Source organism: Callorhinchus milii, unplaced genomic scaffold, assembly GCF_018977255.1.
Source record: "Callorhinchus milii isolate IMCB2004 unplaced genomic scaffold, IMCB_Cmil_1.0 Scaffold1, whole genome shotgun sequence".
Classification (NCBI taxonomy): domain Eukaryota; kingdom Metazoa; phylum Chordata; class Chondrichthyes; order Chimaeriformes; family Callorhinchidae; genus Callorhinchus; species Callorhinchus milii.
The window spans coordinates 79808758-79880846 of record NW_024704742.1 but is presented as its reverse complement, the minus strand read 5'-3'; the positions used below and the strand labels follow the sequence as shown (position 1 = coordinate 79880846).

At 40.1% G+C, this 72089-nt stretch overlaps 1 protein-coding gene across 1 annotated transcript; it reads left to right on the top strand.

The window, feature by feature from the left end:
• The first annotated feature begins 21780 nt into the window (after positions 1-21780).
• Positions 21781-63887, top strand: LOC103177713 (choline transporter-like protein 1). Its single transcript, XM_007892019.2, has 16 exons — positions 21781-21843; positions 30376-30465; positions 32814-32956; positions 33791-33927; positions 39808-39898; positions 41677-41846; positions 44466-44555; positions 46502-46641; positions 48016-48202; positions 49233-49398; positions 52451-52607; positions 52725-52808; positions 54822-54959; positions 56632-56868; positions 58188-58268; positions 61323-63887. The coding sequence occupies exons 1-16, from the start codon at positions 21820-21822 to the stop codon at positions 61344-61346; spliced, it is 1959 nt and encodes a 652-aa protein (XP_007890210.1). The 5' UTR covers positions 21781-21819; the 3' UTR covers positions 61347-63887.
• The last annotated feature ends 8202 nt before the right edge of the window (positions 63888-72089 follow it).

The following is a 72089-nucleotide window of genomic DNA, read 5'->3' as shown; positions in this document are numbered from 1 at the left end:
GGAAACTGAGGGGATTTGTTGAAGCATATATGCAATGGTGTTTTTATTTTAAAGGGATATCCATTTCATGATGACAATGATGTGATCCACAGACATGGGGTTAAATGTCTTCCTGACACGAAAGGCGCAATACAAATGTAATTTTTTTGTTGTTGTTAAACTCCTATATATGTGGATGACATCCAGCTCTATCTCTGCCTCCAAGCTTTATTCCACTGCTGTGGTCCTAATTGCAGTAACCTGGTAGTTTGGAGTATTAAATGTTGTGTTGCTTTGAATGGTCCAATTTGCTACAGAATAGAAGCAGAAATTACAGCATGGAAGAAGGCCATCTGGTTCATTGAATTAATGTTTCACTTCATGGCTGTTTATTGGACAATCATCTGTAAAAATTGTCTGCCACATAAATATACAGTCACTACACTTTAGAATTAATCGAAATTCACAAAGTCCTGTTACCCAATGTTTTTTTTCTACAGTGCACTGACCAACAGTTGAAACATGTGGAAGAATATGATAATTGTATTTAAAAGTACTTAATTCTATTCAATACAAGTGTTAAATGGAACAGTCAAAGAGAAGGGTCTTGCACATATTGGGAATGTTAACAAGGAGTTTAAATCTATGGAATTTTCCAAATTTTTTTGAAACCCTTCTTACAGGAAACTCCTTATCAGCCTCAGACAGTGGACCCCTAACTCACAGTCAATTTGCGGATACTACTAGCCACTAGGAGCAGATGTAAAAGAACTTGTTTAGCAATAATCTCCAGCATTGGGGAAACAAGACCCACCAGGCAACACCAAAATAGTAATGAAGATTTATTTAAAAGAAACGCAAAATACTGCAGATGCTGGAAATCTGAAACAAAAAAAGAAGTTGCAGGGAACACTCAGCAGGTCAGGCAGCTTCTATGGAGAAAAGAAAGTGAGTCAACATTTCGGGTCCACGACCCTTCGTCAGTTCTGAAGAAGAGTAGTGGACCCGAAACGTTGACTCACTTTCCTTTTTCCATAGATGCTGCCTGACCTGCTGGATGAAGATTTATTATTGTCTTGGGGTTTTCTTGGTCAGCCAGGCATCTGGCACATGCAGAAACCCATCACCATGCAAGAGTATCTAAACCAGACTGAGAATTCAACTTATGTAGGGTAAATCCACATGGAAATTTCTCTGTGTCTGGAATATAATGCACACTCTCTCCCTAGAGAGCTGCACCCTGCTTTCCTAATTCCGAAGAGTACTAGGTATAGCTTGGCAATAGCCGAGGCTTTATGTATACTTTGGATTATGATGCAATTTGACCAGTTAAAACTGCATTGAGAGAATTGTCTGGCAAGCTTCCTGCTGCTGTCCAGAAGGAACCATCCCAGCAATTAAAGCTTTAGCTTACAGGTTTAACAGGAGCCAATAGAGAATAATCCTTGCTCATGGTAATTATTATCTTCTGGTTGAGAGAAGTCATAGACAAAAAGCTCAAAAGTTAAACTCCTCTGCTCTGTACCAGTAAGTTTACTGTTATAAGTATTGTAAGTTACAAGTTCATTAAAAGATAAAATTAACTGAAGTTTAAACAACATGTTTGCAGTTTCCATGAGAACTTTGCAACTGGTATTTTGTGGGTGGTATTCCCCAGCACTGAAACACAAGGCCTCCTGATGTCAGTGCTGTGACATCACCCAACCTCAGACAGTGACTTTCTTCAAAATGAGCTGCAATTATTGTATTTTTGCATATCATCGAATCATAGAATTATGCATCACAGAAGGAGGCCATTTGACCTATTGTGTCTTTGCTGGATCTTTGAAAAGAGCTATCCAATGCCACTTCCCCGCTCTCTACCCATAGCCCTGCAAACTTGTCCTCCCCAAATAATTATCTACTTCTCTCTTAAAAGCTGTTACTAAATCAGCTTCCATCACCCTTTCAGGCAATGTATTCCAGATCCAAACAACTCGCTGCGTGAAAAACATTTCTCCTCACCTCCCCTCTGTTTCTTTTAACAACTATTTTAAATCGGTGTCCTCAGGTTACTGACCCACCCACCAGTGGTAATAATTTCTCCTTGTAGACCCTAGTGAATCCCCACATAATTCTTCTCTTAACCTTCTCTGCTCCAAGGAGACTAATCCTAGCTCTCGAGCCTCTCCTGATAACTGAAGTCCGTCATTCCTGGTACCATCCTGGTAAATCTCTGTTGCACCCTCTCCAATGTCTTGATATCCTTCCTAAATGGTAGTGCCCAGAACTGAACATAGTGCTCTGGCTGAGGCCTAACCAGTGTTTTGTAAAGCTTCATCGTAACTTCCTGACTTTTGTATTCTATGCCCCTATTTATAAAGCCTTGTATCCCGTATGCCTTTTTAACAGCTTTATCTACCTGTCCTGTCACCTTCAAAGATTTACTTACATGAACCCCCAGGTTTCTCTGTTCCTTCACCGTCTTTAAGATTCTACCATCAGCTTATATTGCCTCTCCTTATTCTTCCTTCCAAAATGCACACTTTGCATTTCTCCACATTTATCTGCAACTGTATGTTCTCTTGCAGTTTGCTACTATGCTCCTCACTGTTTACTACTTTTCCAAGCTTAGCATCATCTGCAAACTTGGCAATTGTACTCCCTGTACCCAAGTCCAGGTAATTTGTATTTATATAAGGGGTATTATAGGGAGTACAATTCCAAATTTAAAAAATACATACTCCCTTGTATGTTTTACAAGGGATTATGTATTTTTGAATATCCCTAGCAATGCATGAGTAAAAAGGGATTTGTGGGCTGCAGAAATAAAAACACTCAAAATCTCAAGCAACAAGAAGAAGATTATTCAACAACAATGACAGTTTGCATTTAGATAATATTAGTAATCCTTGCATTTGGCTGCAAGGATTATTATTATTATTATTATGAACAAAGCCCCTTCACTTAATAAATAAATTCAATAAAATAAATTCACCTAGTCTTTTTTTAAGTACTATTTAGGTTGGAATTGTGTATGTATCTTTTTATATATTTACTTATTTGTCCTGTTCCTTGGATTCATTTTTGCGCTAACTAAAGGGAGGAATGCCAGGTGCTGGCAATGGCACTATTAGCAACACATGTGCCTACTAAGCAGTCAAACGTTCCATTTCTTTGAATCTTACAAGTTTACCTTTATTGCTTGAGCAAGTTATTGCATGTGTAATGCATGCGACAGAAAATAATTTATTCCACTTTATATATACTGTTACTCACACCTTCAAAATGTTCCACTTGTTTCTTTAATTTCAAACTGCTGTATGTTTCTAAGATATGATATCTTACAAAAAATGGTTCATTCACTTCATGGCTGTTTGTGGGACATTGCCATGCATAATTGGGCTGTCATGTTCGCCTAAAAACGCAGTCACTCCACTTCACAATAAATCCTGTGAAGCACTTTGAGACATCAACGTGAAAGGCGCAACACTAGATGCAAGGATAATTATTATTAAAATAACAATCAGCTTCCATCACCCTTTCAGGCAATGTATTCCAGATCCGAACAACTCGCTGCGTGAAAAACATTTCTCCTCACCTCCCCTCTGTTTCTTTTAACAACTATTTTAAATCGGTGTCCTTGTAATCATCATAAGTGACAGAGAATTGTCTTTCCTTCTCTCTCATACTGCATTCAGCATTGCTGCCAACTGTTTTTAGGACCATATTTTTAGTACAATATGCTGATTTTAGGACAATATGCTGACTGAGCTGCCAGCATTCCTTTACCTACCAATAATATGACTTTGACCTGTACAACCCTTTCCCCACATTCAGGAAACAAAAGGTTTGGCTGATGGTATGGAGGGTGCTGCTGACCAGCACAAGTTCCAGCACGCAAAGTTGCTTCAGTGATTGTAACACACTGAATAAGCAGGGTAGGGTCCAAGCTGCTCTCATGTCAGGTTACATCAGAATCCTTTCCTTTTGAACCAGTTCTGAACCACCATACTATTTAACTGTGCCATAGGTCACTATAGTCCTTGTAATAATTAGTGCCTGAGAATTAAGTGTGAATACAAGAACTTCTAGATACAATTATCATCATTCTTCCACATGTTTTGGTTGTTGATCAGTGCACTGTTGAGAAAAAAACATAGGGGTAACAGGACTTTGTGTGGACACCCTGTACATGTTTAGATTTCACAATATGCCCCATCCCTCCTATTTCCTCTCCTATTCAAATCTATTCCCTTCAGCCTCATGTTTGCATCAAGTTTTCTCTTAAATACATCGATGGCGGTAGTGTCATAAAAATATTCATGGGACACATTAACAGGATAGGATACTCCAAAAGCAGTTTACTGTAAAGTGCAGTGACTATATTTTATAAACGACAATGGCAGCCAATAGCACAGCAATGTCCCATGAACAGTCATGAAGTAAATAACTATTTTTTTCTCTCTCTGGGAGATTATTGGCTAGAACACCAAGAGAAACTCCTTTCTCTTTTCGAGTTGTGCCATGTGATCTTTGACTGAACAGGCAGATGGGACCAACTCATCCAATGCAACACACCTCCAGCACAGTATTGAAGTGTTAGCTTAGGCGATATGATCTCAAAGCCTTGATGTGGGGCTTGAACCCATTGCCTTCAAACTCAGAGACGAGAGTGCAACCAACCGAGGATAACAAATATAAAATATAATGAAGCTTAGACCCCTTGGGCAGTAAGTTACAAAGTGCAAAGTGTTCAGCCCTCAGCACTGAACCAATGTATTCCAGTTCATTATCTGCAATGATTTGAATCTCTGTTTGAATTCAATGAACTGGGGCAGCACATGGAGTCTGAAGAGCAGTTCAACACCATGGAGTTTTGACCCTTAAACCCACACCACTGGACTGATAAAAAGTAATCTAATTTAATGCCTGCTGCAATAAAAAACTTCATATAGTATTGCCCGCTTAGCTCTGTTAGGGAGTCTATGAATGCTTTGCGGATGATTACTGCTCGGGATCATGAAGAAAACAAGTAGATTTCTAAATTTAAATTTAAAATTCAAACAAACTGAAATAATTTTTCTTCTGTATTTTCCTAATATTTAGGAAACTATTATTTAGGAATAGATAAAATATTAAAGTCCCAAGGCATATGTGGGAATGGCTTTGAAAGCATTGACAGTCTGTTAGATTGCAGCTAGTGATGATTCATTGCCGTTTCAGTATTTAATCAGCTTAGTTTAGTTGGCTGTTTCTTGATTCTGGGTCAAAAAGTTGTGGGTTCAAAAATTATATCAGGTCTTGATCTTATAGTCTAGATTGTGATTCCTGAGCATTACTGAGGGAATCCTGCCTTGACAGTGATGCCAACTCAAGGGGACATTGAAGATCCCATGGCATTATTCGGAATGGGGAGATAGTTACTTTTGATGTCCTGTCGATTCACTGATGTCCACAATTAATCTGTCAGTAATCTGCTGATGCAAATGGCTGCCATGCTTATCTACAGAAACAGTCAACATACTTATAATAATAACCCTTCAATTTAATAAAATGCCTCATCACGTCATTGAGATGTCGCAAAGTGCTTCTAACTTGGCAATATTCATCTCCGAAATGCCTAGAGACATTTTTTAGATATGTAAAATTGAATGATAATGCTTAGAATCAAAGCTTTTCCGAGTGTAATAATTCCTTCAAAAATAAATAATAATTTGGTCACTCAATCCAAGACTGTTTCTGGGACACTGCTGTGCGCAACTGGCTGCCATCTTTCACCCACAAAACGTACAGTCAATTCACTTTACAGTATATCCTGTGAATCGCTTGAGACATCTCGAAGACGTGATAAGGCACAATATCAAATGCAAGGATTATTATTAAAAGTAATATAATTTTGATTTTGAGATAATTTCACAAATACATTTAATGCAGGTGATTACAAAACAATACTCCTTTGATCAAGAACAAGCCTTTGGCAGCACGGGGAGTTTTGGGATCACGGATGCTCTCCATCTCTCCTGATTCCAAACCCCAGCTTGGGTCCAAATCTATGACTGTTCAGTGCCTTGGGACGTTCTCCTGACATGAAAGGTGCTACACAAATGTAATGTGTTGTTATTATGAAGGAGGACCAATCCTTATCCAGGAATGGAAGATCCCATGAGGTGAAGGGATCCCAACCCAAGAGGAGAGTCTAGTGCACTCTTGTTGTTCTTGCCACTCATTCTTATGGAGCCAGTGAACAACATTACAACAACAAGATTACATTTGTATAACACCTTTCATGTCGGGAGGACGTCCCAAGGCGCCGGACAGTGTTCAGCATTTCAGACCCAAGCTGTGGTCAGGGGGGAGAAGGGAGGGGAGGGGAAGGCGGGTGACCGATGGCATGGTCGAAGAGGAGGGTTTTGAGGCAGGACTTGAAGGAGGCTAAGGAGGGTGTGAGGCGGAGTGATTGGGGGATGGAATTCCAGAGGTTGGGGGCAGAGGAGTTGAAGGCTTTCCTGCCAATGGTGGGGCGGGTGGGTCGAGGGACATGGAATAGGCTGACTGAGCGGAGGGAATGGGCGGGTTGGTGGGGGGTTAGGAGGTCACAGAGGTAGGGTGGGGCGAGGCCATTGAGGGCTTTGTAGGTGAGGACCAGGATCTTGAACTGGATCCTCTGAAGGACAGGGAGCCAATGGAGTCGGGTGAGAGTGGGGGAGATGGGGTCACGGAGTTTAGTGCGGGAGAGGACATGGGCTGCAGAGTTCTGGATTATCTGCAGCCTGTGGAGGGAGGAGTTGGAAAGCCTGAGAAGCAGAGCTTTTGCATAGTCGAGCCTGGAGGTGATGAAGGCATGAACAAGAGTTTCAGCAGCCTGAAACAGAGATGATAATAATAATAATAATCTTGCATTTGATATAGCGCCTTTCACGTCTTCTAGATGTCCCAAAGCGCTTCACAGAATATACTGTAAAGTGAATTGACTGTATATTTGTGGGCGAACGCGGCAGCCAATTGCGCACAGCAATGTCCCACAAACAGTCATGGATTGAAAATGACCAATTTATTATTGTTTTTGGTTTTGGAGGGAATATTATTAGGTGTGTGGAGTAAGGAAACTTGCCCAAGGTTTCGCCCTCTGCCTGGAATTGAACTCAGGTCTCTCACTTGCAAAGCGAGTGCTCTAACCACTGAGCTACAGGATACAGTGACAGAGAGATAGATACAGTGACAAGGAGATACAGTGACAGAGGGACACGGTGACGGAGGGACACGGTGACGGAGGGACATGGTGACGGAGAGATACGGTGACGGAGAGATACGGTGATGGAGAGATATGGTGAAGGGGAGATAAAGTGATTGGGAGACAATGACAGTGATACAGTGACAGAGAGATAGAGATACAGTGACTGACACAAAATGACAGAGAGATACAGTGACTGAAAGACAGAGATACAGAGGCACAGTGACAGAGGTAGAGATACAGTGACAGAGGGATACCGTAACAGGGATACAGGCACAGAATGATACATGACTGAGAGAGAGATACAATGTCAGAGGGAAAAGGGGAGGCAAGAGTGTTAAGAACGTAGCAAAGTTAAGGAATAAGAAAGGTCTAGTTTGCCTCAGCAAGCTCTCTTTTCAGAAGCAATGAATGTTTTCTCACCCCCATGGAATTGACCCTAACCCATACAATCTCTGCAGCAAAACATTCGCAGCATTTCTTCCTCACTCCAAATCAACCGAAATTGCTGAATACTTATGATGCACATGTTATTCATCCCATACCATCAATGACATACTTATTGAGAAGGCTAAGGTCCAGCAGGCAGCAGTTTCAGTGAAACTGTAGAGGTTCCCTTTCAGCAAAAATACACTTTCTGACCACTTGCTGATTTTGCTGAAAATGGTATTTGCTTAGTGAATAGGAGCCACTGTCAGGTTGAAAGATGTTACTGCAACCCAGATATTAGTTTTTATTTTCTGATATGCAGTAGCTGGTTTCATATAATAATAATAATAATCCTTGCATTTGATATAGCGCTTTTCACGTCGGGAGGATGTCCCAAAGCGCTTCACAGAACACACTGTAAAGTGAATTGACTGTATATTTGTGGGTGAACGCGGCAGCCAATTGTGCACAGCAATGTCCCACAAACAGTCGTAGATTGAAAATGACCAATTTATTATTGTTTTTGGTTTTGGATGATTATTATTAGGCTCTGTGTGGAGTAAGGAAACTTGCCCAAGGTTTCGCCCTCTGCCTGGGAATTAATGTTTAAGAGGCACTGCCACTTCATATCAACCCTACAGCCAGCGGTTTGTGGTTTGGCAAACCTGCCCTCACTTAAGTGCTGGATGAAACATGGGAATTAAAGGCACTTACTGTCCCTGGATAAAAGGAGGAATGACAGTAAGGATAATACTGTAAATTGGTGTAAACTGCAGCTACATCACATCCAAGGTTTTGGAAATCTAACTAGTATTTCTCAGCAAAAAAAAACAGAAAATGCAAATTTATGATTGAAATTAATACAAGGTGTTCCCTGGTGGTTAAGTAAATAGCTGAACCAGACAGAAAATAGGCTTCAGACGCTTGTTAGGGTATGGTGAATTATCCAGGCTTCTTGCTCCTGATCATTGTCCAGCAACCTTGCTCTAGTGTGTTGCTGTTTAAGGACAGCACTGGGTTATGTTCCCTTTTCTTGAGTTGCATAACTTGCTGGGAATCATTGACAGTGGTCCCACATGTTGAATAATCACAAGGGCTAGGTGCGATGAATGCTACAATTGCACCCAACGGCTACTAAAGTCAATCCACTGATATAATACGGTGATTTAAGCCCATAAAGTCAGTTCCCAAGTTATAACGAGTCAATTTTTAAAATTGGTCAGTAGCTTCAGGTTGTCAGGCCACTGCTGACCTCACTTCCTGCATGTTGTTGTGTGCAGGAAACCAACAACAACAACAAAATTACATTTGTAAAGCGCCCTTCACGTTGGGAGGACGTCCCAAGGCGCTGGACAGACAAAGTTACGGACCCGAGCTGGGGGGCGGAGTGGCGGAGGGGGGAGGGCAGGGGGGGAAACCAATCAACCACTTTGAAGTTGCTCCGTTTCAAAACGTTGCAAGACCCTAGGAAGTCAGGGAATCTCTTGTGGTTGTGTGTTATGCACAAGAAGCCAGCCAGCAAGCACTGGAAGCTATATGTATAGCAAATTTCCAGTATACCGCAGCTTCATGACGCGCACCACTATAAACAGATCCATGGTATAATGAAGCATGTTATTTTCAGGTGTGACTGTACGTCCTATAATGCTAATGAAGATAAATGCTCTTATGTTTCTGTATGTTTACATCTTTAAATCTGGCCTCCAGAATAAGTTGCTGGCATGGGCTCAAAAACATGTCAAAGCCATTATCAGTAAGTAACATAAAATACAATTTGTTTAGAAAATACAATAACAACAAATTATACTTGTATAGTGCCCTTCACATTAGAAAGATGTTTCTCAAGCTCAAATAGAATTGACCTCTGAAGACTCAGTAAAGTTCTTTTTAAAGGAATGGATAAAGGTCACGGCATGAAGAAAAATAGAAGTGGATATTTTTAGAGTCTTTCATATTTAGGCTTGGCACTTCATAGATTCATGTGGAAAAGTAATCACGTAATGATTCTGGCAGTAAGATTTCTGTTGAAGGTTGCTGTTTGTTCTTTTATTTAGATTGGATAATAATAAATGATGCTCCATGTAAGTTTAGGTTTTTATTATTGGAATATTGCACCTCAATTTGCCTTGGGGGGTAAAATGTACTTTAATAAATATTTGCACACCAATATAGAAACTACAATTTAAAAATATGTCATTGTATTTCAAAAGCACTATGAACTAATTCTCTTGCACTTCTGCACATTTACCTCAAATGCAATCAAAAATGGTAAGCACTAAAATAAATTTCTTCTTTCAGTTGTTCAACAACATAACATAACATGTAGGAGCTGGAGTAGGCCATTCGGCCCTTCGAGCCTGCCCCGCCATTCAATCATGGCTGATCTTCTAATCTAACTCCAATTAGTAACCTGACCCTGCCTTATCCCCATATCCTTTAATCCCTTTTGTAATAAGAAATCTATCTATCTCAGTCTTGAATATGTTCCCATGATTGAATGGCGGGGCAGGCTCAAAGGATCGAATGGCCTACTCCTGCATGTTAAGTTATGTTCAAGGACTGAGCGTCAACAGCTTCTCAGTTTAGTTTAGTTTTGTTTCAGTTTAGTTTCTTAGTTTCTCCAACCAGGGGAAACAATCTCCCACTATCTACTCCATCATGCCCTTTGATGATCTTATAGGTTTATAAGATCCCCTCTAATTCTTCTACTTTCTAGAGAATAATAATAATCCTTGCATTTGATATAGCGCTTTTCACATCGGGAGGACGTCCCAAAGCGCTTCACAGAACACACTGTAAAGTGAATTGACTGTATTTGTGGGCGAACGCGGCAGCCAATTGCGCACAGCAATGTCCCACAAACAGTCGTAGATTGAAAATGACCCAATTTTTTTTTTATTATTGTTTTTTGGTTTTTTTGGAGGGATTATTATTATCTTGTTGATACTCGTCAACAAGGTGATGTCTCACCACTGTAATCATAGACAGACTGCAGACATGGTTGGGAAGAGAGACTGCAGACATGGATGCAGTGGGCATGGAGAGAAGGAATAACATGACCAAATCCAGTGGCAGCCGGTTTCATAGCCAAGACCAATAATTTATATTTTGAAATAGACTGAGAACAGGAGAACTGTCTGCAATTGTTGTAGGCCTAGAAGCTTTCTTGCTTAAAAGCAGATATTTGAAAAGGTTAATGATGTCCTTTGAGAACACAGACTTCAGATGAAGTGCACATATACATACCAAATGTATGAATATAGGCCTATCCTCGTAACTCATCCCCTTCATCCCTGGATGCAGAAAGCATGACTGTCTTTCAGAAACCATTGGTTGACTTGGGAAGTTCTGAGGCTGCTTTGTTTCTCCTGCTTTCTCCTGCTTTAATTCCACCTTGTTAAATTACTGCTCGGGCACAAGTCCCAATCTTGAACTCTTGAGTTCAACACAGAAAGTATACACAAGAAGCAATGTGAGCATTATGCACCTAAGGCTTGCTATTTTAAACCACTTATTGACATAAATGTTTACTCTGTTGCCAATTGGAGTCCCTTTATAGAATACCCAAGTTACCCAGGTTCAAACTATTTTCTTGAGTGGAACTGAAGCTAATTGTAGCTCAGCCGCAATGTACAGCCACGAGTAAGGTGGTAGGCTAGAGTCCATTGTGGGTTTTGAGAGAGATGTAGACAGGTACATGAAAGATAATGGCTTGAAGGGCTAGGTGGATAAGGGCGAGGCTGTGGGTTTGAATGAGCATCTTACTCTGAGATCAGGTGCACTCAATGGGCCAAATGGACTCCTTCTGCCCTGTAAATTTCTACGATTTGAAATTAGTTCCTTGAAAACTTTTGTATGATGCAGGATTAATAACAGGAAATCTTTAACATCAAAATGTAGGATTTTTTCATATATGCTGGGTTGCACATTTGGAGAACTGCTCTCAGCTATTCTGAACCACTCATAATCACTTTACCTATGGAAGTTTACTGCTTTGCTTCAAGCAGAATATACAGCATTTAAAAAAAAAAGAACTTCGTTCAAGGACACGTAATCCAACAGATGTGATTACAAACAAACGAAACACTGTAAAAGGTATAAATAGCTACACATTCAAAATTGGGTACTATCCTTTAAAACTTCTCTATTCACAAATCTATCATTTCTTTTTTGGCATTAACTTTTAAAAATATTGTTTAGTACAATGAATGTCTAATTGAATGTTGAATCCTTCAATTCTAAACATATTTTAAATCATAGGATGTTTCTTCAACCAGAAAATTGTTGTTTTGCTGATTTATAAAACATATTGCAGCATAATTACATACTTAAGATGTCTTTAAACAAAATAATACTTTCATCGAGCAGAGAACCCAGAGTGAGCTACGTCCAGAGTGAGGCGAGGCCAGAGTGAGAAGGAATTGGGTGAGAGTGGGAATTAATGTGGGAACTTTTATCGTGAGTATTCAATGTTGTGCTACTAAAAACTGTTAAAACTGTTGATACCATTGGTAGATTGGGAATTAGATGCAGAGGGGGAAGTAGGTGTAAGGTTGTAGTATATCTTCTAATGACAACAATATAGGGAAAAAAGAGTGAGAGGAGCGAATGACCTGGCAGGTGATGTGTGAGGAATGCGGTATTTGGGAGTTGATGGAGGGCAACCTGAGCCCGGGCGATTTCATCTGCAGCAAATGTCTGTAACTGAGGAAGCTCCAGGTTAGAATAGCTGAGCTGGAGTCTCAGGTGGAGACACTGCGCAGCATTAGAGATGGGGAGAGCTTCCTGGACAGTTTCACCCTGGAGCCAGACACTCCCCTGAGTCCCAGCCACGGACAGGACTGGGTGACGGTCAGACAGGCGCGTAAGGGGACCCGAAAGAGAGGGGCAGAGAAACCCCAGGCTTTAACCTTGTCCAACAGGTATGAAATATTTGCAACCTGTGTGGACAAGGAAGTCTATGAGGAAGATGGGTAAACTTACCCCAACACCCCTATACAGGAGGCCACACAAAGGGGAATAGTCAGAAGGAATGTAGTGGTAATTGCGGATGAGACAGTCAGGAAGACTGACACACTTTTCTGCAGCCGCAGCAAGGAGACAAGAAGACTCTGTTGCCTTCCTGGGGCCAGGGTGAAGGACGTCACTTTCGGGCTGGAGAAAAATGTGAAGCAGGAGGGAGTGGATCCAATTGTTATGATTCACATAGGGACCAATGATGTAGGTAGGACCGGTAGGGACAAGTTGAGGAGCAAGTTCCAGGAATTGGGAGTTAAGCTAAAGAGTAGAACTTCAAAGGTATTAATATCGGGATTATTACCTGAGCCAGGGGCAAATTGGTACAGGCAAAAAAAAATGAAGAATCTGAATGCCTGGCTAAGAGAGTGGTGCGGAGGGCAGGGGTTTCACCTTATGGGCCACTGGCACCAGTATTGGGGGAGACACGAGCTATTCCAAAGGAATGGACTCCTCCTAAGCAGGGCTGGGACAAATGTCCTGGTGACACGAATAGGGAAGTAGACAGGGCTTTAAACTACTGGGGGTGGGGAGGTGGAATCAATCACATGTAATCCGTCACAATTAAAATTAGGACCGATGAAAGTGGGAGAGCAGATTAACCAGGAAGATGAGCAAAGTGTGCCAATCATGGAAAAGAAGCCCAGGAATAGGGTACTGATGAATAGGACTAATAGCCCGAAGTCAGAATTAAAGATGCTATATCTGAATGCGCGAAGCATTCAAAACAAGATAGATGAACTAAATGCACAAATAGAAACAAACGGGTGTGATCTAGTAACCATCACCGAGACATGGTTACAGGGAGATCAAAGGTGGGAGCTAAATATTCCAGGGTACGTGGTGTATAGAAAAGATAGGCAATGTGGTAAATGAGGAGGGGGAGTGGCTCTGCTAATAAAGGATAGGATAAAACAGTAGAGAGGAAAGATTTTAAATCAGAAATGCATGAAGTAGAGTCAGTATGGGTAGAGGTACATAACAACAAGGGATTAGAGGATATGGGGATAGGACAAGTAATTAGAGTTAGATCAGAAGATCAGCCATGATCTTAGTGAATAGTGGGGCAGGCTCAAGGGGCTGAATGGCCTACTCCTGCTCCTAATTCCTGTGTTCTTATGTTCTTCATTTGATGTTCAATATAGTGCCAGTGAGGAGTCGCTTCTACTTATTTAGGTGGATGTGAAATAGCTGATGACAATATAAGAAAAGAGAAAGGAATTTTTCACAGATTTTCCAACAATCCTCCAGATTAATTGTTAACTCAACTCTTGGCTTTACGTGAGACAATGTTGATGCAAATGACTGTTGTGTTTGGCTACAAATTCACCAAACTCAACAGCAAATTCCTGTGGACTTAATAAAGGACAATTAAAATGCTATGATGGGTGATTTCAGTATTTGATGTGAAGAGTTGTTGCTGTATTTGTTGTTTAGCATTGATGCTGTATTTACTGTGAGAGGCTGTTTCTGTATTTCTTGTGAAGGGTTGTTGCTGTGTTGTGTGCTGAATTTGCTGTAGTCACTGTGTTGCTTTAGTTGCTGTATTTGCTGTAGTCAATGTGTTGTTGTAATTACTCTATTTGCTGTGTTGCTGTATTTACTGTACTCACTGTGTTGGTGTAGTTGCTGTATTTGCAGTTCTATGTTGCTGTAGTTGTTGAATCTGCAATGGATGCTTTGTTGCTGTTTTGCTGTAGCTGCTATATTAGCTGGATTTGTTGTTGTTGTAGTTGCTGTGCTTTCTCTTCAACCATGCCTTCACCTCCCCTCTTGACTCTCTACCCCCTCCTCGCTCCCTCCCTTCCCTCCCCTCACCCTGACCATTTCCCCCTGCTTCGGTCCTGACCCAACTGTCCAGCGCCTTGGGACATCCTCCCAATGTGAAAGGCACTCTATAAATGCAATCTTGTTTTTGTTGTTGTTGAAGTCACTGTGTTGCAGTAATTGCTGTAGTTGCACTATATTGCTGTATTTGCTATATTTGCTGTATTATCTAAATTGATGTGTTGCTGTATTTGCTGTGTTACAATATATATATCACTATATTGCCATGTTGTCATATTACTGTGTTACTGTGTCGCTGCATTTGCTGTGCTGCTGTATTTGCTGTATTGTTGTTTTGTATTTTGTGGTGTGTGTTGCTATATTGCTATATAATAATAATCGTTGCATTTGATATATCCTCTTATCACCATTGAGCTACAGGACACCTGTATTTGCTGTGGTGCTGTGTTCCTGTATTGCTGTGTTGCTGTATTTGCTGTGTTATCACTAAATCAAGAGGTCTCAAAGTTCTTCACAGAATATACTGTAAAGTGAGATGACTGTATATTTTGTGGTTGAAACCCTGGCAGCTAATTGCACACAGCAGTGTCCCACAAACAGTCATGGATTGAGTGACTAATTGATTTTTTTTAAACAAATTATTACTCCCGGAAAATTGAACCACCAATCGACGAAAAAACTGGTTCCTATTTACTACTAGATAAACAGAGGCATGTGGAGTAGGGAAACTTACCCAACATTTTGCCTTGCCGGGAATCAAACCCAGGTCTCTCGCTTGTGAGGCCAGTGCTATAGCCACTGCACTACAGGACTTCACCACTGAGCTACAGGACTCCTGTATTTCTGTATTTGCTGTGTTCCTATATTGCTGTGTTGCTGTATTTGCTGTGTTAGATCTATATGTATCACTATGTCACTGCATAACTGTGTCACTGCGTCACTGCATCACTGAGTCACTGAGTCACTGTCAGTGCATCACTACGCCACGATATCACTGTATCATTAAATCACTGTATCACTGTATCATTGTATCACTGTGCCACTATATCACTGTCACTCTATCACTATCACCGTATCACTATGTTACTATATCACTGTATCACTATCTCACTATGTCACTGTATCGCTCTGTCATTTTACTATATATCACTGTATTACTGTATCAATCAGTCCCTCTGTTATTTTACTATGTATCACTGTGTCACTGCATCCCTGCATCAATGTGTCATTACATCACTGTATCCTTATATCACTGTATCACTATATCACTGTATCATTGTATCAATATCACTGTATCATTATCACTGTATTACTGTATCATTAAATCATTGTGCCACTATATCACTGTATCACTGTGTCACTATATTACTGCATCAATCTGTCAATATATCACTGTATCACTCTGTCACTGTATCACTGTCACTGTATCACTCTGTCACTGTATCTCACTGTATCTGTCTGTCACTCTACCTGTCCGTCACTGCATCAATGTATCATTATATCACTGTTTCACTATAACGCTGAATCACTTTATCACTGAATCATTATATCACTGTATCAATGTATCATATCACTAAATCACTGTGTCACTATATCACTGTATCCTTCTGTCACTGTGTCCCTCTGTCACTCAGACACTATTTCAACAACAAGATTGGATTTATAGAGCACCTTTCACGTCGGGAGGACGTCCCAAGGTGCTGGACAGTTGGGTCGGGACCCGAGCAGTGGGGAAATGGTCAGGGTGAGGGGAGGGAAGGGAGAGAGCGAGGAGGGGGTAGAGAGTTGAGAGGTGGGGTGAAGGCACAGTTGAAGAGAAAGGTCTTGAGACCGGCCTTAAAGGAGGAAAGGGAGGAGGCGGCGAAGGCACTGGGGGATGTAGTTCCAGAGCCTCGGGGCTGAGAGGCTGAAGGCCCGGCCACCAATGGTAGGGCGGTTGGGGCGGGGGATGTGGAGCAGACCGGAGCCAGAGGAACGGAGGGTATGGGCAGGTAGGTAGGGGGATAGTAGGTCGGAGAGGTAGGAGGGAGCAAGGCCGTGAATGGCCTTGTAGGTGAGGATGAGGATCTTGAAATCGATCCTCTGGGGGATGGGGAGCCAGTGGAGGCGAGCGAGGGTGGGAGTGATGTGTCCCGAAGCCTGGTGCGGGACAGTACACGAGCTGCAGAGTTCTGAATGACCTGCAGCTTGTGGAGGGAGGTGCCGGGAAGGCCGGCGAGGAGAGAGTTCCCATAGTCCAGCCTTGAGGTGATAAAGGCGTGGACCAGAGTTTCAGCAGCGTGAGGGGTGAGGTAGTGTCGTAGTCTGGCGATGTTCCGGAGGTGGTGGAAGGCGTTGCCAGTTGTGGTGCGGATGTGGGGAAAAAAGGACAGCTCAGGGTCGAACAGAACACCGAGGTTCTGACTGTCTTTGAGAGGTTTCTCTCTGTCACTGTACGTTGTCCTCCCTTCCCTCCCGACGTCTGGCACTTAAGCCATGACCACCATCCTACCACTTCCTCTTCCCACTCTGCACTGTTTCTTGTAGCACACAGGCTGATGCTTTCCCACTGATCACTCGCTCCCGGTTTCTGCTTGCGTGTTTTGGCTGCTGCCCCAACCCGAGCTGATCCCCCTGGAAATGCTCCTCCTCCTATCCCCCTCTGTCCGCTACTCCCACTCTGTCCTTCTCTCCCCATGCCCTCCTCACCTTCTCTCTCCTAGACCCCACCATTACCTCCCTCTGCTCCAGCCTGGGCATCTTCCAACAGGCCCATCATGGCTCCCAGCATTGGTTGTCCCAGAGCAGCCGCCCCAACTGTCCCATCGCTCACTCTTTCCGCAGCAACCACCTCCGAAGGCAAACATCCCTTCCCCTCCCTCAACCATAACCCCACCAACACTCCCTGCTCCTCAAAATTCTATGGTCATTTCTCCCACACGACCACAAATCCTCTCAATGCCACTCTCTCCACTGTCCCACTCCCCTACCAGCAAACCCATCTGCATTTCCCTACAATATATCCTTTCCCGCTTCAATAAAGCTCTCACTATCCATGATCTCATCCTGGATGAATACATGGATATTCTTGGTCTTAAGGAAAGCTGGATCTCCCCTCGTATCTCCGTCCCCCTAGATGAAGCCTCCCCTCCTGGCTACACCTACCACCACACCACCCATCCCAACCAATGTGGCAGTGGGTTGGTCCTCATATCCCAAGCTTCCCTTGGTCTATTCCCTTATTCCTCTGGCTGATTCTCACCATCTACATCAACTAGCTGACCCACAACCGTGGCCACCCTCTCGACATCATGATCAAACACGGCCTCTGTCTCTCTCTCTCTGTCACTGTGTCTCTGTCTCTATCCCTCTGTCACTGTATCCGTCTGTCACTGTATCCCTCTGACACTGTATCTCTCTCTCAGTCATGTATCATTCTGTGCCTGTATCCCTGTTACGGTATCCCTCTGTCACTGTATCTTTCTGTCACTGTATCCCTCTGTCACTGTATCCCTGTTACTGTACTGTATCCCTCTGTCACTGTATCTCTACCTCTGTCACTGTGTCTCTGTACCTCTGTCTCTCAGTCACTGTATCTCTCTGTCATTGTGTCAGTCACTGTATCTCTATCTCTCTGTCACTGTATCACTGTCATTGTCTCCCAATCACTTTATCTCCCCGTCACCATATCTCTCCGTCACCGTATCTCTCCGTCACCGTGTCCCTCCGTAACCGTGTCCCTCTGTCACCGTGTCCCTCCGTCACCGTGTCCCTCCGTCACCGTGTCCCTCTGTCACTGTATCTCCTTGTCACTGTATCTATCTCTCTGTCACTGTATCCTGTAGCTCAGTGGTTAGAGCACTCGCTTTGCAAGCGAGAGACCCGAGTTCAATCCCCGGCAGAGGGCGAAACCTTGGACAAGTTTCCTTACTCCACACAGAGCCTAATAATAATCCCTCCAAAACCAAAAACAATAATAAATTGGTCATTTTCAATCCATGACTGTTTGTGGGACATTGCTGTGTGCAATTGGCTGCCGCGTTCGCCCACAAATATACAGTCAATTCACTTTACAGTATATTCTGTGAAGTGCTTTGGGATGTCTAGAAGACGTGAAAGGCGTTTATATCAAATGCAAGATTATTATTATTATTATTATTATCTCCACTTCAGGCCGCTGAAACTCTTGTTCATGCCTTCATCACCTCCAGGTTTGATTATGCAAAAGCTCTGCTTCTCAGGCTTCCTAACTCCTCCCTCCACAGGCGGCAGATAATCCAAAACTCTGCAGCCCATGTCCTCTCCCGCACTAAACTCCGTGACCCCATCTCCCCCACTCTCACCCGACTCCATTGGCTCCCTATCCTTAGAGGATCCAGTTCAAGATCCTGGTCCGCACATACAAAGTCCTCCATGGCCTCACCCCACCCTACCTCTGCGACCTCCTATCCCCCAACCAACACGCCCATTCCCTCTACTCAACCGGCTCTGGCCTGCTCCATGTCCCCTGACCCACCCGCCCCACCATTGGCGGGAGAGCCTTCAGCCACTCTGCCCCCAACCTCTGGAATTCCATCCTCTAGTCACTCCACCTCATCCCCTCCTTAGCCTCCTTCAAGTCCCGCCTGAAGACCCTCCTCTTCGACCATGCAATTGGCCACCCCCCTTACCCTCCCCTCCCTTACCCCCCAACCCCAGCTCAGGTCTGAAATGCTGTACTCTGTCCAGCGCCTTGGGACGTCCTCCCGACATGAAAGGCGCTACACGAATGTATTGTTGTTGTTGTACATCTCTGTACTGTACCTGTCACTGGATCTCTTACACTATATCTCTGTCACTGTATCTCTATCTCTCTGTCACTGTATCTCTGTCTCTATCTTTCTGTCACTGTATCTCTGTTACTGTATCACCGTCTCTATCGCTCTGTATCTCAGTCACTGTATCTCAGTCACTGTATCTCAGTCACTGTATCTCAGTCACTGTATCTCAGTCACTGTATCTCAGTCACTGTATCTCAGTCGCTCTATCTCAGTCTCTGACTCCCTGTCACTGTGTCACTGTATCTCAGTCACTGTATCTGTCTGTCTCAGTCACTGTCTCTCAGTCACTGTCTCTCAGTCTCTCATTCAGTCACTGTATCTCTTGTCTCTGTCTGTCTCTCAGTCACTGTCTCTCTGTCTCTCAGTCACCGTATCTCTGTATCCCAGTCTGTGTCTCTCTGTCACTGTATCACTATCTCTCACTGTATCTCTGTCTGTCACTGTTTCCCTGTGTCTCTGTATCACTGTCTCTCAGTCCGTCTGTTTCTCTGTATCTCAGTCCCTGTATCTCAGTCTCAGTCTCTCTGTATCTCAGTCCCTGTATCTCAGTCTCTCTGTATTTCAGTCCCTGTATCTCAGTCTCTCTGTATCTCAGTCCCTGTATCTCAGTCTCTGTATTTCAGTCCCTGTATCTCAGGCTCTCTGTATCTCAGTCTCTGTATCTCAGCCTCAGTGTCTCTCTGTATCTCAGTCTCTCTGTATCTCAGCCTCAGTGTCTCTGTATATCAGTCTCAGTGTCTCTCTGTATCTCAGTCTCAGTGTCTCTCTGTATCTCAGTCTCTCTCAGTCTCTCTGTATCTCAGCCTCAGTGTCTCTCTGTATATCAGTCTCAGTGTCTCTCTGTATCTCAGTCTCAGTGTCTCTCTGTATCTCAGTCTCAGTGTCTCTCTGTATCTCAGTCTCTCTCAGTCTCTCTGTATCTCAGCCTCAGTGACTCTGTATATCAGTCTCTCTGTATCTCAGTCTCTCTGTATCTCAGCCTCTGTATCTCAGCCTCAGGGTCTCTCTGTATCTCAGTCTCTGTATCTCAGCCTCAGTGTCTCTCTGTATCTCAGCCTCAGTGTCTCTCTGTATCTCAGCCTCAGTGTCTCTCTGTATCTCAGTCTCTGTATCTCAGCCTCAGGGTCTCTCTGTATCTCAGCCTCAGGGTCTCTCTGTATATCAGTCTCAGTGTCTCTCAGTCTCTCTGTATCTCAGCCTCAGTGTCTCTCTGTATCTCAGTCTCTTTGTATCTCAGTCTCTCAGCCTTAGTGTCTCTCTGTATCTCAGTCTCTGTATCTCAGTCTCTGTATCTCAGCCTCAGTGTCTGTCTGTATCTCAGTCTCTCTCTGTATCTCAGTCTCTCTGTATCTCAGTCTCTCTGTATCTCAGTCTCTCTGTATCTCAGTCTCTCTGTATCTCAGTCTCTCTGTATCTCAGTCTCTCTGTATCTCAGTCTCTCTGTATCTCAGCCTTAGTGTCTCTCTGTATCTCAGTCTCTGTATCTCAGTCTCTGTATCTCAGTCTCTGTATCTCAGTCTCTGTATCTCAGTCTCTGTATCTCAGCCTCAGTGTCTCTCTGTATCTCAGTCTCTGTATCTCAGTCTCTGTATCTCAGTCTCTGTATCTCAGTCTCTGTATCTCAGTCTCTCTGTATCTTAGTTTCACTCTGTATCTCAGCCTCAGTGTCTCTCTGTATCTCAGTCTCTCTGTATCTCAGTCTCTGTATCTCAGCCTCAGTGTCTCTCTGTATCTCAGTCTCTCTGTATCTTAGTTTCACTCTGTATCTCAGTCTCAGTGTCTCTCAGTCTCTCTGTATCTCAGTCTCTCTGTATCTCAGTCTCTGTCTCTGAGTGTCTCTGTCTCTCAGTCTCACTCTGTATCTCAGTCTCAGTCTCTCTGTATCTCAGTCTCACTCTGTATCTCAGTCTCTCTGTATCTCAGTCTCTCTGTCTCTCAGTCTCACTCTGTATCTCAGTCTCTCTGTCTCTCAGTCTCACTCTGTATCTCAGTCTCAGTCTCTCTGTATCTCAGTCTCACTCTGTATCTCAGTCTCTCTGTATCTCAGTCTCTGTCTCCCAGTGTCTCTGTCTCTCAGTCTCACTCTGTATCTCAGTCTCAGTCTCACTCTGTATCTCAGTCTCTGTATCTCAGTCTCACTCTGTATCTCAGTCTCTCTGTATCTCAGTCTCTGTCTCCCAGTGTCTCTGTCTCTCAGTCTCACTCTGTATCTCAGTCTCAGTCTCTCTGTATCTCAGTCTCAGTGTCTCTCAGTGTCTCTGTCTCTCAGTCTCACTCTGTATCTCAGTCTCAGTCTCTCTGTATCTCAGTCTCACTCTGTATCTCAGTCTCTGTCTCCCAGTGTCTCTGTCTCTCAGTCTCACTCTGTATCTCAGTCTCAGTGTCTCTCAGTGTCTCTGTCTCTCAGTCTCACTCTGTATCTCAGTCTCTGTATCTCAGTCTCTCTGTCTCTCAGTCTCTCTGTATCTCAGTGTCCCTCAGTTTGTTGCTGTATCTGAGCTGCTATTTGCTGCGCTGGTCCCGGAAATCATCCTTTACCGGAAATGAGTGCAACTGCGGGACTGTCGGCAGCAATCTGGAGGGAAGGAGAGAGACATGGGCTGTGTGAGCAGCCGAGAGGTCAGTCACTCACTCACTCACACACACAGCACCACAGCCACAGCATCACAGCCACAACACAGCACCACAGCCACAGCCACAACACAGCACCACAACACACAGCACCACAGCCATAACACAGCATCACAGCCACAACACAGCATCACAGCCACAGCATCACAGCCACAACACAGCACCACAGCCACAACACAGCACCACAGCCACAACACAGCACCACAGCCATAACACAGCACCACACCACAGCCATAACACAGCACCACAACACACAGCATCACAGCCACAACACAGCACCACAGCCATAACACACAGCACCACAGCCATAACACAGCACCACAACACACAGCACCACAGCCACAACACAGCACCACAGCCATAACAGAGCACCACACCACAGCCATAACACACAGCACCACAGCCATAACCTGCACCACACCACAGCCAGCCTGGTGTAACATGTTACATTGTACCTGCACACTAACATACTACAGGGAGTCTGCACACTAACATACACTCTATAACAGTGAGCCTGCTCTAATATACTACATACAAATATAGACTGCATACTGTATAATATTCAATAGAGAGTCTGCAAACTGTATGATATTCAATGGAGAGTCTGCAAACTGTATGATATTCAATAGAGTCTGCATACTGTATAATATACAATGGAGAGTCTGCAAACTGTATGATATTCAATAGAGTCTGCATACTGTATAATATACAATAGAGGGTCTGCATACTGTATAATATACAATAGAGTCTGCATACTGTATAATATACAATAGAGTCTGCATACTGTATAATATACAATAGAGAGTCTGCAAACTGTAACATACACAATACAATAGAGAGACTATACTGTAATGTACAATGGAGCGTCTGTAGTCTGTATGATATATATTAGAGAGAATTATGGGAAATAAACTGGGTGTGAGAGAGAGGAAGTGCATAACCAGAGAGAGAGTGAGAAATAAACCATGTGTAAGAAAGATTTAAAAAAACTATGTGAGTGTGAGAGAGAGAAAAACAAACCGCGTGTGCAGGTGTGAGAAAATAGTGTATATGTATCTGAGCAAAATAGTGTGTAAGTAGGAAAAATAAATAAAAGTGTTTGTGCATGTGTTTATGTGTGCATGAGAGAGGAATGAGAAGTGAAGCTGAGGTATTGAAGTGGGCGGTTGATAAGAAAAGGAGTTCAGACAGAGGCAGGAAGGCTTGGGAATTGTTATCTGGTTACAATCTTGCCTGAACTTTTATTTATAGAGAGGTGAGATTTATAATCTGATTACAATAAAACTTTAGTCATAAGATTCTGTTGTAAGCTCCTTACTCACTGTTCCAGAGATAGGACAAACAGACAGACAGATAGACAACCAGGAGCCCAGGAAAGTATTGCTTGGGTAGTAAGTTTTTTTTCTCTGTGACCTGTACATTGAGAGCTGTTTATTTTTTTGTTGGAGCGTGTAAGCAGAGGGAGGGCGACTTTTTTTTAAAAACTGTTTTGAGTTAGAAATAATTTCCATTATTATGCTTTGGATTAACACGTCCGAAGTGGTTTGGGTGAAAATTCCTTCACTTGCGGTTCACGCAGTGAAATTGGCTAATTCGCATCTGTGGGAATGTGATGCCTGTGGGCAAAAGGATATTAATCAATGCAAGAAGACTGCCCTGAAAACTCAGAGGGGAAAAGTCTCAGTAATAATTTAATCAAAGAGCTTGTGTATCATAATGCCAAGTAAAGATACAAATGTTGCACATTCTCATTATTCGAAGAAAAGCTCCTTCTGTTCTCACCACCGCCTGTTGGAAAGTTCAAACGCTTGCCAGCTGCAAGTGCAGAAACAAATTTGTGGGTTGAAAAGAACAGTAGTTATGCTGAACATTTTAAAATTTAAAAACTGGGTCCCACTCCAAACTTCAAGCTGTCTTTCTCTTGCAGTAGGTGATTGACCCACTATGCATTTCCACCATCTCTCTTTTGTATACTAATCGCAGTTGCATGGTTTATTCATTGTGTGGATTTGTTTTGTTTTGGATCAGCTGGTTGTCTTGACACATTTGGAAATGTATCACTATGATTAGGAGAATTCAAAAAATCTGGAACTTTAATCTGGAGGATTTAAACCAGCAGTTGCATGGTTATTAATTTTGAACCATGAAACTAGAATTGGAGTTAAACGTGTTCATCTGCAATCCACTTTCATTCATAATTCATAATTTTTTTAATTTCAAATAACTGTGCATTAGTTTGATGGGTGAGGAAGTTAGCTGGGAGTACTTTTGCATTGCTGAGCTTTTCTGTGGTTGCAGAATCCTGCAGCAGTTTTTCAGATGAACAAAAATTATTAGTTTTCGATTAATGAAAATGAGCAATGAAAAAATTACATCACAGCCCAATAAGCAGCTGCACAGCATTAAAACTTACTGCAGAATTCTTGTAGAAATTATGGTGTGTTGCTGCTTTGCATTGTGAAACAATGTTATCCTTTTATTATACTTGAAATCAAAAGCTTACTGTTTGGATTTGTCTGCCCTGAGAGTGGGAATGTTGCATTTTTAGTAGATATTGCTGGATACAATTAATTTTTACGTGGAGAATAGTTTAGATTCTGGAAAAAAATGTCGAGTGATAACACAGCTCAGAATGCATGATTGTGTGAATGTGATAATTAGATTTATTATTTTTTTTCGAAGGATTCAGGAGATGTCTATTTTGGTTTTCTGTTGCCTTTGCTGTATTTGTTGAGAAATGCTATATGTATGGGTTTGTAGCAGTAGCCAACGTTACTTGAGGAACACGATACAGTACTGCTGTAATATGTGGTGTTGGTGTTAAGGAAACCATGAGTTTTATTTCCACGTTTTGATTTAAAATGGTTCACATAGCTTTGCAATATTAGTGTCATGTGTAGAATGAAACTTCAAAGTGGAAAACACAGCATAGGTGCTACATTTTGTTAAACATAGGAACAGGAGGAGGCCATTCAGTCCTTCGAGCAAGTTCTGACATTTAGTTAAATCATGGCTGATCTGTACCTGAACTAATCCTTTCAATTCCTATTTCCTGCTTTCTCCCCATATCCCTTCATATCACCAAAAATCTTCCAAAAATCTATCAACCTCATTCTTGAAGGTGTTTATGGATTCACGGCCTTTTGGGGCAAAGAACTACAGATTTCTCCCACCCTTTGAATGAAAAAATGCTTCCTGATTTCACTCTTAAATGATCTGGTTCTAATTTTAAGACTGCGCCATGTTTTGGATTCCCCCACCAGAGGAAATAGCTTCTCTGTATAGACCCTATCAAATCCCTTCATTATCTTAAATACCTCAATCAAATCACCCCTCAACCTTCTAAGCTCACAGGAATACAATCCAAGTTTGCGCAGCCTTTCCTCGTAACTTAACCCTTTAAGGTCTGGTAACATTCTGGTGAACCTGCGCTGTACCCCTCCAGGGCCAATATATCTTTCCTGAGGTGTGGTGCCCAAAACTGAACACAGTCTCCAGATGGGGTCTGACTAATGCTCTATACAGCTGAAGCATCAATACTTCCCCTTTGTATTCCAGACCTCTTAAGATAAAAGCCAACATTTAATTCACCTTTTTGATTACCTTTTGCACCCGGGAACTAGTTTTTAGTGATTTGTGGATATAGTCACCCAGATCCCTTTGCTCCTCCACAGTTCTTAATTTCTCCCCATTAAGAAAATATTCTGCTTTATCTTTTTTCGGTCCATAGTGGAAGACCTCACACTTCCCTACATTGAGCTCCATCTGCCACAGCTTTGCCCACTCACTTAATCTGTCCAAGTCCTTTGTAACTTACTGTACTGTATAGTTTTGTAAAACCTGGCACTCCCAAGACCCATCAACAACAACTTGCATTTATATAGCACCCTTCACATGGGCAGCATCTTGGAGCAGTGGCAGAGCCTAACACTGTGGGAAGGGAGGAGGTGACCATAAGCATGGTTGATGATGAAAGTCGTCGGTCGTGATCTAAAATAGTGGAAGTGGTATCAGTTATCTGATATTGCAATATTTACTTAGTTGTTTACTTTGTTACAATTTTAGCGAACATTGTTGAACAAAAGCTGCTTTTGCTGTCTATCTGAAATCACTTGTAACTTGTAGGTACAGTGTCCAACACAATTACTGCATTGCTGAGAATTGTGCATGTGAGATGATTGCCAACTAATAGTTAAGTAAACACTTTTGTACTGAATATCTCTTTCTGGCCTCTGTTTCTGTGTGAAGTATACTCATTTACTGTAGCCTTTGGGTAATATTTCTCTTTTCAGGGTTTTAGGGTCTAGTGTCCTTGGATTTATTACAAAGTGGAATGCCTTTTTACTTCAATCTCCTGAGTGCTCGAGCTGTCCTGATCAAACATTAGAAGCAGAGATGGGCAATGTTGCGAAGGTGAGGAAAGCCAAGTAAATGAGAGCCAGATGTCATATCTGGATACAGACCAGAAATTCCCCAAACTATTAGCCGAATTTAGAGGAGGAAGCAGTACAGGAGCTAGAATTGGTCATAAGGGGATGTTTGCAAATTAGGGGGGAAGTAAATCTCAGTTAAGGTTTCCACCTACTTTTGATAATTAACTCATAATTCCTGTTCCTATTGAAAATGCGCTTGATATCAGATGAGATTAGAATTGGCTGGAATTTGATGTGCAATATATGAAGAATGATAATTAAAGCAAGTTGGTGGAGGGCTGTCCTGTAACCACAAACCCACTCACAAGAACCTTTTTCCTTTCCGTCAGCTGGGTAAGAGTATAAGAGCGCCTAATAGATTATTTTGTTTTTCAATTCAGTTAGTGTGAAGTAAAGCAGCAGAAATCCAGTTACAACTAAACAGTGAACCATTAATAAATTTGCAGCACTTTTCTTGCTTACAGCACAGATGTATGAGGAAGAACACTGGTTTGAATACTCAGAAGTCATCTCTAAGCTTCCCGGACACACAGTCTTCCCTCTGGAGTCTGAGCATATCCAACAGCATGCAACGGAACTGTTTCCACTGTTCGTTCCCACTTGGATGCCATGGAGTAATGTGATAGTTGTTGGCCCCATACAACCTGTACAACTAGGGGATCATTTCATACTCGACTGGTCCAAGTGCAATCATCTGTTGTGTTGCATAAAATTCCACCACAGAGCCTTTGTTGTAGTAGTGACATTGCCACTGCGACGGTGTACTTTGCGAATATGCTCTGTCATTAGCAGAACGTGTTCACGTCCACATGATGCTCTGCCCCTTGGAAGGAAACACATTGTTATTAGCTCCAGGAGTAGGCCACAATCTTTGGTAGGCACACTCTCTCCCTCCTCCTTCTCACCCACCATCACCTCAATGAAACCCACCACCTGCTGCCTCGGCCCCCTACCCACCAACTTGCTGGTCACTCAGCTATCCCTCCTCTTACCACTTATGGCTGATGTCATCAACCAGTCCCTCTCCTCCGGATCAGTCCCTGCCTCCCTCAAAACTGCTGTCATCACCCCCTCCTCAAAAAAACCTTCCCAAGTTTCCTCAAACCCCAGCCATTACCGCTCTATTTCTAACCTGCCCTTCCTCGTAAAAGTCCTAGAACAGGTTGTTGCCGTTCAACTTCACGCATACCTCTCCTCCCACTCCCTCTTCGAACCCCTCCAGTCCGGTTTCCGCCCTGCCCACAGTACAGAGACTGCGCTTGTGAAAGTCACAAACGACATCCTCTCTATCTGTGACCAGGGCTCCCTCTGCCTCCTTGTCCTCCTGGACCTCTCCGCCGCGTTCGACACAGTCGATCACGCCATCCTCCTCCACTGCTTTTCCTCCGTCATCCACCTCAGTGGAACCGCACGCGCCTGGTTCGAGTCCCACCTCACAAACTGCCAGCAGTACATCTGCACAAACAGCTTCTCCTCCCACTCTCACTCGGTTACCTGTGGGGCACCACAAGGATCCATCCTTGGTCCCCTCCTCTTTCTGATCTACACCTACACCTACCCGACATCCCCCTAAAACTCTCCGAACCCGTACGCAACCTAGGCATCAGGTTCGACCCCCATCCTTCCTCCCCACATCCGGTCCCTCACCAGCACTGCTTTCTTCCACCTCCAATGCATCGCCCGGCTCTGCCAATACCTCACTCCAAAAGCCGCTGAAACCCTGGTCCATGCCTTTGTCACCTCTCGGCTGGTCTACTCTAACGCCCTCCTTGCCAGTCTCCCACCCACTACCATTCATAAAATCATACAAAACTCTGTCGCCCGCATTCTTACCCGCACCAAACTCCACTCTCGTCAATGATTACCCCAGTCCTTGCCAGACTGCACTGGCTGCCTGTCCCAGAGAGGATCAACTTCAAGATCCTCACTCTTGTCTTCAAATCCCTCCACTCCTCTGCACCCCCCCTACCTCTCTGACCTCTCTCCTCAAAACACTGCCCGTTGCCAGGTCTGGCCTCCTCCTTGTCCCCCAAGTCCTCTGCTCCACCCTCAGCAGCCATGCTTTCAGCCACTATGCCCCGATGCTCTGGAATTCCCTTCCTCACTCCCTTTATCTCGCTCCCTCTCTTCCTACTTTCAGGTCTCTGCTGAAGACCTTTCTTTCTGACCGCGCCTTTGGTCACCTTCCTCCCCCTCGCCCTGGCTCAGTCCCAGGATCTGTTACTGTGAAGCGATCTGAGATGCCGTCCGGCGTGGATGGCGCTATATGAATCCAAGTTGTTGTTGTTGTAGGTTCCTGATAGCCCTGGAAAACGCAGTAGCTCCTGCTCCAATTCCTTCCACTTCTGCAGGTCACCCATCCCTAAAGTCCACAGTCTATTGTTAATCCTTTGTATTTTAGTCTTCTAGATACTGTGAATTTGCAGACAGTATTTTTTTCCAAATGGGAACAAGGAAATGACTGGATCCGACCATTTGTTTTGCCATCATTAGGATTATTACAGAAATAGTAGACTCCAAAATAAAACATTAAATACAGTACCTACTTCTATCTTAAGATACAAGCTCCTGCCTGTCCTGGAATCTTTCACTCTTTACCACAGCAATTTGTGGGAAAGGCGGGTGTTTCTCCTCCTGTGAGGGAGATGCAAACTGCTCAAAAACAAAACTGAAAGATGGCCAGGTCTGGCATTCTACAGCACTGAGTCCTGTAGCGTAGTGGTTAGCACGCTTGCCTCGCAAGCAAGAGGACCTGGGTACAATTCCTGGGCGGAGTGAAACAAACAAGTTTCCTTACTCCACACCCCTCTATTTACCTAGCAGTAAGTAGGAACCTGGTTGTTAGTCGATTGGCGGATTGCTATTCCGGGGATAATCCCTTAAACAAAATGATAATAATAATTTGGTCACTCAATCCACGACTATCTGTTGGACACTGCTGTGCGCAATTGGCTGCCACATTTTGCCCACAAAATACGGTCAATTCACTGCAGTATAATCTGTGAAGGGCTTTGAGACACCTCAAAGACGTGATAAAATGTGTATAGATTTAGCAGGTGTTGATTTTCAGAAGGGCACAATAGAAAATTTGTATTTGATATGCAACTGCAATTTGATAAACTTTCAGATTTACATATACTGTTTTAACATGCATCTTTTGTCAGCTTAAAGAGGAGCATAACTATGGTTAACTATGATGAATCAGTGATGGAAACTATGATGAACCACATGAATCAGTGGTGGAAACTTATATTTCCCCTTCCTTATAGAGATGGAGCACATAAGAGAAAACTGGTTTTACATCCAGTGATCTGTGATACTGAGTTGAACATGTGTTGAGCACCAAAAACATTATTCAAATGTTTGCATTTGCAAAAAGTAGACAGTATTCTTGGTGGTGGGGGGAAGGAAGAAAGAGCGAAATGCAGGGGTCCTCTCAGATATCCATGAGTATGGCCAACCTTGTTAACTTCAGTATGTTAAAGAAATGGAATCTGGTTAGACTGTAAGAGAAAAATAGGGCCATATTGATTAATGTATGGAATCATGTTGAAATTCCCTCTCTCTTTCCGAATGTGTTTAATTCAACACTTAGTATACTGCCCGTTCTATGTTAATGAACTTTATTTGCTTGTATTGAATGATTTAAGAGATTTCAAATAAAGTTTAGCAGTGGGTCTGAAAGGTTAGACTTTGGGGTTAAAAACTCACACATTCTCCTCATAAAGGTTCTGAGGAATCGAGTATTGGGGCATTCCTTATGAATCCCAATTATAGTGACTGTCATGCATATAATATTTAGGCCTTGAAAAGTTACTTTGTGCATTCTGTGGTGATGGAGACCTAAAAAGGGAAATTGAGATTTAAAATTAGAAATTGGAGTTGAGACTTTGATGGGAGTTCTACAACTGAGAGTCTTTGTAGTGAGGGTACTGGTGAACTTATACAAACTATTTTGGAATAACTGACTGATTGAATAATTTTGAATAATTGCGGCATTGTTGAATTCAAGAAGCTGATTTATTTTATGGCATATGATGACAACAGTGGCATTTAGTATTTTTTTCAATTCTTCTCTGTGTTGCAGAGCTCCACTAGAGCATGGAAGCCATTAGAGCAACGCAGCTGCACAGACATACCATGGTTACTGATATTTATCCTGTTCTGTATTGGAATGGTAAGTTATGATTGACTTTTCTAGAAAATAGACAGATATTTTGATGCGTACTTCATCTGCTGTTTTGCAGCTATAACATTTCTTTTAATCCTTATAACTTTTTTAAACCATTACTCTTTCCTTCCCCCGCACCGTTTCTCCCACTAAATACACAGTGAATCCACTTTACAATATATTCTGTGAAGCACGTTGACACGAGTCAATGACTTGATAAGGTCTATATCAAATGTAAGAATTATTATTATTTTCTTTAGTTATTTTGGCACATTTATAACATCCAGTTCCACACTTTGTTCCTGAAGAAGTGAATTACTTCTGACAAACCTGTTGTTGGAATAGAAAATAAATGTTTTCCCTTTCTATTGGATATCATGTTGGCAAAAGCTGATGGCTCAACAGAGGTAGAATTCCGATGATTAAAATCTTTTGGTTGAGGAATGTGATGCCAGCACTTTCACCTCGACTATTGGACAAATGCTTGTATGATTGAAAGCGTTCAGCATATGTACTATATATAATCTCAATGCTAGGTTCAAGATTTGGTCCAACCTTGGATAACATTTCCCCCAAACAGCCTCCAAAATAGTGTCTTTTGATTTATTTCATAGGAACAGGAGTAGGTCATTTGGCCTATTGAGCCTGCTCCACCAATTTCTTAGATCATGATTGATCTGTAACCCAATACCACTTGCCTTTATCATACTCATATATCAAGTAGATAAATCTACATAGTAGCCAAATATTTATCTACTTTCCTTTATCATCGCTGCTTTAACAATCCTTCCAGGAATTGAAGTGCACAATCACACAACTCTCCAAGTAAAGAAACATTTCCTGATTCCTCTATTAACGGATTTGGCTCTCAATTTTAGATTTGTCGTCTTGATCTAGATTCTGCAATCATAGGAAGGAATCTCTCCTTATCCACTCTGCTATTTCCCTTTACACCTAGATTAGATCACCCTCATCTCCTCTGTTCAAGAGAGTGCAGCCCCACTTTTGCCCATTCTGTTCTAACTAAGTCTCTTCAGTCCAGGTGCCATTCTTCAGTCCAGGTGCATGGTCTCCAAATTATTCCAGAAAAAGAATAACTGCTTGCTGACCTTCCTCACTTCAATACTTTCAGGAACTAACCATTTGATTCATGGTTCTGTTTTATATATTCATGTATTTGTGGTTCCTGGTTTAATACCCCTTCCCAGTTTTTGTTGATCAAGATGTTTTGGTAATTTTTCATGCAAGTCTGTGTTCTGGGTGTTTGCTTCAGTCTTTTTTTGAGTCTGTTTGTTTGTCATTATGTGAGTTTTCAGATCTCGGTATCCTGTGCATAAAGTGACAAATGTGCTGTATTTTCAGACTACTAAATAGTTTGCTTTAATCTCTTCTGTGTTCTCCTCCTGTCTTATGTTGTATATATTTCCACCAGTGAGTGTTGGTAGACCAATTCTCAGTGTGCGCCTGGACAGCGAGTTTGAACAAATCATTGAATGATTTGAGTTGGGAAGTTGTTCTCAAATTGCCCTTTCCTAACTTTTCCCCCACCTCTTTTCCTCTCAATTTCAGGCACTGATACACAAGCTAATGCAAACAGAACTGAGATCAGCGAACTCAGCACAGAACAAGGATTATACTTTTCTTTGAATGCCCTAGGAGATGGATTTATAGCTGAGAAATCAGGGCCCTATGTTTTTTGACTTTAACGTTATGGTCAAAGATTTAAAAGTATTGCCCTCTAGCTGACTGAAACAGCTAGATTTCCAAAGTGGAGTGTCCTGTAACTCAGTGGTTAGAGCACTCGCTTCGCAAGTGAGAGACCAGGGTTCGATTCTCGGCAGGGTGAAACCTTGGGCAAGTTTCCTTACTCCACATGTCTGATAATAATCCCTCAAGAAAAAATTAATAACTTCAATCCACGACTGTTTGTGGGACACCGCTCTGCGCAATTAGCTGCCACCTTTCGCCCACAAATATACAGTCAATTCACTTTACAGTATATTCTCTGTAGCTCTATGAGACAACCAGAAGACGTGAAAAGTGCTATATCAAATGCAAGTATTATTATTAAAGAGAGTAAATATGAAAGGTTGTTTTTGGAAACAAATACCAAGCTGCTAGAAAGGGGTAGCTGTTGAAACATCTGGTGATGAGCTGCTCTGTGTATATTGATAACAAATTCAGAACTTTGGTCCATGAGCGCGATAAACACATGGGATAGAGGGGAACATCTACATTCGAATATTTTTTCTGCTAATTGATGGAATTTTATTATTACCATGAATCAACTTGTGTGTTTTTGACTTGTCACAAATTAGGTTATGATACTAAGCCTCTGATATCATCTCTTTTAGGGTTGTATTTGTGGGTTTTCAATAGCCACAGGAGCAGCACAGAGACTAATTTTTGGCTATGACAGTTATGGAAACATTTGTGGCCAGAAGAACCACAAAGTAGAAGGTATTGAATTAAGTGGGATTGACCACACAAATAACAAGTAAGTATGCAATCAAAGCTATCAAATAATGTTATTTTGACCATTATAATTAGATAGTTTTAAAAATCTTGTAAATGTTAACTTACAAAAGTGATGATCCTATTTCAACACTGTATATGGAAAACGTTTTAAGACTAGTGTTCGTTTATTTCATAACTATGCATTTGGATAGTCCCTTGGTCAGAAATGTATAAGGTATATTTGTCTTATTTTCTTTAATGTGTTCAATTCAAAAGTCTGATACTTTAACTTGGAATTTTAAAAGTTTACCTTTGAGACCTTCTCCCAACTTTATTCACTCACAGGTCTGGAGTTAGTCTTGTAGTATATTCTGTGAAGCGCTTTGAGACATCTCAAAAACGTGATTAGGCGCTATATCAAATGTAAGGATTATTATTATTACAATAAATTGTAAATTGATGGCACCTTTCACATTGGCAAGATGTCTCAAATTGCTCTATGCAGTTCGGACATCCAAATTGGTCGTGGGAGCCTAGATTTGGTTGAGTATTTTGCATTTGAATCATTTGCCATGAAACTACGTGACTGCAATAAGACCATCAGTACCTGTCAGGTACTGATATAACAATACATTTAAGTATGCCATGTTTATAACTTCATTAAATTTTAACTTTAAGCAGAAGGTTTTAAGAAAGTACACAAAAATCGCAAGGTATTTTACTGAAGAAGGTCCTTTTGTCAATTTGATCTCATCCTTCGATTGCCAATAAACAATTTCAGACGATCAAATCCTTATTTTTTAAAAAAAAATCAGATCTATTTGCCACATGAGCTTCACTCAATATTTTTCTGTTCTCACTTTTTCCCTTACAGATTTGTCTTTTTCTTGGATCCTTGCAACCTGGATCTGACCAAGATGAAAATCAAATCCATGGCGCTGTGTGTGTCTACATGTCCAGCCACTGAGATGAAATATCCTAAGGACGTTGAAAAATTTGCAAAGGAAAATGGTAAGATTACAGGATTGATAGCGAAGGAAAGTTCATTTTCATTCAACTTTTTATGCATAAACACTTATGCTAATATTGCTGCAGATTGTTTTGGTGGTGATGCCCCTCTCACCTCAACCTTTGTGGTTCTGTCCTTGAATAGTTCAGATCCTACCTCTCACATCGTCTCCATTTCATCTCCACAAACGTTATTTCCACAAACCTGTTTCTCCTCTAGCCACTGCGCCGTCTCGTGCGGCATTCCTCAGGGCTCTGTCGTTGGTCCCCTGCTCTTCAATATCTAAATCTCCCTCTTGGTGACATCATCTGCAAACATGCAAACAACAACACAACAACAAAATTACATTGATATAATGCCTTGCACGTTGGGAGGACGTCCCAAGGCGCTGGACCGACAGAGTTAAGGACCCGAGATGAGGGTCGGGGTGGGGGAGGGCACGGGGGGAAGCGGGGAGATCAAAAGCACGGTCGAAGAGGAGGGTCTTGAGGTGGATCTTGAAGGTGGCGAATGAGGGGGCGAGACGGAGTGACTGCGGGATGGAGTTCCAGAGGGTGGGCGCAGAGTGGCGGAAGGCCCACCCGTCGATAGTGGGGCGAGTAAGGCGAGGGACATGAAGCAGTCCAGAGTCCGCTGAGCGGAGGGAGCGAACAGGGTGGTAGGGGGTTAAGAGGTCGGAGAAGTAGGGGGGAGCAAGAATGGAGGGTTTTGAAGGTGAGGACCAGAATCTTGAACTGCATTCTCTGTGTGATGGGAGGCCAGTGGAGTTGGGCAAGGATGGGGGTGATAGGGTCACGGAGCCTGGTGCGGGAGAGGACACGGGCTGCAGAGTTCCGGATGATCTGCAGCCGGTGGAGGGAAGAATTGGGGAGGCCGAAAAGCGGTGAGTTTGCATAGTCGAGCCTCGATGTTAACTTCCACTCAAGCAAACTGGAGTCACAGCAGAGCAGTCAGCATTCATGAGATTAAATACAGTAAAACAAATTACATTTGTATCGTGCCTTTTACATCGGGAGGACATCCCAAGGCGCTGGTTCCAGGCACAATGAAAAATTCACTTACTTGTATGCTTATAAAGTTTTGAGAAGTATTTCTGCCTGTTCTATTTACCCCCTATGTTTTTCTTTTTTTAATTTTGTTTCTGCATTACTATTTTCTATTCATCTTTGCAAATTTTTCAGTGTCTGCCAATGAACTGGCTATTTTTTAAGAGAGTTTTGTATATGATTTATTTCCTATATTATCAGCAGTTCTGTATATATGGTGAATTTCTTTTGAACAGATTTGTTTCAAAATATGAGTGTCTGAGCTGTCAGTATTTTTTTGAGTGTGTTGGGTGACTGGGTGACACTAGTACGTTAACATATAGTGATGCAATCAGTAAAACAGCATGTTTTGTGTTCTGCTGAAAATTGCTGATAAAATTTTGTTCAACGGCACAGTGTTATGCATGATAAAACTGCAAAAGCAATTAATCTTCATCAATTGAACAAAATCCAAGATTTAATTTAATTTTAGTTTTATTTTGATTACAATTGTGCTATTTTGCTGTCACTGATGATGGTTTACAATTGGATATGATACTATGAACCCTGCAAATGATATCCTGCTAACCAGAGAAACACGCTTGACTGGCTGAATGGCCTACTCCTATTTCTACATACCTAAGGCTGAGTCAACAGAAAATAACAAGAAACAATTAGAGCATGAACTCCAGTGCCTTGGGACGTCCTCTCAACGTGAAAAACGCTTTACAAATGTAATTTTGTTGTTGTTGCTTGAATTATGAGCTTTTACGTTAAAGATCCCTTGTTTGGTCATAGTACTGAGGTTACTTTACATTTTATAAATCAAGAATCTTAACGGATACTATCAGCACTTGAAGTAGCAACTTGTCAGTGAACTTTCTTTTTCTATAGCATAAAAATGCCAAAGTCCACTATTTTTCCAGTCTCAAAATTTAAGATTCTGCAGAATTTTATACAATTTTTAAATTTACTCTTAAATTGCAAGTCAATTTTCCACTGGTCTTTTTAAGAGCTTCAGAAAACTGGCTTCCAGATTAAGACAGAATTTAAGAACTTCCTGCAAATCTGCATCAACAATCTTAAGACAGTCATCGTAAGGTTATCATCAGGTGGACTTTGATGTCTCTGTTCAGTGTGAATGCTATTAGTATTAATATTTATCTTGAGTGTTTCCAATACAATATTTATGCTGACTGCATGCTTATTTTCAGAATAACCTGTTTTTTTGAAAATTCATTGTATTGCTCTTCACAAAGAGCTTTACAAAATCTTCCAGTTCAGCAGAGAGGATGAGGTTTCATTCTGGATATCAGTTGCAAAAGGAAGGACAGTTTAATTCCGAAATGATAATTGAGATGTTTAAAAGATCCTTTGTAGTTTAGTAAAATGCAGCATATCTCACAGTCATATTACTTCCTTGTAACCATCACTATTTTGTTATAAGAAATAATATTTGAACTCCCAAGTATTGTATTTTAGATCATAGAAATCATACATAGAATCTTGCAGCATAGAATAAGATCGTTCGACCCATCCTGCTAGCTCTTTGAAAAAGTTATCCAACTCGTCCCGCTCCCTGCGAACGTTTCCTTTTGAAGTACCTATTCAATTCCCTTTTCAAAACTACTGTCGAATCTGCTTCCACCACCCTTTTAGGCAGTGCATTCCAAATCGTAACAACTCTCTGGGTAGAAACATTTCTCCTTGTCTGTGTCCTCTGGTTAGGGACCCACCCGCCAGAGGAAACCGTTTCTCCACATTTACTCTTATGTTTGTACAATTTGCTGAATCTGAAAGCTTGTATTAAACATGCATGTAACTTGTATGGGTTTATCTTTATATATTGATACTTCCAGCATTTGGAAATTATTCAATTCATAAGATGTCTGGACAATGGATGGTTCAGTAAATGACTGTTTGGCTGTGCTTTGTTGTACTCTTGGTAAAGTGCAAAGTTAATATTTATTCTGGATCACAAAGTCTGTCAAGTCTGGAGTGTGCACGTGTTGTGATGTTGTATGTATAGGTAGATGTACGGTCTTGCAAAATTTTTGTTATTAAACCTTATTACTGAATGGATTTTTAAAAAAAATGGTCACCACATATGAACACAATGTGTATTTAAGTTGTTAAATACTCAAATACTATACTTAAGGTGTCATTCAGTCTGCCACTCTAAACTCTTGAGTCAGAAGGTTGTGTATTCAAGTTCTATGTTAGGACTTTGACTCATAGTCTAGGCTGACCCATAAATGTGGTTCTTGGGGATCTTTGAGTTGTTGGAATTGCATCATTCAGATGAGACTTTCAGTATAAGAACATAAGAATGTGCCGGGCGAAAGAAGGCCAAGATCCATCTAATTCACCTTCCACAATCCTAGCAGTCGCTTGTCATGTTGTGTCCCAAAATATATCCTGTATCCTGAAATATTATTTTCTAGCAGAAGTCTATCTAATTTGTTCTTGAAACAAACAACATTTTCTGCTTCCACTGTCTCCCCAGGGAGTCTGTTCCATAAGTTCCATACTCACTCACTGAAAGTAGTGTTTCTGCAGACTTGTTCTGAATTTAGCCCCCTTCAATCGTAGGCTGTGTCCTTTAGTTCTGCTGTTCAGTACAAGATAAAACCGCTTATCATAGTCTACATTATCTATTTCCCTTCAGAATGTTAAAGACCATAATCATATCACCCCTCGACCTTCCCTTCTCCAGTACATGCTGAGTATTCATGGAAAGCGAAAAGCGCTATATCAAATGCAAGGATTATTATTACATGCTGAGTCCCATGTGTAGTTGCAATGAATTTCAAAATTGAGTTCATAAAGCATACCAGGAGAGTTATCCTGGGATATGGAAGGGGAAGGAGTAAACTTATATGATAATACTTTCAACTTCCTGTGCTTCTTTTTACCACAAATTAGGCTGTACACAAAATGTTCTTGTTACTTCAATCCTTGAAAATAAGAAAGTTCTTCAAAATAAGAATAGAATACATTTTAAGCACAGCCAAGATGCTAGCCTGAGAGAAGGATTCTACAAATCCCACTGCCTTGCCCTCTCTTTCCCCTGTTTTAGATTACGGTTAAAGACTTTCCTCTTCAACCATGCTTACAGGTCACCTCTTCATTCCGCCTGGCTCGACATCGGGCTGTTAAGCGCTCCGAGACCCTGCCCCACATGAAGGGCTCTATATAAATGCAAGTTGTCGTTGCATAAAAATGCAAGGTGCTGTTGTATTTTGCTTCAAGATGGGTACTTGCTTACATTCTCCCAACTGCTTTGTATAATATGACTGGAAGTTTTTTTTTTGTCATCCGGGTGCCTGACACACACTGAAACCTGTCACTATGCTTAAGAGTATCCAAATTAAACCGCTGGCAGTTCTAGTTATGTATGGAAGTTTTCATTTTGTGCTTCTGCTCAGAGGGACACATCCTGCACACTGAAAGTTTTAGGCGCATGTTGAGGATTTTAGAGTGTGCATTGGGATATAGCTAGAGTATAACCAGCTAACATGAAGCAAGGGTTAGCAACGAGAACCCACCCTACTCCTTGTAGGTTGACAAGTGCTGGGTGGGAAGAAACTGGGTCTGTGACTGTTTTCCTTGGTATAGATTGTTATAGTTAGGTTTTCATAATTCTGTCAATCTCCTTGTGCATTTGGGAATTGCTATCATGGTGGGGTGAAGTTTGGATTAGAGAGCAATGTTTAACAGATGATCCACTTCAAAAACATTGCCATCTTATTTTTATATTTTTTCTCGCTTTGCTTTGTATAAGGCTGTACCTACCTTAACCCTGTTTAGTTATAAATTATATTATGTTCAGTTCTAAATGAAATTATATATAAAGCTATGCGGCTTTAGCTGGTAAGACTCCCATCAGTACGCCAACACATTTTTAAAAAACTTTTGGTGAAGTTAAAAGCTGTTGGGCTTGATATCTCAGGGAACCAACAAAAGTAGGTTCAATAGGTATAAATTTATGCAATCTTAGCTCTGATCTCTGTTGCCCCCTTCCTGGGATGAGCCACTTTACTAGTAAATTAATAGCTGTGTTTGGAAGAGCCTGGCTGATGCCTCCATTTTACTACAGTAATATGACTGAAGTGGTGCCCTTTCATGATATGGGTGTTGTAGGTTCCCCGAGATGCTATCTTGGGAAAAGGGTGCTATATAAATGCAAGCTCTTGCCTGTTGTAATCATTTGTTCTGGGTGTTAGAACAGTCTGTATACTTCAAGAATGCATTATTTTCTTCATGTGTGTTTGGCACTGAATTGTTTCAAGATGTCAGCCCTTGGAGTTTCACAATCAGATGCTTGACGACTTTCATTGAATAAGTAGATTTATATCAGGTTACCCTCTATATGTATTCCATTTTTTAAAAGTGGTTCCGACACAGCTTACAATTCTATTCCGCTCCTGACCTAACTCTTCCAGCAAATGTTTGTCTGTTGCATTGTTCTTGCAAAATGTGTTATTGCTGTTTCTTCCATTGAAATAGTTCAGAAAAAATGGCTGGTTGGAGAGGAACTTGACAGCCATCAGATCAAAATGATCTTCTAAAGAAGTTGATGGAAAAATGATCTTAAATCATTCCCGCTCCTCACTTCTTCTATCTCTTCCTTATTTGTGCAGAGGTTGAGCTTTTTGTTTTTCATAAAATAGGATAACATATGTATTTAAATAAAAAGTTTATTATTTGTAATATTGCAAACTAAGTGAATTATTCAGGTGAACGAATACAATTACAATGTTCTTTTGTGTAACTGCTATCATCACATAAGACATCATTGATGATTTCCATTCTACATGCTCTGTAGGTTATGTATACGCATTTTTTTTATTGCAGGATCATTGCTGTGCTCTTATGAAGTGAGTCCAGACAAGTATGTAAAGGAATGGAAAAGATCGAAATGTCCTAAACTTCCTGTTCCAGTTAGGTATGCTTTTCAGAAATGCTGTTGAATACAAATAGTGGTTGGTATTTGTAATAATATGAATTCAGTCTGTTAATTCAACTGTACATTAGGTTTAGGAATTGGAAAACAATTGCTGTAAATCAGAGTGCAGGATTCTGGCGAGTCTATTTTGAAGTTTACTTTTGATCACTTAGCAGAATTAACACAATAGTCAATAATATTATTATTAAGTTTAATTAAAACCAAAATGATTTCCTTTGCTGTCTCCACAAGACCATATACAATAGCAATGTGTTTTGGATTTATTCTCAAATCCTGTTGCTTTATAGCTTTCAGTAAGTTGATGATTTTAAATTCAAAGCCTACCTAAATGCTGTCCTTGCAGTTGCTACTTGACTAGCGTGCACTACTTGTCAAACCTTTTCATCTTTGCAATTGCTAGGCTGTGGGAACATATTGGTGGGGAAATGATCCACAGAAGTGCAAGTGGTCCTTTGGACTTTACATACAAAACTTGTACTTTTGACATCTCTTCACTCCCACAAAAATTTTCATGTTGCTTATGTGATCTTTCAGCAGTTTCAAGTAGAGATGCAGCATTATCTAATTTTCATGTAGTGCTGCTAAATTAAGTCAGACCGCCTTGGTTAATCTGTTGCAAAATATGAAATGCAACAAATTAATCTAACCCCACACAATCTTTTATTTTTTATTTTTCACAATACAAATTAATCTTAATATGTTGACTTATTAATTGACAAAAAAGAGTGAGTCTTTCTTCCACATAGATTCATAAAGTTTATTGAATGGCAGTACATGTAAATCTGGATGATTTAATACTACTATAATTGTAGGATTTTATTTGCCAAGCTTAACTTTTTTATTCTGCTTTCATGGAATTTTGAAGCTTAACTTCTACTTTAGCTGCAAACATATATACCTCAACTTCTGGCTTGGTACAAAAACACTTCTCTGCTCCCAAGGTAGATAGGTAATCAAACATTGGCAGGCCACATATTGAGGAATGCCCCCTGCAAAGATGCATTAACTATATTGTGTTTCAGATCAACACACAGTCAGGGAGAAGTTATTGGATTTCTTTGGCTCCTATAATTACTTCAGTTATTTTGGCGTTTGGTTCAGTGGCCAGACTGGCATTTGACATTTCTGATCATTTAACCTTTGTGTCCAACATTTGCAACTGGTGCAGAGACATCACATCCACTAGCTTATCTTTCTGTACTTTCCCAAGCTGTGTTAGACTTAAACCTAACTCAATCTGTGAGGCATTTTCAGCTATTTCAACCTTACTACAGTGTGATTTAGTGCTGTATCAAATGAAACTATGTTGAAATCCATGGCTCGGTTTGCCTGCTGACTATATTGCTTGAAATTGAGTGAAAGAAGAAAAATGCATAAATGTGTACATCCAACAGATAATGAAGGATTGTAATAATTAGATACTTTATAAAAATATAATGGATTACATTGTATGCATTTATTATTTCAGAATGACTTGTTACTAATTTAAATTGTGTAAAATATTTCTCCCTTCCTGGGTAAGTGAAATGAGAAAATATTTCTCCCTTCCTGGGTAAGTGAAATGAGAAATGGTTACGAATAAAAATCTATAGAGTTTGTGTATAGTTTTGTGTGTAGCAAAGGTTAACATTTAATTGGCACTGACACTTATACATGTATACAGTATTTTTTTTAAGAAAGCCTCGCTGTCATGAATCACTTTCATTTGTTGATATTAATTTTGCATTCCATTTTCCTGTCTTTTTGTTTTACACTAGTAAGCCTGTGCCATTCTTCCATCGTTGTGCCCCAGTGAACATTTCCTGCTATGCCAATTTTTCTGCGGCCCTGATCAACTTCTTCCGTGACAATAGTGTCTTGCAGAGAGTGATTAGTGGAGTAATGACCAGCAAAGAAATTATAGTAGGACTTTGTTTTATTTCACTAGGTAATGTTTCTGAGATCAATTTTTTACTTTTGCAATATTGAACAGGACAGTGTATTATTATGGGAGAATGTAATTGAAGTTGAGTGCTTTGTGTATATCTAGCACACTATTGTATCCCATAGTAACACACACCCTTTGTTTCATTATATAATGCCAATTTTATGCCAACAAATTTCTTCTGTTTTTAAAGAGCTGTTTTGTTTTAATGTTAGGAATCTTGTATACATTTTTTAATCAAATAGATTTTTTCTAAACTGCCCCTGGCATTATATAACTTTTTAACTGTATATTGTATTTTGTGCAAGTACCATTTGTCACATATGATATTTTGTCTTGTGGTGTGCTTCACTTTGTCTCAGGCCTGATTTTCACATCTTGGCATTTTAAGAAAAAATGTGAAGGGGTGAAACTCTTCTGTTTGGTGGTTGGGTGGTTTGCTTCAGCAATTGTGCAAAAACTTGACTCCATGAGTTATGATTACATTTAATTGACATCTTCCTCAAATGCAATTCTAATTTGCAACATGAATATTTTTTAACATTTTGTAAATCACAGGCACTTTTTAACAGTGTCAATGTGCACAATGTTTTTGACCCTTCAAAGACCATACTGCCACTTCAGTACAAAAGGTAAAAAGGCCATTGTTATTTATGTATTTTTTGTTTCAACTTTTTACATGTTGTTGCAATTAATTTTTGAGATTTTTTTTTCCCCAAAGTGCTTTGTCTCATTTTCTTGATCCTGATTTACAGTTGCACCGTGGTAAATTATGTGCTGTGATATTCCTATTTACAGTTAATGGTCTTGTTTTGTACCATGTACATCTTTTTTGAATGGGTGGATTATAAAATGTTCGTCAAGGAAAATCTTTAGTGATAATATTTACCATATTCCTTTTTAATGTGCATTTGCAAGCTTTGCAAATTTGCAAATCAGAGATGATTTTTTAATGCAATTGTCATCTCAAGACTTGACTGCTCAAATGCTGTTCTCACTGACAAACTCAGCCCAACCCTCCATCACAACCTCAGGTACACTCAAAACTCCTCCCCCTTGCACCCTATCTCAATGTCTTTAAAACTTTTATTAAAAACTGACTGGAAACCATGCCTTCTGACACCTCCCCCTAACACACCTACTTCTCACCTTGCAAAGTTCTTAAAGACATTATCCTACATGAAAGGTGCTATTTAATTGAAAGTTATTTGAAACTACATACAGATTTTGCATAGCTTTGGAAATGTGGCCATCTCCACTTGAAAGATTAGGATGATTAAAGCTATTTCCACTTGAAGGACAGTACTTGGGTAGGCACACTGTGGATGAAAATATTCCCCCATTAAACTATTTTTTTTGCTGTTCTGAAATAGTTCTAAGTTGAAGTGTTTGTCTGACGAGTGAAGTGGACAAGGCACCAGTGGGTGGATAAAGAATTCTCTTGGAATGTGACCACTATTGGTATTTTTCTATGTCTTGTTTAGCCTACGGACATCTTAAGGACACTGTCTGTCTCTAACATTGTTCTCTGTGACTTGATTTTGAAATGAAAATGTGCAAATTAGTGCAACAATCAGATGCTTTGAATGGCAATTCTAACTTTTAATAGAGCATGCCCATTTGGATAAAATGTTTGGTTCTTGACGATTCTGCTGAAGATACACAAGCACTATTTTTGTTTGTGCAACTGAAAGCCAAGTTTTTCTCTCTTCGGATCATTTAAATTTCTGGCAGTGTCTTGCTGTTATTATCTGAACACAAATAATTGATTCCTGTAAACACCAAATCCAGCTGCAGTCAGTTCTTGGTACCACAACTGGAACTCGTCCCTGATTAGTAAATTATTCAACTGTCAATTAAAGAAAGCAATTGTTTTCTCTGTGGATAGCATTGTAAGTCGCAATGCTTTGAGAGAGTGGTGTATAATATACTGGTTTGAGCTAATTTTTATTTTTCTTCAAGCAAAGTAGCTGGCATATTCTGGGGAAAAACCTGTGATCACCACCAACAAGGGTTTAAAATAATGACGTTACTAATGTCTAAACAGAATAAATGATGTGCAGCTATCAGTATTTTACTTTTTAAACTGAAGGTTACTGCTGGCAAATGGAGTACTTTACAACATTCATTGCCCAGTGTAAGGAAAAACACTACGAGGTCATGGGTATCATAATGGATTCCAGTATAGAGCTTTATATATATATATATATACACTCCACGAGTACACCATTGATGCCAACCTTGTCAATGCCCCCCAACCTGTGCCAGCTCTGATTAAAATCTAGAGTTAGTGGCATTTTGGGCCTGATTTATGCTATGCCCCTTCCCCTGGGAACTGGGTGAAATTGGCTAAACTTTACGTGGGATCTTTTGGAGTCAAAAGATGGAACACCTAAAAGGCTGTATTCAACTTAGGGTCACAGAGGCGAAAAGCAGGCATGCGTTAATTCACTGCATTTCTGTCTTGAGTTGTTCACAAAATAAACTGTCTGCTTCCGTGTGTGTAGCAAGTACACATAACATGAATTAAAAGCATGTCTACCCCACCCATCCACATCTTTTGTTTGAATTTTTACTTTTGAACTTGATAAATGATTGCATTATGAATTATTTTCTTCACAGTTTTGTCAATGATATTGATGGTGGTGATCCGCTACATCTCCAGAGTGCTTGTTTGGATCCTTACAATTCTCACTATCGTTGGCTCCATTGGTAAGTTCATTATATTTACTACTTAGTTCAGTAATAAATTATATTTAGAAAAGGGTAATTCTCAATATTATGATGAAAGTAAATGCAGTTCTTTGTAGTAAAGATTAGTTTTGTGTTTAAAAAATGCATTTATATTTTTATATGACCTTCAGCTCCCTTTTGAGCATTAAATTCCAAGCCTTGGTCCTTCACCTAGACTGCTTTTTCACCTCTAGAAAATTGCCCATTTCTGTCCCTCTCACCACAATGTAGCCAAAACTTTCATCCGCATTGGCATCACCACTTTATCAAACGCTATCCTCTCTGGCTTCCTAACTTGAGTATCTCACCCTCTCTCAAATGTCCAGTTTCTTCACAACTCTACAGTATATTTCCTTTTGCACTCTCGGCTCCTTATGCCCATCACTCCCATTCCACCAGATTCCACTGTCAAGCTCCTCATCTTTCCTTGACTCACTCTACTGAACAATCTCCTTCTGCCCTCCAGCAGTATCTACTTCCTTCATTCCATAAACATGGGTCTACTGCATATCCTGTAAGATTATACTTGTGATTCTTACTGTTTTTAAGATTTTTAATTAATATACTTTTAAAATACAACCAAACACATAATTTATTTAGTATAGCGTTCCTTACTTATTGGGGCATAGACAAGGGTGTGTTTTAAATGACTGACTTAGGGCCCCTGAAAGAGTATATGTGCCAATTAGCGTTAGAAAAGTTGAAGATATATTGGCTTGACCCTGTCTGAGAGTCAGCTTTCCCTTGTTTGGCGTCTGGGTAGAGGTCATACTCCCATCTAGGAATTGAGTAATCATGTCATGAGGACAGATGTGAACACAAGGGTGCTCAGAGAGAGAAGCACATTCCTGGACATCTGATCAGCTCAAGACTAAGAAGCAGGAATCCTCCCAAATAGTTGTCCATATCTCTCTCTCCTTATCAGTTAGTTTCTCATGCAAAAAGAGCCTGCTCAAAGATTGCTATGAGGTAGTTAGAAACACATAAAAGAAAGATGTAACTTTGAAATAGTTGGAGTTGTTGTAGAGAGTCAGCACACTTTCCAGTGGAATCAATATTGATTCTACTGTAGCTATGGTCCCAGTTTTATGAATAAGATATTTGTATTACTTAATAAACCTTGGATTATTACACAACGGTATTGCTCGTGTCCACCTGAATCTCTTGCAATCCCACCTGTCCTCTGTCCCACCATTGGGAGGGCATGTGAATCAGCAATTTGAGCCTTTCCTTCCTCCCCCATCGTAAATCCTTAATCCCCCTCTTCCTGCTTTGAATCCTTTCAGTTGTTTTCTGCTACATTCTTATCTCCCACCCCTACCTTACTGAGCAGCCTACACCGTTCTTGCATAGTGCTTAGAGATATCATCTCACATATGAAGCACTGCAGAAATGCAAGTTACCACCCATTCTCTTTAAACACACTCTCTGTATCTCTCTTGCTCTATTTCACATACACAAACACAGTGTCCCACAAACACTACTGTTTGTGGGATACTGCTGTGCACACTGGCTGCTGTGTTTCACCCACAAAATATAAAGTCAATTCACTTTACAGTATATTCTGTGAAGTGCTTTGAGACGTCTCAATGACGTGATAAGGCATATATCAAATGCAGGGATTATTATTAATAACTTGGGCAGTCTGTTCAATATTGATAGAATATGATTTGATAGGTATGATATAAGAGCAGGTTCAGCTTGTAGGAGAATACTCTAGAAGTTTATTGCAGAAAATATCACCTATTCAGTTCACTGCTGAACAAAGTGAATCTTCTCGTAACAGGAGGAAGGGTCTCAATGCACAACATTTCTTCAAATACATTTGTTATTCTGAGTCTTAGAATGCTTGAATCTTACCTTTAAGGAGATTGTGGACATGACCTCTATCTCTTCAATGCTACCTCCTTTTAATTTCCATTCAGGTGGCACAGCTCTTCTTTGGTGGTTGTATGTTGATCAGAAGAAGGCTGAAAGTGAAGAGCAGTCAAAGGATCAAGCTGAAATGGCATTTGATAATGCTCAGGCTTTTCTGGTGTACGCCATTGCAGCTACAATATTCACAGTGGGTATTTAACTTATTATCTAATATGTAGAGAACAATTGCTCGGGATGTACAATTATTGCAATTTGTTAATTGACTTTTGTGTTTTCGTGTTGGTTTGTAACTAATAATGCTATTGTGGAGTCCTGTAGGGTATTGGTTAGAACACTCACAAGTGAGAAGACCTGGGTTTGACTCCCGGGCAAGGTGAAATGATAGGCAAGTTTCTTTCTCCACACGCCTCTGTTTACCTAACAGTAAGGAACCTGGTTGTTAGTCAATTGGCGGATAGCTTTTCCGGGGGTAATAATTCCTTTAAAAAAATGTGGTCACTCAAACTGTTTGTGGGACACTGCTGTGTGCAATTGGCTGCTGCGTTTCACCAATACAAAATACAGTTAATTCACTTGACAGTATATTCTGTGAAGCGCTTTGAGACATCTCGAAGACGTGATAAGGTGCTATATCAAATGCAAGGATTATTATTAATAAGTTGGACAGTCTGTTCAACATCAATAGAATCTGATTTGATAGTTATGATATAAGAGCAGGTTCAACTTATAGCACAATACTCTAGGAGTTTATTGCAGAAAATATCACCTATTTAGCTCACTGCTGAAGGAAATGAATCTTTTTGTACATAATATAGGTTACATTGCAGACAGATCAGATGTAGTAGAAAGGTGCTGCTGATTGTACTGTAACTATGTGATAATGTATGTTTTACTTTCCATGACTTGTTTTGCCATATTTCTGCATGGACATGCATTTTTGTAATTCCTTATGTCATTTCAAAAGCTTCAAATGCAATTTGTTGAAACTGTTATCAACACCCTAACTGAGGTCACCTAACTCACCATAAATTGGGATTTAAACCTGCGATTTTACGGTTTGTATGGCTGAGTGATGTACAGGCAAGCCAGGAGAATCATTTACGAACTTATCTGATGTGCAATTGTGTAGTTGTTTGAATCCTTGACAAAATTCTTTTTGAGAAGATGTTTGTAATGGAACTGCAGGTATCAGTATGATAGCCTTAAGCTGCAGAGTACTAATACTCATGGGAATTTGTTGCTCGCTAAGTCATTTTTCCTTCTCTCAGCATCTTTTTTGTTTTGGAGCAATTGTCTATTTATTTAGCTGCTTAACGTTGCATAATTCCTAGCTAGGGGATGACTCTTCAGCTTGTCCTATCCTATTCATTACCAATAACGTTTAAAGTTCTCGCAATTTGCAAGAGCAATGTGATTTGGTTTGACAAGTGATTTACAGTTTGCCAGGAAAATGGGATAGAGTAGCATTAATAGGGACCTTGGGGACACCCCTTTATTTAATTAACTTAATAATGTTTAATTCTGAATGAGGAAATGTGTGACTTTTTGTTTTATTTTTTAGGTCATTTTACTGCTCCTTATCCTAATCATGAGGAAACGTGTGGCTCTTACCATCTCCTTGTTCCATGTGGCAGGGAAAGTCTTCATTCATCTTCCATTCCTAGTCTTACAGCCACTTTGGACTTTCCTGGCCCTTATACTTTTCTGGGTATACTGGGTCATGATTCTCCTTTTCCTGGGTACTGCAGGTAGGATATTATCAAATTGCATCCTTTTATGGACCTACGTTCTACCATTTCTCTTTCCCTCTCCCTTTCAGAACACGTACTGCAAATGTACAGAGGGCTTCTTCCATGTTGGAAATATGTTTCTATTCTTAGGATTCCATGCAATTATAGAAATAATAGCCTGTCCTGTTTGGCCCCCGAAGCCACTAGAATTAGATACTATCTTTTGCCTACAAATATACATTTGCTATATTTCACAGTAAAATGCTGTGAAGAATTTGGGGACATCTCAATGATGTGATGGCGACCACAAACAACAAACTGCATTTATATAGCGCCTTTCACATTGGGAGGATGTCTCAAGTTGGACAGTCAAGGGTTTGCACCTGAGCTGGGGGTTGGAATAAGAAGGATTGAAGGCAAGGTGGGTGGAGATGGGAGGATGACCAAAGGCATAGTCAAAGAGAAAAGTTTTGAGTTGGGCCTTGAAGGAGACAAGGGAGATGGTGAAGTGAAGGCATTATGGGAAGGAGTTCCAGAGAATGGGGGCAAAAAAGCTGAAGGCCTGACCACTGAAGTTTGAGGCAGGCAGGGCTGGGCTTATGAAGCAGACCATTGGCTGCAAGCAGAAGGAGTGGGCAGGTTGGTAAGGTATTAGCAAGTCATAGAGGTAGGAAAGGTCAAGACCATGGAGAGCTTTAAACTGAGACCAAGGATCTTGAACTCGATCCTCTGGGGGATGGGAAGCCAGTGAAAATGGGCGAGGATGGGTGTGATCGGCTCGAGGAACTTGGTGCAAGAGAGGACACAAGCTGCAGAGGTGTACAACTGCATGTTCTTCTGAGTCTTTACAGATGCATGTATAGATTAGAAATTCCAGTATGTGATCACTACTAACTCTCTTGTCCAAAGTTGCACCAAGAGAAAGCAAGGCACTCCTTCGGTTCACACTCCCCTCCTCCACCCCATCGATGTATTTGGATCCATGTTTTTCATATAGTTTCATGTTTTTTAAATGAGACCCAAAACATATTTTACATTATGTTCATAGGAGATCAAGTTCTAGATGAGCAAGGTCTTGTGGAATTTAAAATGTCAGGTCCCCTTCAATATATGTGGATTTATCATCTGGTTGGCCTGATCTGGATCAGTGAGTTCATTCTGGCCTGTCAGCAGATGACAGTGGCTAGTGCTGTGGTAACCTACTATTTTACAAGGTAAGACATTTTCGAGAAATACCTGTTGTCACATTTCCTCTCTTGTACTTCATTGGTCCCTAATGTGAAGAAGTATTTTTCTATTATCTGAATTAGACATCGCAAAGAATGCAACCGGATAGTATTTGTCAAGCTACAACAGTTGTGCCTGTTAGTTTGGGTTCACAGAATTGGTGACTTGTCTACTCTTCCGACTCTCAATGAGGGTTACAATTACAGGCAGGGCGAAACCTTGGGCAAATTTCCTTACTGCACACGCCTATTAATAATCCCACCAAAAAAAAACAATAATAAATTGGTCATTTGCAATCCATGACTGTTTGTGGGATATTGCTGTGTGCAATTGGCTGTCGTGTTTCGCCCACAAATATACAGTCAATTCACTTTACAGTATATTCTGTGAAGCGCTTTGAGACGTCGAGAAGATGTGAAAAGCGCTATATCAAATGCAAGGATTATTATTATTATTACTATTTAGTGGTTACAATTTTCTCAACAGTAGAAGATAATTCCTTTTTCAATTTTAACAGCTTGCTTCTTTCTCCCTAACAGTCATTGCTTTTGCAAAATGGGTTCCAAGTGGGAATGGGTTATAAATGTTCTTTTTGTGCATTTTGTTAAAATTGTCTCGATCTATGGACTGCCTGCTTTGATCTGAGCTGCTGTTCTGGGTTGCATTTTTTTGTTTTCCAGTGCAACTGAGAATTTTAGGTACCTCTTTGCTCCTGAAACACTGGCGCCAACACTGAATCTTGCAGCTTAAGGTTTTATTGTACGGTCCCACAAGAATTAATAGTCAGCCTTCCAATGGTCATGTCATACAAAGACAGTGCCTCAAATATCTGATTTCATTTTTTTTATTGTGGTAACTGATATCAGTAGCATAAATCAAAAACACCCATGTAATGATGTGATTCCACTTTGAATTTAAATTTCTAGAGGTGGAGATAATCCAAACTGTCAAAAATCATGCGGAAAAATCAATTTCCACCAATGCCAAACCCTTTTAGAACGGAAATTCATTTCAGTGCTGTGATTAAGAGCAATATTGTACAAGTGCACAATATGATTTCACTTTCCCCCAAGAGGACAATATAACTCAGACTGCAAGGGCAATATTTCTGCGCATTTATTGCCAGTGGCAACATGGGCAAAACTAACTGGTCATTAAAGAGTCTTTGCTTTGGAGTGAATTGAAGTCGGCAAATTCCGCATACAATTATTGGGATTACACATTGCAGAATCTGGAGGGAAATGTTAACATATAATAATAATAATAATAATAATGATGCGATGAGTATATCGTCTTGCATTGTTCATGTCGCCATCTTGTGGTATGGTTGTGGCATTTGATTCAAACAAAGCTAAGAATTTCAGTTTCAGATTGTGCTTTATGTTTTGGTTGAATATTTATTTCTGACAAGCACGTCTGTATGTTTAATTATTATTTTCTGGGAAAATTAAATCCTTTTGTTTCATGGTTTTGTAAAGTAGGCATTTTTTTTAAACTTGCAAATAAAGTACAGTTAAATTTAGTGCCCCATGATACAGTGACATGATCCATTCACTGTTTCTTCTTCTGCATTACAACTTCAAATCTAGCCCCAACATAATTTACTGCAGGCCTTTTAGTTCTGAAGTCAAGACTACAATTTTTTTGTGTGAGTTGAATGTCCAATATATGTGGAAACCCATCACCATGCTTAAGAGTAAGCCAACAAAGTTCCACATATCTCATCTACGTGTGGAAATTCCCATGTTTGGAATGAAATGCACACACTCAGCTCAGAGAGATGTATCCTGCTTACATAATTCTGGAGAGTATTAGGCGCACACCTTTAATTGTTAATTTCTAATGTTGCCGTTTAATGTTTGCCGCTTAATCATCATCAGGCAACAGTCAATACAGTTCGGAGTAGCACAAGGCCTCTCGTGTGTAAACCACTCATTTTCATTTGTGGGTTTTATTTATATCATAATGCCAACTTTTGAAATGTTCCAACTTGTTAGATTTTCCTTCGTGCATTTTTGTCCTGCCCATGCCACTTCCCCCACCCCTCCTCCGCACTAGTACTAATGTGCTGCGATAGTGCTGAACATGCTGTGTTAGGAACCAGTTGTTGAAGGTGTCCACAAACAGCTTTCTGTACCTCAATTGGGAATCGGACCACCCTCTGGGGAACATATTAAGGAGATTAAAGTCATACATAAGGATGTTAAATTATTTTGTCTCCATGTGAATGATTTAATTATTATTTTCTAGGAAAATTAAATCCTATTTGTTTCATGGTTTTGTATAATCGATTTTTTTTTTAAGCTTGCATACTTGCTGGCAAGAGACCCATCATCTTGACTTTCTCAAGGGGTCTATAATATATATGTCGGCTCCTCGCTGCTTCTCCATTGCCCTGCTGTAAATCTCCAGTTAGGATCTCTGATGCAATGTTGGCTGAGGACAAACTTGTGCCTGATACAATTGTGACCAAGCATCTAGGTGGGCTGGTCTCAGACTTAACCTGAAGCAATCGCTGGGAGTTGGTCTTGGTCTTAACTTCCAGCTATTACTCCTGAAACCCCTGGGACCTGACCCTCGCCTTTCAAAGCTGAATCAGAAATTTCACAAAAAAATATTAAATTGATGGTTAAATCTTGTCTGCTTCCCTTTTGTAACTTGTTTTCACTATTCAGCCCATGCCAATTACTATTTTCATGTATTTGTCCCTTTGGCTCTCCCCATTTTTCCTTATCATCATGAAGCTACTTTCTTTCCCCAAGCCCTCATTTTGTACTCCATTCTTCACACAGTCACAGTTGAAAATATAGTAGTAATCAAGAATAATAACAATCCTTGCATTTGATATAGTGCCTTATCACCTCTTTGAGACATCTCAAAGCTCTTCACAGAATATACTGTAAAATTAATTGACTCTATTTTGTGGGCAAAACAATAAGGGAATTTTTAAGGCTATTTAGGGCATTTATGGATGAAGGTTTTCCTGTAATATCAAACATGATTTTTTTACCTCCTCTCCATTCTCCCCCTTTTCTATAGGGATAAGAAAAACTTGCCAGCGACCCCCATAGTTACTTCAATATTCCGTATAATTCGGTACCATATGGGAACTGTGGCCAAAGGTTCCTTCATCATCACACTGGTAAAGATCCCACGACTGATCCTAATGTATATTCACAGCAAGCTGAAAGGCAAGGTATGAAAAAAGACCAGCAAGAATTTCATGTTGACATTTGCCTTTTAAGTTTAACTGACAGTTCTTGAGGTTGAAGACCCACTTTAACTTTGCAGATGTTTTTATTCTCTCCTGCAGGAGAATGCATGTGCCAGGTGCATGCTGAAGTCTTGCATCTGCTGTCTCTGGTGTTTGGAGAAGTGCCTCAATTTTCTGAATCAGGTCGGGTTTAATTTTTATTTTTTACTTTGCTCACACAGGCTATTCTTATTGCCCCCAAAATTCTGATACAAATATAATTTCCTTGTTTTTCCATTATCTGTTCTGAAAGAATATTCGCCCGTAAATATACAGTCAATTCACTTTACAGTTTATGCTGTGAAGCGCTTTGAGGTGTCTAGAAAACTGAAAAGTGCTATATCAAATGCAAGGATTATTATTATTTATTTGATTTGTTCTCCTGATGGCCAGGTGCAGCATTTTGCCTTACAGAAGAAAACTCAAATCCTAACAGCGAATCTATGCTGAATTAGTTGATCTAAATTGAATTAATAATAATAATCCTTGCATCTGACATAGCGCTTTATCACATATTCGAGACATCTCAAAGCGCTTCACAGAATATACTGTGAAGTAAATTGAGTATATTTTGTGGGCGAAACGCGGCAGCCAATTAAGCACAGCAGCGTCACACAAACAGTTGTGGGTTGAGTGTCCACATTTATTTGAAGGAATTATTATCCCCAGAGAGCGATCCACCAATCGACTAACAACTGGGTTCCAACTTGCTGCTTAGTGAACCGAGGAGTGTGGAGTGAGCAAACTTGCCCAAAGTTTTGCCCTGCCTGGGATCGAACCCAGGTCTTCTCACTTGCGAGGCAAGCGCTCTAACCTACAGGATCCCAGTTAGAGTATGTAACCCCCAGTCTCTCCCTGTCCAGTATCATTGGCTTCAGTACCCCTGACACAACAACTTACCCTTTAGGAGAACGTCTCGGAGTGCTCTGAGGTAGGGTAGAGAAAATTGCCAAAATTTCCACTCCGGGTTTCTGTCTGGAGGCCTCTTTTTGGAAAGAGGTAGACACAAGATAAGGGGAGCATGGGTTAGGTTATGATGCCTTTCAGTTCCTGTTGAATAGCTTAATAGCTTACCAAAGCTTGCTGTTAAGACTCATTTGTATATGAGTCACTTGGTGAGGTATTGAAGGATGATCAGGAACCATTGACTGGAACTGTAGTCTTGCATAGGAATAAAAAAGGTCAAACTCATTCAGTAAGGAGAAAATTGGCAAACAAATTTTTGGAATCCAGTTCTACTTACTGTTTGTTACACATGTTTGAGAGTTTATAGGTGTTATCATTTCAACTGGAGTATATGTATATTTCTTGTGAGAAAGCATTAGGACCTCATTTTTAATAGGATTACCATGTTAAAAAGCAGCTATTGAATGCTATGTGGCTGCACATCTTTCACACAGTTCAGCAACGGAAAGGTCCTCACGTGGCAGGCAGCCCGACCAGTACGATGCAAATTGTGCCCATGTTCTTGCAGAACAATTCAGAAAATAACTTGTTGAAATTGTATCCTCAATCTGATGGAAATGAGGGAGCTTTCTCTCACAAAATAATTTGAGTTTTAATATACGTGAATTTTAACCAATGTTTACCTGGCAGTCAGTAGGAACTCTATTGTTACTTGATTGACGGATCACTTTCCCTTCAAATAAAAATAACTAATTTGGTCATTCAATCCATGACTGTTAGTGGCACACTGCTGAGTGCAATTGGCTGCTGTGTTTTGCCCACTATTTATACAATCCATTAATTTTACAGTATATTTGGTGAAGCGATGTGATAAGGCGCTATATCAAATGCAGCAGTTATTATTATGAAGTGGCCTATGTCACGTTTATGCCACACTAGAAAGGTTTTTGATATAAAAATATTCAAAACATATCCAAAATACATCTGCTTTACAATCCATAAAATTTTGGCTGCTGGTTTGCTTTCATAAGCACTCAAGGGATTAAAGTCAGCCATCTGCTGACTAGAATATTAAGCTCTATTTACCTGATACTTATTAAATTGCTGCTGATTATTACATTTTTGAAATGATAGTACTTGAGAGAGGGGACAGGTTTTCATACTGAAGAGTTCTGATAAGGGTAAACAGGGATTAAATTTCAAGGTTTAAATCCTTTGTAATGCTTAAACAATTGTTTTCTGTTCTGACAGAATGCATACACTGCAACAGCCATCAATAGTACCAGCTTCTGTACCTCAGCCAGGGAGGCCTTTGTCATCCTCGTGGAAAACGCTTTGAGGGTGGCTGCCATCAACACAGTCGGTGACTTTGTACTGTTCTTGGGAAAGGTCTGATCTCTACATTTTCCTGGATGTATTATTAATAGAAATTAATTATAATATGTGTATAATAATGTGTTTAATCACGTGTTATTAATGGAAAGCATTTGCAGATACACTCCAACTTGTTTTGTAACCTGACCTAACTTGTGTTATTGATCTTGTTGCTGAAACCATCTATTTAATTTAATTTCCAATCTCTTTCTTCTTCCCCCCATAACCTCACTTGATATTTCCTCTCACTTGATATTTGAGGGGCCTTTACATATCAAGCTAATGCTCCAATTTATACTGCTAGGAACAAAGCTGCTTCACACGATAGCGAAATTCTGAAATCCTTATCTTGACACGTGGGTACATTCAGTATTTGAACAAAGATTGTAGATTATTTTGCATTATATTATTATTATTTATTTATTATCTATCATGGTGGTCCAACCTTTTGGCTGCTGAGAGCCGGAATCTCCATTTGAGAAATGTCTGCGGCCACATAAGCGACGTTTTGTGTTTCCCTTCCAGAAGCTAAACATAACTTTTGAACAGCGCCTTTTTCACGCTGGAAGGATGTCTCAAAGCCCTCAAACATGGCTGGCTGGAAATCTGAACTGGGGTTGGGAGTTGATGGAGATGGGGTGGGAGGGGAAAAGATGACCGAAAGTACAAAGAGTTAGGTCTTGACATGCCTTAAAAGAGGGGACGGAGAGAGCGAGTCGAAGGAACTCTGGGAATGGAACTGGGCGAGGGATACGGCCAAGTTACAGAGATGGTGGGGGAGAAAGAGGGGGCTTTCTGTGGGGAAACTGCACGGCTCGTCACTCGCTGTCTGTACTCAGATGCCCCTTCCCCCCTCTTCTCCCCCCGCGACTGCTGAGGGAGACTCTGTTCGTCTGACCTGACATGAACCACAAAACACTGCCCTCACTTCTCCTGTCTCTCTCTGCCTCCCGCGCTCTGTTTTTCTCTCACCCTTTCCCTCATGCCTTCTCTCTCTCTCTCTATCGCTCTCTCTTTCTCTCTCTCTCTCTCTCTCTCTATCACTCTCACTTTCCCTTTTTTCTCTCCCATACTCTCAATTACTCTACCTCCCTCCCTCTTATACCCTCTCTCACACACACACACACACTATCACTTTCCCTCTCTCACTCACTCTCTCTCTCAATCACTCTCTCTCCCCCTACTCTCTTCTTCTCTGTCTCTCAGTCAGCCTCACAGCTCACTACCTGCAGCGGTAGCTGCTCGTAGGGTGGCAGGAGCTAGGGGTTTGGAGGACCTGGTTGGTTAGGAGAAGGCTTGCCTTCCCCTCAGCTCGGGAGGGTCTTTCTGACAGACTGCGGCTCATTGAGAGAGTGGAAATCATGCCGGCGCTGCTGCAGTCTATCAGGAAATTCCTCCCGAGCTGCGGGGAAGGCAAGAGGGTCAAAACTGTTATTAAATACTTTATAAATATTAACTTCACAATATATGGTTAGAAAATGTATTAAAGTTCACAGCAACTCCTGTGAAGCACTTTGATATATTCTCCTGACGTAGAAGGTGCAAGTAATATTATTATTATTATTATTGGAGGAGATGAAGAAGAATGGTCTTCTGTATAAAAAAAGTAAGTGTGGAAACTTATTGCGAATGTTGTTGTGATTGTTTAAAGGCTTACCTATCAATGGGCTCATGTTTGTTATTTCAGGTTCTCATCGTGTGCAGCACAGGCTTTATTGGGATTTTGCTTCTGAATCACCAACAAGATTATACAGTGTGGGCCCTGCCCCTCATTATCGTTTGCCTGTTTGGTTTCTTTGTGGCACACTGTTTCCTCTCCATATATGAAATGGTGGTAGATGTTCTCTTCCTGTGTTTCGCCATTGACACAAAGTACAACGATGGAACCCCGGGGCGAGAGTTCTACATGGATAAATCTTTAATGGTAAGTGAGTGATGTTTCCTGAGGAATTAATGTAATGCATTGGTTTGCTTACAATTTCTTGAAATATAGTGTTGCAGACTGTATAACGACGCCTAGTTATTACCATCATTCTGGTAATAGCGAACTCGACATTGAAACACCTGTTTTTCCTGTTGATTCTTACCCCGGTACAGCGATCAATGAATCAGAACAGCCCCTGATATAACAATCTGCAATCAAGTCAAAATAGTGGGGGTATTCAACAGTCAGTCACAGGGGGCCTTGTAGTAAATCAAGGCGGGGTTCTCGCAGTCAATCAAATGAGTGCTCGGCAGCCAATAACTGGGGCGATCGGCAACGAACCAGCAAACCAATCCACACAAGCACCAGAGAATGAGAGAGAGCTGGGGTGGCTATTCGCACAACCCGCTCCCCTCACCTCACCCCAAACTCCCGCTCCTCTTCCTCCTTCAATAAATGATTGCTCACCATGTGTAATGTTCGGCCATTTCAGCATTTAAACATTTATAACGAACCCCAGGATCTAACGCCATTAGTCAGCCTGTATATGAGTACAGGAAAAGTAAAGCAACGCAAAATACAATTGTAGTCCATGTGGAAAAAATCGTACTCTTCACCAGTTTCTTTGCCAAATGATAATCTAATTTCTCTTGAATTTGCTGACATAATCTGCTTCCACTACCTCCCTGGTTGTCTGCATTCTGTTGTTGAATATAAATTGTCTGTTTGCTTATCTACTACTGAGCTTGATGTCCATGCTCCTTTTTTGTAGTGCTCTATGACTGTAAAATGCCTACTCCATATAGTTTATTTTATCTATCTTTATGATCTTGAATTTGTTAAGGAATCTTCTCTTCTCTAACATGAATGTCTGCAGCTGTTGTACCATTTTAATGGTAGACTATCTATTGGCTTCCACAGTTAATTTTGAAACGTCTCCAATGCTCTTTACAGAATGAATTTAATTCCTGTCAAGTGCAGTGTCTGTTTTGGTGGGCAAAGGAGGGAACTAGTTCAACACACAGAAAGATTTCACAAACGCTCATGTGGCGTGGTTGCTGTCATCTAAGGCCAGCTAACATCAACAAGAGTGCTCCTCTGAAGGCAGAGGGAGCTTATGTTTGCCATCCTGACCATCTTTTCTACATGAGATGTACACCATAAACACAAATAAATTTAGCTATGCTATGAATCATGCATTTTAATATGTTTCTGTTAACAACACTCCTAGGGAGTTGCTTAAAAAATTATCCCGATCGTGCTTACAGAAATTCTGCAATTCCTTTTTACCTTTCAGTGAGTTTCTGTTTCTGTTGCAGGAGTATGTGGAAAACAGTCGAAAAGCATTGAGGGATGCTGATCAAGGGAGAGGTGGTAGTGGGGGAGAGATGAAGCCAATGGTAGGTGCCAGTGAGGAATCTGCCATCCTCCAGGAATTTCACTGTTACTACTTGTACCTTTCTGTCCTTATAGACTGGGCTCATTCTGGGGAAGCCTTTGCCCTGTGCTCTGCTCAGGATATCCTGCTTTTCTTATTTCTCTATTTACCCATTACATGGTTGGCTGAGGTATTTTCCTTGCTCCGCCCTCCATGTGTAGCGATACAATGAAACCGTACTTGGCACATTATAATTAGGCTTCACGGTTTTTCAAACATCAGTTATTCTGATCACAGTGAACATTATCAAAAGTTCAACTGAACTCCCAACATCTTCTAGATGGACTAACATGATGTCCTGCTTGTGTTCTAAATGCTATCAATAACTTTCAACACATGTTTGGTTATGTATTTGCCATTTCCCCACCGTCATGATCAGCTGACGAGTGGTGTGCCTTTGCAGAATGCTGCCAGGTACCAGTTTTTCATCTTTGCTGAAATGGACCAACTTTTTGCTGTGCCATTCATTCAGTGAAAGTGGCCTTGCCAAGACTGAGCAAAACCTGCACAGAGTTAATTGGTATATTTGAAGTTTTGAGCCAAAGTTGGGCTTTGAATTCCCGCTCTTCTGCTTGGAAGTTAATGCTCAATTCACACAGTTAAATTTAACTGTTGCCGATATACCTCATTTGTTTGCCAAGTCAGTAACTAGTGTGTATATGTTTGTGTTTTTCTAACAGTGATTTTTCTCATCTTTATGTACACCTATATCACACTAAATATGTTTTGCACTGCCCAACTTTAGATATTTAAAATCGGAAATCACAAGGTTTTGTTAGAAAAAGAGATTGACCGTTCATAATTGACTAAAGTCAGTTAACTAGTAACTGTTAAATTTGTAAGTTTGCATGTAAAATGTACAACATCACTGTTGATGAAATATTTGGTCTTCATGGAGAGTACATGGCTTGGCAGTCACTCACTTTCTTACACTGGTGTGATATGGTTAAATTCTATTTTGTACATTCTTTCAGTGTTTAGCTTCACTGCATGTTATCTATTCAGTCTTCAGAAGGATAGAACTGAAAGCAGTAATGTCTTGATTGCATTAGATGTTTCTTTTAAAGTCTTTCTAAATACTTAATATTATTTATGTTCAAGAAAGTAAATTAATGCTTCTAATAACAGATTTTTTAATGAGTTTTTCCATGTCATTTTGTTGTTTTTCAATACTACTTACTATTTCAGCGAACAGCACATTATTGAAGTAACTGAGCTTCTTCACTTCTTTTTTGTACATTTCATCTTCCGTCTGTCTTTGGTTTTGTTTCTTTGTTGTGAAGGAAACGGTTAATGAATTTCTAAATTGCTTTCAGTCCCTTTGGAATTTTCCATTGCTTACTTCAAGACTTTCTGTTGCATGTTTGCATGTTATTGTCCTATTTGTAATGAGAACAAGTATCCCTTTTAGGTGATGAATAAAAGTTGGACTATAAAAATCAGGTTATCTATTCTCTTGTTGTAAGGATTGCCTTACGACAAGAGAATCTTGGATTACTTTGCATAAATGATTTCAAGAGGGTTAAAACTTCAGCGCAATCTGAGCTGTTACTTTGGGAAGTAAATATGAACCACATGATAAGAATACAATCCTTCCCCTCCCCGATTAACACAATTTGAATGTTCCAAAAGACAGAATGCTTTGAGTTACCATGTTTTTGGTGGACTACAAAGAATGCAGTGAGAAAAGTAATATTGGTATACCTAGGGTAGTAAAGTACCACACACAGACCTGCTCCCCTCTGCAAAATATTGCATGGTGTATACAATCAGCTGAAATAAGACAAATTAAATGTATGGAACTGTTTAAAAAGATGTAAAGCACATTCTTGAGCATCCCTGTAAAATTCAATAATGTTGCGTGAGTTCAATTCCAATCCTGATGAATATTGCTTCACTTCTATTGAACTTTAGATCAATGGATATTTGAAATCCAGAAAAATGAAGCATTTGTCATGGTTACCTGGAATAATAATAATAATAATTCTTGCATTTGATAGAGCACCCTATCATGTCGTTGAGACGTCTCAAAGCACTTCCCAGAATAGATTGTTAAATGAATTGACTGTATATTTGTGGACGAAATGTCTTGGAGCAAGATGTTATTTATTCATTCTGACTCGCCTTCTAAGGCTGGTGTCTATTAATGAGTCATTTAATAAGAGGCAGTTTCAACAGTTTCTTTTGTCATTATCCCCACCTTTGTTCTTGCTGCCAGTTTCACAGTCCAGTTGCAGGCCTGGAAACTGAACATTTCTGTATTGGATAATGGTGTGTTGGGTAAATCAGAAAGGAATAGATGAATATTGAAAGATTCATATGATTCATTTAAATATTCAGGATTCATTCAAAGAAAAAGGGGTCAGTGACGAGTTATCCGGAGTGGCGAGTTTGGTTTATGTATTAAATACATAAATAAATGTGGTTGGGATATTGACACCATGATGGCTTATGGTAGTGACTAGTTAAGCCAGGGTTGAGTTATCAGGAGCTTATTGTAATTAATCCTTCCTTGAAATCTATTTTAAAGCTGTGCTGCAGAACCTTACTTGCCTCCTCTTTCCTTTTAGTGCCTTCAATACCTGCAGACAACGGACTAGTTTTTTTAAAAAATAAGCTCATTTATATATCTTGATGCAGATACAAATAAGTTTAGTAGAATGTGAGGTTTTGAGTTTCCTGCATAATTTTCAGTAACATTTTGTTATCGGATTTTCTTAAATAAGTGATTATCTTAATTATTAATCACCTTTCAAGTACTGCAAGAGTTGAGCCCAAGTTGTGCCCTCATCTCTGCGACATGCAGGTACATTAATTTAAAAGACTCGCATCAATGGTGGGAAGGGGTAGGTAATGCTTTGAAAAAATACAGAAAAGTTGCTGATGTTCGTTCAGAATTTGTGGTTGATTTGGCAAAGGGGGATGGTGTGAAGGGATACTTGTTCATTTAAAAACTGTTTGTAATTTTTTAGATGATTTAGTCTAAGATTGTACTGTACTGCTGTTTGTTTTCTAGGCCTCTGGAGCAACTTCTGCATGATTACAACCAACTTATGGAACATAGCAGGCATTCCAAAAAGGGGCTTTTTTTTAAACACTTCTTTTTTGCGAGTTCTTAAAAAGCTCTGAAGTTTCGCAAGTTCATAGCTTTACAGTGCCCAGGGTGTTTATTTTCCAAAATAGATTTAATTTGGACAGTTGTGCTTCATTTTTCTTTCCCTCCCTGGAACTTTGCCAATAATATGCAATAATTTGCAACAATATGCAGCTAGTTTAAAAATGCATTTCTTGGGGATTTTAGTGACTCAACGTTTTGTAATGAACCGCCAATTTGACATAACCACGTGTGTCCCAGTTCCAGGAATCCCATTCAGTAAAGTATTGTCATCCTAAAGGGAATATCATGACTTGAGCTTTAAACACTAAAACGTGTAACTATTGTTTGTATGCGTTTCACAATGCTCTTTTATAAATGAGCTGTGCAGCAATATCAATGAAGTTTTATAACAATATTCAGAATAATATTTTGCGTGATGACTTGTGCTGACTACAAAGGTGTACCTTACGGAAATGCAATACTGTAATTTGGTGTTTTTTTAAGCAAAACACCTTGTTTTTTTTAACTCCTGGGTATTTGACAGCTATGCTTTAAAAATGAATGGTCTTGTATCAAGTTTTCTGGAGCCATTGTTTAATCCAGTCGGACTCCTGTTGGAAGGAGCATTTTTTAATATTAGCTGCTTTTCTGCTAAGCATAAATTTTGACTTATCATTGAAGCTTATTTGTGGATGCAAATGATTAACATTGATATGCCAAATGTTGAGAGGCAAAACCTGCAATGAATATATTAACATTGATTTTTATTCCTTAACAATTCTAGAATAACAGTAACTGGATCTAGATCCTTTTGTAAATAACCACTTTAGAATTTTTACATGACCCTGATTCTCGCTCTTCCATCTCTCTCTTTCCCAGGGGATTACTGGATTGTAAAATTACAAAATTGCTTCTATTTATTCATTATAAAAACCTTCCTCTAAAGTTGAGTCTAAAACCTTGTATTGCAACAAAATCATGAACTACAGTGCACATTATTTCATCACCTTGAACTTTTTACTATTCCTTTCAGTTAAAACCTGTAATTCAGCAATTTGTTCAGTCTTACAAATATCAAAGTAAGCTGCAAAAATATTTTCAGGACTCTTTTGAAAAAGCAACAAAGCTGTGGTTTACCACTGACCTCTCTAACTGAAGAAATGATTGCACTGTCAAATTTATGGCCCAAAATAGAAGCATAGAAGTCTACTCTAATGTTTGCACATACACACATTTATTTTTAAGTTTAAGTTTTTGGGAAATAAGGTTTAGTGGTCTTGTTTAACCTATTTTGATTTTCTTGTGAATTGTTTGCTGAATTGTGAGGATTATATCATCAGTTATATGCAGAAATCTTTCCCAGAAATGTGGGTGAAAATCGCAATACATCAAGATTTAGTCAGCTAATCTTTATTTAACTGACCTGGGTGTGGCTTGCTTTACCCCCCTTTTCACCTCTCACTTTACTCTCTCAAGTCTGTCATAGTGGCTATGCCAAAAATGCTGGCTGCATATGGTATTACTGGATTAGTGTGATTAGTAGATTGTTTTGGTGAGTTAAAGCGATAACCCACTAACCAATAGTCCAATGTTATGGGGTGCAATGGACAGTTTGGGGGCTAACTATTTTCCCAGGTGAGGGAGTGAGTAGGTGGTTAGCCCAGTCAATTAATTTAAGTTGACGACCAGCCTCATGATACTGTTCATTATCAATTTTCACCTTCAAACTGAAGAAAAGATTGAGTGAAGTGTTTGACTAATGATTAGTCATAACTTGCAGCTTGTTAAAATAAATCAGATGTTTTATCTGTTTTGAAAGGGTTAAAGTGTTCTGCTTTGAGGTTTAACTCTACAAGCTCCATGAGGGCCATGACTAACATGAAACACCTTTTTTGATAAGCAAGAGGAGCATATTTATTAGGGGGCCAAATTGAGGTGAGGTGCTTTCCAAACTTTAGGTTTTACAATCTGGCTTGATCACATGTTGAAAGGGGAAAATGGAGTAAAGTTGATGTAAAGTTGCTTCAACCGACACCAAAACACACCTTTTATTTCCATTATGATCTCTACAATGAATTCTTTCTGGTAGGTTTCCGTCTTATATTGCATTGGTGTCCAGTTTATCTGCACTACATTTTAATCGCACAAATGTTGCCGAATGTCAATTCAAAATGTTACCAGCAAGATTCGGCAAAACTTTCTTTTCAACTGCCAAGCGGTTGGAAATTGCTGAAAATCATTGGTTTGGTTCCACATTCCATTTGCCAACTCCAAATAAAGTTGTGTGCCTCTGTTCAATATATTTTGTGGTCTGCTGGGTGACTGAACACAGAGATAACCTGTATTCTATCATGTGAGCTAATTACTGACACTCCGCTAACTGAAAATTATTTTACATACATTCCATATAGTTTCATTCCTGGACTGTAACTTTGTAATATTTGTATTAAAATTCAGCTTTTGTTAATAAAAGAAAATCCTTTATTTCCTTGCATTTGTTTTATTGCTACAGCCTTCTATATATTCAGACCACTTCTCAGCTGTTTGAAACTTATAACCTCTACTAGTTCACTTTTAATATTGCGAAATGCAACAAGTTTGAGAGACAAACATTTAGATGAATGTACAATTGTTTACATTGGAATCTATCAGTATATCGATTTAATCACATTCACCTCACAGACTCTCAAAAACTGGAGCATTCAACTGCCTGTCAAAGCAAAAGCAAATTTAATCTAGCACACTCGCTACAAGCATCCTGTCCCCCGTGAGGGGAAATGAGGGAATAATAAGAAGCTCACATCTTATGACATCTTGTGGTCCCCCTCATTTCTGCAACGGGGAGGCTTTGTTCCAGAAAATCTCTTCGTACTATTTGAGCCCATGGCACTATTTCAAAAGGGAAGGCAGTTTCCCCCAGTGTCCAGCTCAACTATCCCCCAAATAAAATTGTTCATTCACTTCATGGAAGTTTGTGGGATATTGTGCAAATTAGCTGCTGTGTTTACCTACAAGATACACATTCAATGTGCTTTACAATATATCCTGTGAAGTGCTTTGAGACATTCTGCTGATTTGAAGGGAGCTATATCAAATATATTATTATTATAGTACTTTTCCTCTGAGTCATTAAGAGCAGATCTCTTTTACATTACAGCTTTAACAGCAATGTGAAAGTCCATTTCATTTGTCAGCAAATCTAACAAATAATCCTTGCATTTGGTATAGTGCTTTTTATGTCAAGAAGAGATCCCAAAGCCATTCATGTGATATACTGTTACATCGATTGACTGTTTTTCTATAAATGATCTCCTGTGTTCTTTATCTGTAGGGAGGAAGTAATTACATTTTTTGTAGTCTAGTCTAAGATTCTGGTGGAATTTTTCACCAATTTCATTTTAATTTACAGGTCAAGTTGCTGTATAAATCAAAGTACTTCTGCCCTCCAATGGTGAGTTCAAATTGGCAATGTGTTAACTGCAGAGGCTGCAGCCTCTTCAGTGATATTCACTTTGTTGACTGCGAATGGGTCAATCTTGTATTATATTTACTTTAAATAAATTCCTTTATAAAACAGTTATTAATTTTCAGATTTTAATCATCAAAATAACCAAGCACACAGAGATATGTGCTATTTTTTTAAAAAAAGCTTTATGTATTGATATGCATATATAGAAAGGTATAGTCACCAATCTGGAAAACAGTTGTCTTAATTGCCTTCTACTTCCATTTAGAGGCTGTTTCAATATTAGGTTAGTCAGTGGTCAATATTTACACACCATTTTCCTGATCTTTTTGCTCACCTCTCCCCTTTCCAATCAAGCACTTCCCAACCACCTTTACAAACACACAAGCCTCTTACAAAATATGTTTTCATATCTACCTTAATGTATCCAACGAAGCAAGGAAAGATAATAAGTAAGGAAAGAAAAAACATACATGGGTCCGTGCTGAGAAAGGTCACAAGGTTATCAATATAATTAACTTGAAAGCCTATCTGTACCATGTACAGAAAGGACACTAAATAGGACAAAGACAGTGTCTGTTTTGCTTCAAAGGTTACAAGAATGTTCTTAGTTGATTTTTGTAAAAACAATGGTATGACAGTATAAATGTTAAGTAATTACCATCATACATCACAATACATAATAAAACACATAACAATCAACTTTTAACAAATTCAAATGATTGTAATAGTATTAAAATGATTATAAATATACAGTTCACATCAGCAAAGCTTAGCATACATTCCCATGATGTATCACTCATCAAAAATAAACTCAGCCGGGATGCTTCAACACTCACCAGATAAAACAACAACAACTTGAGTTTATGTAGCGTTCCACACGCAGGATAATGTCCCAGCAAATTGATCACAGTTGTTTGTGGGACATTGCTATGCACAAACTAGCTGCCATGTTTGCCTACAAAATATACAATCGCTGTCCTCCACAGTAAAGCTTGTGAATCGCTTTGAAAAAACAATGGTGTGTCAAATAAAAGTACTGTATTATCTTAGTTGATTTAATTGTATGGGATGGAGAATGGTTGGCTGTATTTAAAGAAGGAAAAGCATATTAGCAAGTAATCTTTTGTTTTTTACAGCTTTTAATTCCATTTATGACTTGTTGTGCTTTAATCATTACTAACTTGGAAATTAAGAAAAGTTTGAAACTTCTTTGCACTATCCATGTTGTAGAATTATTTACTGAGATGGTTTTAAATCTGTACTTTATTTAGGCTTGTGCACTATTTTTGTTTTATTCCATCACAAATGTTACCAGCTCCCACATGGAAAACTTGTTGTCAATTTTTTTAAAAAATATATACTTTTCAAATTTTTAGCATCCTTTGGATGAGATGTTAAATGGAGGTCCCATCTGTCTGTTCAGGTGGGTGTTAAAGTTCCCAAGGCGCTGTCCAAAAAGAGATATTCTGGTCAATAATCCTCCCTCAAATACATAAAATGTGTAACAGGAGTAGACTATTCAGCTCCTCAAGCTTGTTCCACTGTTTCGTAAAATCATGACTGATCTATACCACAAGTCCAGTTACCTGCCCTCGACCTATATCCCTTAATACCGTGACCTAACAAATATATATCTACCTCTGTCTTGAAAATGTGAATGGATTCAGGATCCACAGCCTTTTGGAGGAGAGAGTTTCAGATTTCGAACAACAACAACAACAACTTGCATTTATAGACCGCCCCTCATGCAGGAGAGCTTCCCAGAGCGCTTGACAGTGGGTGGAGCATGATTCCAAGCCGCGGCAAGAGGGAGAGTGTTCCAGAATTTCCGGCTGAAAGCTCAGCCATCAATGATGGAACGGAGGGCATGAGGGACATGCAGAAGGCCGGAGACAGACGAGAGGAGGTAGCAGGTTGTGGATTAGGAGATAAAGGGTAACCCACTTGATAGCTATTTGTGTGACATTGCTGCACCCAGCTGGCTGTTGAGTTTCATCCACAAGATACACAGGCAATCGATTTTACAGTAAATCTTGGGAAGCGCTTTGAGATGTCTCACCAACATGATAAGGCACTATATCAAGTGCAAGTATTAGTATTATTTATTATGAAATGATAAATTCATGTTAAGTTGAATAGTGCGTTTGGCGCAAAAGTCGATATTGCGATGACTTATTAAATGATTTTAGTCAAATTTAGTTTGTTTTAATCATGAGGTCAGGTTCTGATATACAGTGATGTAGCAATGCCAATTTACTAAGTTGCTTTGATTCAAGCGAAGACACTCAAAGGAGAGAAATTGTTTTTTAAGTAAAGATGATTTAAGTGGTTTGGGAAAAAGAGTTTATACGTTAGAGATTTGCTATAAATTGACTTTTGTATAATGTGTATAAGAGCTTGCCTTTTTTGTCATTTATTATATGTACCCCTGATATAATTTCACCAAAATCTTCAACCCAGTGGTCATTTTCTGGAGTTCAGGAATGTCTGCTTTGTTGAAAATGCTTTTTCTTTTGAACATTGCTCTTGCTTGCTTTTTAACATTTATTTTAGTGTTTTATCTGGCTGCTGACCCAGTTCAGATAGCATTTTCCCAGTTAACTTCCAATAACAGCATGACCTTAACTTTTGCCATCATCCATTGATAAGTATCCCAGAGCTGAATGGTTCCCCGAGATGAGGCGAGAGCATTTTTGCCTTTAATAGTCAATACGGCCATCATCTGATAATTGTTGTACAACTACCTCTGTTCAAATACCACTTTAAATTTGTATCTCCCTTCAAATAAGTATGTCAAAGGTTGATGTTACTAACCCTTGGCATCAAGCCTTAGAATATACTTGGATATGTACACTTCAATATTATTATTCAATCCTTAAACATCATTTTTTATTTGACAGATGTTGGGAATTTTGAAATGCAAAAGTGACCAACATCCGGGTCATAAGGTTTTGTGGATGTCACCACCGTTGTGGTTTTGTCCTGCGTGCATTTACAGTACTCAGGCAGTAATCTCTGTGGTTGTCTTATGTACTTTACTGGAAGTTGAGCACTTCTGTTGTCAAAGATTGCTGAAAATCAAGGGAAAATAAAGATAAAATAACATCAATATTATCCATTGAACATTTTAACCTATACTAGGGTTTTTTAAAGCTATATTTTCAATGCCCCTGAAGGCTTATTAGTCTATGACAGTGTAGAGTGAGGTTAAAATGTTTGTACAATAACTAAGCAAACACATTTCCAAGAGGTGACCTGACTGACATTATGTACTTCGTGGCAACCAGTGATTGGGAACTTAACATACTTCATGACTATCAATAAATGGAATTGAGGTTGCAGCTGAATAATAATAATATAATAATAATCCTTGCATTTGATATAGCGCCTTATCATGTCTTCAATACGTCTCAAAGTACTTCATGTCACACATTTGAATATTGTTCCTCGAGTTACTGTGATGAGGTCCACTTGTATAAATATTGGATTAGAGTGGCAGATCATTTGTTGTCCTTGAAGTCTAAACCTTTGGATGCGAAAGTACGTAGAAAACCCATCACATTATTTCAATGCATATGTTTTCAATGTCCACTGTAGCTATACAGCTTGTGATCTTTATTTCTACTGAAATTCATTTAAATGTACTTTACAGTGTGTCCACAAAGTCCTGTTACTTTGTTTTTCACAGTTCTGGGGGATTCACAGTCTTTTTTTACAGTGCACTGACCAACAACTGAAACATGTGGAAGACTGATGCTAATTGTATTTAGAAGTACTTAATTGTATTCAGTACAAGTGTTTAACTGTACTTAGACGTCCAGACATCATTTTCATGGCAGGTAATGATCTGTCGCCATGTTTGGTACAACGTCTTCCATAACATGGATGGAGTGATGACCAAAACACTGCTTGTTTCAACTCCTCCATAGACTCATATCAGTCTATATATGAGGATGATAAGAGTACTTTGTGGACACCCTGTAGAAATAATCCTTGTATTTGGTTTAACACCTTACCGTGATGTCAAGTCATCGTAAAGTCCTTTACAGGTTTACTATAGTGTGTAGTGACTACCTATTTCACAACCAATTTGTGCACAGTCAATCCCCCAAAACAGCTAAGAAGTGAATTATATCTGAGGGTTTATCGACAATATAGTGCACCTCCACAACCACAATTGAATGCAAACCAAGATTATTAATTCAAATCCAGAGGTATGGCTTGGATAAAACTTTCTAAATCACCATTGAACAATCTAAACTGAGATAATGCATGCAGCAGTCTAAGAATTGGTAACAATTGACCAAAATAGAGAGGGAGTCTTATTACTATGAGCAGAAATAGAACAAACTGGGCGAAAAATTGAGAATAAAACTTATAAAATCCAAGGTGCTGAGCAAAATAACATAGCTGAAATACAGTCTCGGCCATAATCTGTATCTGTCCAACTGGGGTTTTTGTCCTGTGCTTGCTCTCCTATACAACCAGCAGTGAGCTCCAGAAATCACAAAATTGGCTCAGATAAAAAAGGCCTTTCGGCATTTCTGATCTCACTTTTCTAAAATATCCACCCTACAGTCTTCATATCAAAGCTGTCTTTTAAATCAGTCAGGTATCCAGGTCTCAACTAACCCTCCTGCTAACCTGTTCTAGTCATTAAATAGTCTAGCCAGGGACACTGCTGAGCCTGGGCAGCCACAGCCGGCCTGGCTCAGCAGCAGGACCTGGAAGGGCAGACTGATCACTGGGGCAGGGAGTCAAACCACTCAGCTACTGCTAACCCTGCAAACCAAAGCCCTAACTTGTAGGGTGGTCCTGGACAAGCATTGGGAAAGCTTGCCAGAGAGTGATATCAGTGGCAAGCTTTGCAGTTTTAGCTGTTTAGATTGCAGCAGTACCCCAATGCACACTCTGGGGACCCCAGGCCTTGGCTCTTGCCAACCTGTGCCTAATACTTTCTGGAATTAGGGAAGCAGGAAACATCCCTCCAGGGAGAGAGTGCGCATTCCATTACAACCATCTATCTCTGGAATTCCCATATGTAGGTGGTTTGCATGGAAGTTTCAGTATGGTTTGGATACTCTTTTTGGTAAAAAAAAACATAAAAGGCTGATTTTATGCAGAAAAAGCGTCTGTCCCAAGTTCTTTCACTGATAGTCTATTGCTTTACCTTTTTGGGTTTATTTCACCTACTTACGTACCATAAGAGCCCCCCTAACCAAAAAAAAAGCATTAGCCAAATTTATAGAGAGAATTGTTGAACAGGATATAATACATTTGACATAACAAACTGTTCATTCACGGAATTAAAATTTCACTAATATCATAAATACATTGATGCTTTTTGCTTAACTCACAGCCTCCAGCAGGGAGTCACACAGCTTCCAGCATTCTCACCACCCATTGTGCAAAGAACATCCATCTAAACTAGCATGACTATCTTATACAGACTGACCAAAAAGCTGTGATACCATTTATTTTAATAATAAAAAACAAAAATATCATCATTTCTTTAAGACTTAGATATTATAATGCCATCAAGACTTTTTGGTCACCATGTATTGATGCCCTCTTGTTTTGGATTTCACATACACACAGACACTACAATTATACATGTAATGAAGTCACATCAACACTACAATAAATATTATCATTCAAATGCAGCCCCTTGTATTTATGAATACATTGCCCTCACTTCACAGCATAATGATCAAAGCATTCCCACTGCACCCACAAAAAATAGTGCATACTATGTCTACATATCAGCCACAACTAAAATGTTCAATTTCTTTGAGTGTCGTCTTCATTTTGCTTTCAGATCTCATTTTAACAGGTTTGTTCTGTGATTGTTGCCATTATGTTTTGACTAAACTGAGATGATTTACTATACAATACAATTTACACTTTCACATCAGGAGGGCATCTCAAAGCACTCAAAGATTTCAACATCACCTGCAATGTAATATATCTTGCCAATATAAAAAATCAAGATATCTAGCATTAATGTGCATTCATATCATCATTTCTTTAAGGAAGCAATATACAATAATATCAGCAAATGTCCAGACCAGGGCAATGCTAGAAAATCTTTGGACCATTAGGTTCCACTCTTTAGGAAAAAAAATATTTTTTAATACAGTATAATCTGAAAATGATTTAATAAATTGACATGTATTTCACACCAGGAAAGAATAATGAATTCCTAAGGGGCTTGAAGAACCCCAGCTACTAAATACCTTTTCAATTTATTTATCAGTGTAGTCCAAATCCTTGAAAGTTGTAATGCCTTACCAGGTGCTGTGAAATGTAAAAAGGAATGTGGAATCTCCCCTTTGCTAATGTTAAACTTTTGAACAGAATGTCGAATGTATTACCCTCTGATGCTTCTCATCAAAGATAATCATGTACCATTGTGGCACAAGAGTCAAGTAAGCCTCTATACACTGTGCAAGTGTTTTCAATTGAAATCCACATTTCCTATAAATGCAAACTATTCACGGGTCATTCTCGAGGCCAAAACAACCCCAAATTCCTGTTCTCCACTACCCACCACATCCTCCATGCCACCTCTCAAGCACCCTAGATCCTCATTTTTGATGCCAAATGCGAAGAGATCCTGGACTTCTTTATCTCTAAAATAGATAACACCGCCTGGCTGCATCCTCCTCACGCCCATCCCCATCTCCATGTCACCTACCACCACCCTATCGTCCTACCACAGCCCCCAATCTACACTCCTTTCCCCCACCATCACCCATCTCTCCCTTCTCCCTTTCCCTCACCATCACCCAGATGACAACCACCACCTGCTACCTGGACCCCCTCCCAATCCAGCTTCTGGTCACTCAACTCCCCCGCCTCTGCCCACTGCTGGCTGAGAGAGTTAACCAGTCCCTCTCCTCAGGCTCTGGCCCACTCCCCCTCAAAAACAATGTCATCACTCTTCTTAAAAAAGCTACCCTTGATCCCTCCAACCTCACAAACTTCCGACCCACCTCAAACCTGCCTATCCTGGCCAAAGTTTTGGAAAGTATCGTTGCAAATCAACTTTGCTCACACCTTTCCCTCCACTCCCTACTCAAACCCCTCCAGTCCAGTTTTCGCCCTTCCCACAGCATAGAGACAGCGTTTGGCCAAATGACGTCCACTCTCTCTGTGACTAGGCCTCCCTTTACCACCTCGCTCTCCTGGACCTCTCCGCCGTGTCCGACACAGTC

What these genes read in the sequence shown, in the direction of transcription:
- LOC103177713 (XM_007892019.2), top strand. Translation starts at nt 21,820, where the DNA reads ATGGGCTGTGTGAGCAGCCGAGAG. An exon ending in TTGTACTGTTCTTGGGAAAG is followed by an intron (nt 54,960 to 56,631) that starts GTCTGATCTCTA and finishes TTGTTATTTCAG; the next exon opens with GTTCTCATCGTGTGCAGCAC. An exon ending in GGGGAGAGATGAAGCCAATG is followed by an intron (nt 58,269 to 61,322) that starts GTAGGTGCCAGT and finishes TTTGTTTTCTAG; the next exon opens with GCCTCTGGAGCAACTTCTGC.